Source organism: Sturnira hondurensis, unplaced genomic scaffold, assembly GCF_014824575.4.
Source record: "Sturnira hondurensis isolate 20B ecotype Veracruz unplaced genomic scaffold, ASM1482457v3 Scaffold0011744, whole genome shotgun sequence".
Classification (NCBI taxonomy): domain Eukaryota; kingdom Metazoa; phylum Chordata; class Mammalia; order Chiroptera; family Phyllostomidae; genus Sturnira; species Sturnira hondurensis.
In genome coordinates this window covers 1,105,405-1,175,050 of record NW_028084375.1, presented here as the reverse complement: position 1 = coordinate 1,175,050, position 69,646 = coordinate 1,105,405, and the positions used below count along the sequence as shown (strand labels likewise).

Here is a 69,646-nt window from a genome sequence, read left to right as displayed (position 1 = left end):
CCCACATGGTCTGATCTGGAAATACAACCTCAATCTGTGCCACCAAGGTTTCCATCAGTACACAAAGAATATAAACTTCATTAAGTTGGACTAAGTGAACTTCCTTGAATGTGTCATTCAAGAATCTGACTTACCACAGAAACAGTGCTAGCTCTTTGTACATAAATTTTAAAAAAAACTTCAATTACAAGTGTTTTAATATAAATGCTATAGTCACATGATTATAGAAATCTCCTTTTTTAAATTTACTATTCTCAGTGGACTCATCTTCAACATTTATGGTTTATTTTCCCCTGATTATATAAAAGTATTCATGCTGAAAAAAATTGGTTCATAATCCTTGTACTCTAATGAATAAACCAGTTTTATTCTTCTATGTCTTATTTCAGGTCTCATCTATATAAATTTACATTTAAAATATCTTTGTAACTGTAGTGTATGTATATTTGTATGTATAATTATATGTAGTTTTATTTTTCTGTTTAACATTATTTTATTGCCTGGGTGCATCAGCTTGGATCCTTCAGAAAACAGATACTGAGACAAAATTAAGAAGTGTATTGGGGTTAACGCCTCTGAGAGAGGGAACAGGGTTGAACAAGGAGAGCCTCAAGTCACGATCAGCTCTAACAAAGTCTCAGCCAAAACTGCCAATTAGGGGTAATCATGTTGAGCAGAAATGGCCAGTTCTAGTACCCAAATCATGCTCAGTCATTGGCTGGGGGCTGCCTGGGGAGAGTGTGGTCTCAACTTGAACATAATAGTGAATCCCAAAGGTGCTGTAGCTGGAAGCTGGAAGATCACTGCACTTTTGGCAGCCGAACAGGAAGCACTTGGTTGAGGGAATCCAAATGGGGAACCTCCATGGCTGCTACAATCTTCCCCTTGGGTGATGTGGATTCACTTCTTACCTACTCGGTAAGGGCTCCATGGACCTCTGTTTCTGAGGAGAAACTTGGATGAAGGAGGTTATTGGAAAAGAGCAGAGCACCCATTGCTGCAGTTGGTCCCAGGATGGCAACTGGCAGTCGTCTTTCCTTCCTCTACTCTAAATCCACCTCACCACCAAACCATCACTTGTACTTCTCCAGGGGCATAGCTGGAGGGGCGGCCCAAACCCTAAGTCCTCATGGGTCTGAGGCCCTTTCTCAGGACAGAGCTGCTGCACTTGTCCATTCTTGCCCACAACCAGGCAAGAGAGTACCAAGAGGTATCGGGCGAATCACAAATTCCTTCCTGCTCCGGCTGTGTGACACTGTAACAGCAATCCTGTTTCTTCTCTGATTGAGGCAAACTACCCCAACAACACGATCACTTCTTTTTTTGCCTGCCGTTCCCTCTATGGAAGAGTCGGAGTGCCCAGTTGGCAGTCCCGGCATGTCGTTTAATGTGACCCCGTGGAGAGAGTACGCCCCTTTGGGCAGTGAAGTTCTAACCCTGCAGAGCTCAGAGCTGCCAGAACAGGAAGCACAGAGTCCCCCAGTAGTTTGCTGAGAAGGATGGTATGTTGTCGGTGCTATGGTCTGGGCGTTGGTGTCCCTCCAGAATTCCTATGTTGACATCCTAATACTGCCCAAGGTGATGATGTAAGAGGTGGGGCCTTTAGGAGGTGATTAGGTCCTGAGGGTGGAGTCCTCATGAATCAGATTAGTGTCCTTGTAAAAGAGGCTCCAGAGAGATCCCTCCCTCCCCCCACCTTGTGAGGACACAGAGAAAAGACAGCCATCTACAAACCAGGAAGCCCTTACCAAACACCAGCTTTGCAGGCACCATGATCCAGACATTCCCAGCCTCTCGCACTGTGAGAAATAAATGTTTGTTGTTTCAAATGTACCCAGTCCACGGTATTTCATTAGAGCAGCGTGAGCTGAAACAGTGGTGCTACGCCTTTCCCACTCCAGGCCACACTCAGAGCTGGCAGTTTGTTGCGTCACTTACTGTAGGACCAGAGCAGTGCTCCTAGTGAGGAAAGTATTGCCTTCGCGTCCGGAAGATGTCTCCCTGGTACTGTGATTCCTTCTCTGTGGTAGGGACAGAAGATGCAGCAATGTGTCTCTTACTTTGGAAGGGACGTCTTAGCACGTCTCTTAAACACTGGACTCCTAAACACTTTACTGATGTGGTAGGCCCCTGAAACTTTGTTTGTAGGGATTTATCTTCCACACTCTGGAGCACATGTGTCTTACCAAGGCTGCTTATATGCTAACTACTCTTGCTCATCCTGACTGATCAGCATGATGTCATCAATGTAATGGATCAAAGGGATGTTCTGCGAGATCTCCAAACAGACCAGACTGCTTTTGACTAGAGGAGGTGGACCCACCGTAAACTGGACTTTGACTAACACTCTACTTACTCCTTGCACACATAAGGTCCCACTCCCACAGGGGTGTGGTGATGCTGCTTTGAGTCTGCAGGTATCACTGTCAACTCTGATCCTGTGTCCAGCAGCCCTCAAAATGCCTGGGTGTTCTTCCGGCTTTTGGCTCAAAGGTGGCATAGGTGCAGCTTTCTTCCATCGTCCCGATCCCAGTTTATTAGACACCTGCTGCCTCCACCAGGAGGACAAACTTCAACCCCAGTAAGATCAGTAGCATATATCTGAGTTGCGGTTGGTGGCACGTCTTCCCTGATGCCCGAGATGGGCCCCCTGGGCCTCTCTCTAAAACAGCTTGGTGATGACATGGCCAAATCAAATGGTGATTGGAAGGTTCAGTGAAACTGACCATTCAGAATAGACAGGCCCCGACTGAGGTAGTGCCTTCTGCCTCTGCCCTGATCATCAAAGCCCCCAAAGAACAGCCACAAGACAGGAAGAAGAAAAAAAAGAAAAACCAACAAACAAGAACCATTAAGCACAGTGGAGTTATCACTTTTGATTAGATTGTCAAAATTGCCCAACAGATGTGGCACCATTCTTTAGCTAGAGAACTCTCTGGAACCATTAAAGAGATCCTGGGGACTGCTCAGTCTGTGGGCTGCAATGTGAATGACCACCACTCTTATGACATCCTAGAAGACATCAGGAGTCGTGCAGCCCTGGCCGATGTGGCTCAGTTGGTTGGGGCATTGTCCCTTAAACTGGAAGGTCACGGTTTTGATTCCTGGTTAGGGCACACGCCTGGGTTGCAGGTTTGATCCCCAGTTGGGGTACTGCAAAAGGCAACTGATCACTGTTTCTCTCTCACATCAGCATTTCTTTCTCTCTCTCCCTCCCACTCTTTCCCTCTCTCTAAAATCAATGAGCATGTCCTCAGGTGAGAGTAAAAAAATAAAGTAAAATAAAATAAAATAAAAATAAAAACAGTGGTGCAGTAGAATGCCCAGCTAGTTGAAAACTACAAAGGAAAATGTTTCATGAAAGATCATTTGGCCCTGGCTGGTGTGGTTCAGTGGATTGAGTACTGGCCTGTGAACCAAAGGGTCCCTGGTTCATTTCCCAGTCAGGGCACATGCCTGGGTTGCAGGCCAGGTCCTTAGTTGAGGGCACAATAGAAGCAACCGCACATTGATGTTTCTCTCCCTCTCTTTCTCCCTCCCTTCCCCTCCCTCTAAAAGTAAATAAATAAAAATTTTAAGAAAAAAGGTCATTTGATTACCAAAACAAACAAACAAACAAACAAATGAACTAAAACTAAACTAAATCAATGCCTGTGTGTTCTCCTCTTCTTTATTTATGGTTACCTGAGTAAATAGTTACAAGTCCCTTTCTGGAAGAACTGGGGCATCATTTCAGTGTATACTTACCATGGTATTGCCAGTTTTGGGCACCTGGACACCTCTTTTTTTTTAAATCTGTTTTTAGAGAGCGGGGGGGGAGGGAAAGAGAGAGGGAGAGAAACATCAATGTGGGAGAGAAGCCTTGGTTGCCTTTCATAGGTAACCTAGCCACGTACACTGACCAAGAATGAAACCGGGGACCTTTCTCTTTGCAGGACACTGCCCCACCAACTGAGCCACCCCAGTCAGGGCTGACCACCTCTTTAAACAATGAAGTTTGAGCATAAAAACTGACTTAGGTTGAGGCACTGACTCATGACAAGGGATCATGATCTTTTACTAGGTTCCCACTCATATATCTGTGCTTTCTTTCAGTCGCATATGTTCAGCAATACCCTGTTCTTTGTTGTTTGTTGTTGTTGTTCTTTGTTGCAATACACTTGTTTTGACTACATATCTGTTTTGCCCCGAGGGATTCCATGTTGGATTAACCATCTACACAATTCTTTGTGGCAAGCTCCCAGAGCTGCCCCTCTGACCTTGCCAGTTATTATAATTGTCACCCCCAGGCTTCTGGCAGTTAAGTGCTGCCACTTGGCCTTTATTGCTTTGGGCTCCCAGTTTCCCTGTTGCTATAAAGAGCTAAACTACAGCAGCATCTCCTCTTGTTATCTCTGGCCTGCAGCAAAAAGCTGCTCAGTGAGGATGGCACTCCCCTCACCAGCCCAGTCTCGATGGCCTTGATAACTGAGGTCCCTACACCTGTAGTACATCCTTTGGCAGGGCTTCTGGACTCTTATGATTGACTTTAGCTTGCCCATGTCACTGAGCCATTTTTTTAAAAGATTTTATTTATTTTTTTCGAGAGGGGAAGGGAGAAAGAGAAATGTCAATGTGTGGTTGCCTCTCATGTGTCCCCCACTGGGGACCTGGCCCACAACTCAGGCACATGCTTCAACTGGGAATTGAACTGGCAACCCCTTGGTTCACAGTCCACACTCAATCCAAGGAGCTACACCAGCCCAGGCTCACTGAGCCATTTAATCCTTCCTGCAATTGCTGGGGCAATTCAGGCAGGTGAACTTCACTCTGCAAAGGTTATCATTTTCTCCATTGTTTCTAGGAGCCACTGGGACAGGTCCTTACCAGGAAGTTAAATCCTATTCCAAGAGAGTGAGCCCCAGTCAATAAACTCTCCCTTATTCAGTCCTGTATTTCAGCCTCTTGATTAAGCACCATTAAAATCCAACCCCACAGGCACTTCCCAACTCTTACCAGTACACATTGGTTAGTTCTTGCAGGTACTTTGGGCCCCTCATCAAGACCAGCATATTTTCTCTGGACTGTGTTGTAACTTAACCCTAATTAAGATCCTGGCAGTCAGGAGAGGAAGCAGTGGCAGATTCCAAGGGGAAGAGACCCCTGCAGTGTCTTTCCACATGGAGGAAGTGCTAGCTCTTAATAGGGAGGGGTGGGCCTGATGTAGGGAGCCAAAATCTTTGGGGGCTCCACCTAGATCTCCATTCCATGTAGCAGGGCCTTGAGTTTCCCAAACCTGAAGCCGCGACCTTGGTTACAGAGCTGCCTCCTGAACTCTCTTAAATCCTGAGTTTGATCTCCAGCTATTTTTGTTCTCCCACTGCTATAGATAAAGGCTTCTCTTATTTTATTTTAATTGTTGTTCAAGTACAGTTTTCTGCCTTTTACCCAATAAAGGCCTCTTTGTATCCCATCAAAGAGGCTCTCTGGCCTTCACAGTTAATTCTTACTGTTTGGTAACTGCTCTCGTTTTTTCATTATCTCTTGGCAGGGCTCAAGGCAACTTAATAACAGCCAACCAATTCCATTGTCCCTGTAGTCACTGCTCCCTCTCTGCCTGCCTAATATGCTTGAGTTACTGCACCATAGGGACATTGTCCCACTTCACCGTCAGTGAAAGTTTTAGCAAGTGGGTCCCCATTTTGTCCCAGAGACTATCTGTAGCCCACATTCTTACACAGGAGAGGTTCTTATTACAAGCCAGGTAGTGAGTAATGCATATTCCAAACCCTATCTTACTGCCTGCTTTTTCAGACCACTCCTAAGTCCATTCAGGTGGTCTGGGAAGCAGATGCTGACAAGAAATTAGGAGTGCAAGCAGTTCATTGGGTGGTGGTGCCTGTGAAAGATAGAGGGGAAAGAAGGAGGATTGGGTAGAGAAAGCCTTCAGATAGTGATGCAGATTTGATACCTGTGAAAGGAAAGGATGTAAGTAGCCAAACTGGACAAGGAGAACCTCAAGCCATGATGCCCATCCTTCCAGTTTGCAGTCAACTCAATGGAAAGCTCCAGAGCAAAGAGTATTTTGTAGAGGAGTCCAACAGAGGGCAGAAATGGCCCGGCCTTAAAACCCATCCTGTGCCTAATCACAGGCTAGGGGCCACCCAGGTAGAGTGAGGTCTTAACTCTGACAATGTAATGGATCCCAGAGTGATATAGCTGGAGACTGATCGCCAACTGCCCTTTGGCAGCTGAATGGCAGATTCTTTCTTAAAGGAGATCTGAGCTGCACATCTCCGTGGTTGCCATATCAGGTATTTTGTCTTCGAGTCCAGTGCTATGTCCATATATCATCTTGCTTCTGTATTGGAGACATTACTTTGAAAAACAAATTCAGATAAAGAAGCTGAGGAAATCAGACAATTAGTGGGAGTGTGCTGAAACACTGTGTCACAGTGGCCTGTGAGAGAACGCAAGGCTTTGGAAATGTGTGTATAAGCTTAAGCTGCCAAGCTTCTGCCTTCTTCACTGGTGAGGAAAGGAAAATAAGAGGCGAGGTGGAATCAGCTGTTGTTTGGGTGTGTGGAGGAAAGCTGGCTCTCTCCTCAGTACGGCGTTTTAACAACTCATGGGGAAAAAAGTACATGAAAAGAATCTGTTCCTTTTAGTTTCCATTGGAATTGGAAATATGTAGCCTTCTTGCTCCCTTTTTTCCCTTTTTCTTTTAAAGGACAGTCTTATTTTGAATGTATACTGCAGACTTTGAACATACTGGAATTTAGTTCCTCAGAGCATTAGAGGTGGGGCAGCTGAGATAGTAAAGGAGTTAGAGGTTACGTGGAGAATTGAGGAGCTTGGGGATGAGTCCTGTCCTTGTCAGAAAGTGACTGATGAGGCTAAAAGGATTGCCTGGAATTCTTTGTCGCCGTCACCCAGTTGTGTACCAGATTTGGTTACGCTTACTCACGTTCCCAACTGATGATTTTAAAGGAGGAGCTGGAAGACAGAACATGACTGTCCCTGCCCCCCAGCCAGAAACCCAAAGGAAAAAATATAATTATGAAATCTGGGATCAACTTCTTAATTTCTCAGAAAAAAACTGAATCCCATGGATTTTAGGAAACTTGGTAAGAATGACAGCTTTCCCCCAAATAAAATTAGAATATATGTCTCTTAACTGCCAACTCAGTGTTCTACATCAGTGGTTTGCACTCAAGGAATCTCCGGGACTCTGCCTCCCTGATCAGACTAAGGAAAGAGTGGAGGATGTGGGTCAAAAACAGTAGAATATCTTTTGGGGGCTCTTGGAGATTCTGAATCCAGGATCAAGTGAGTATACAAAGTATATCAAATGAGAATATAAAGTGAATATTTCTTATAATCTTCCCTAACAACATCCTTAGTAGAAATTTTAGTCAACAAAGAAAAGCCTCAATTGATAGTATAATTACATATTATTGCTGTTGAAGAGTAGAGTATCTATAAACAAAGCTTGAGAAAGCAATGATGAGTGATATGATAAGGACCTCAGGGTGGATGGTCCCTTTTGTTTCCCTCCCTTTGCCAACACCTCGTCATTCTATTTATCATATTGACCTAGATTAAGCTTTTGAAGTACTGCTACCTTCTTGCTCAAAAACCTTCAATGGCTCTCCATTACCTACCAATCAAGCCCACATTTCTTATCCTGACATTCAAGGCCTTGTGTAATCTATCCCAGATTCTACCTTTCCAGACTTATTTTCCATTATTCCTATGTCCCTTTGCTCAGCCTGTAAGTGCTGCTTCTAGTCCCACCACAGACATTACACTTTCCTGTCCCAAGAACCTTTGCATGTTTTCTTGACTTCATTCCTCTTTTGCTTTCAACTATGTGTGTTTTCAAGGCCCAGATTGATACCACCCTATTCCAGCTAAAAGGGAGACTTTCTGGCAGCATTTCGTTTTTGCCTTTCATTGGGCACTTACATCCTTCTTGCAGGTGACTCTCCAGTTCCAAAAGTTGTTTACAAAGTCTCCTGCCCTAGGAATCACTTTTGTCCTTGCAGCTCCAGCAATGTTGTCTGATTCAATGTCCTCAAGTCATCACTCCTTCCAGCCTGGCCTTCCAATTTAAGTTCTGGAACACAGATTTACCTCTTCCTGTTGGTCCAAGGTCTCCTGTTCTCTCTCCCTCCCTTTTATTTTTTGATTCTTGCTCACCTTCTGGCTTATTCTCAAAATATAACCAAGACTCTCCTTTCTAAAAACAAAACAAATATAAAACTTCCCCTGTCTTTAAGTCAAAGGACACTTTCTTTTTTTCTTTTCTTGCTGCAGCCTGAGCAGAAAAGCTGCCCCTCTGCTGAAACTGACATCTGCAAGGTCCCTGGGAACTTCCAAATGCCAGTTGCAGGATCTTTTCCTACTGGGCCACTTCTCTTTCATGGACTTTTTCACCTCTCTCTCAGAATGCTTCATCACTTTTTTTCTCTTCATCTGTTCCATATTTCTCAAGGTTTGTTCTTTGCTCCTCTTTGAAAACTTCCACATTTATGAGGATGATTCTCAGATCTGTCTCTATTCCTAACGTCTAAGCTTCATTTCCGGTTGTTTCCTAGACTTGTGTGTGTACCCTACCTCCTTTTCCAAAATGGCAAGCTCCAAAGTTCATTTTTTATATTCTTCATTTTCTAGATCCTCCCCAAAACCCTCTGTCTCCTGCCCTTTCAGTCTTAGCCAGTGACTTCACCTCTTTTCCATTATTTATCTTTAATTAATTTTCTTGTAGCCTTCCCGGATGCTCCCTTTAGGAAATGGCCACAGATTAACAGGTGACTTTTGAGATAACGAGTTGAGTGGGGTTATTAGTGGTCCTGGGGATATTCTTGGAGCACTCAGGGTAGAAGTGAGGAGAGCGCCGTAAAACAGGAGTTGGGCTCCAAATTCACTTCGATGAAACCTCCAATTTACCTGGAATGTTTTTCTTTACACTATTTCACAAAAGCAAACTTACCCTCTTGAATATCAAGAGGGTTATCTTCTTCTTTCTGAATATTGCATTTCCTCCAATTCCCTACCTTTGCTGTCATTTATAAACTAGCCATTTTCCCCCAATTGTAACGTCTCTTAGGAAAAGCATCACAAATTCTGGAAAAAGACCGTGGTGCGCCTTTACCAGCGGTGCCTGGTGGCGCCCTCCTGAGACGGAGCACTCCCTGGAGGAGCAGAAGACTTGGTGACTCGAGGGCTCCAGGGATTTTTGTCCTTGCAGTCTGGGTTCTCCTTTTACCATCCTTACTTTTTATTTACTACAAATACGCTCAAAATCTTAATTATTAAGCTCCTAGGAGAGATTGGGCGTTTCCACGTTTCTAGTATCTGTGTCAACTCAAAATCTCACATTTCAGAAAAACACTCTCCCCACCCCCCACCCTCCTCAGGAGATAAGAGTCGTCGCAGAGGGACAGTTCGTCTTCGGAGCCCCACCCCCACCCTGTTTTCGTGGCTCCTTTGCAGCGCTTGGGCCGGTTTGATTGCTCTAACCTTGGGAATGCAGGGACTTTGCATCCTGGCTGAGGAGCTGAAGGTGGACTTTACTCGCCAGGACTCACACCTAGCTTCCGAAGGATGGGGGGAGGGGGAGGAAATAGCTCCCGTGAATAAACCGTACTGTCAACTGCATTTAAGATTCCAACTCAACCCTAAATACTACACAGTGAATATCTGTTGAATAAAAAAGCGAGAATATCCAGAGCCCAGAGATGTAAGCTAAATCAATCCTTTTTTCACATGTCAGCGCTTACCATCTAGGAAGCCAATTCAGAGCCACAATTTGACCACAGCTGGTGTAGCAGCAGTGCCTCCAGCTTGCTGAGCCCTCGACTCAATTTCCCCGCTTTTTAAAAAGTGGACTTAAAATCGGGCTGAGTCCCCTTCCCTTTAGAGTGAAGACCTCTCCTATCTAATGTAAATTTACGTCCCGCTTCGATGTAAAGCCCACCCCTCGTGCCAGTTCATTCAACAGATACTTATTAAGCGTCCAATTCGTGACATTCTTTGTTGTAGACGTTTGGGATAAAACAGCAAACAAAACAAGAGATCCTTGCTCTGGATGGACCACCGTAGGGCAAAACCCAAACAGCGCCTGTGATTTCTGAGATTAATATAAATTCGGAGGCTGATAAACACTACACTGAAAAGGGACACGGCTGGCGAGTGCTTCGTAGAGCCTGGGGACCGGGAGAGCCCGGGGCTGGAGCGCTGGCCTCCGGCGGGGAGCCGCGAGGGGGCGGGGTCGGCTCTGACCCCGGGCCGGGGGGCGCACCTCAGCGAAGGCGCCGGCGGGGAGGGGGGATAACCGGGCTTCCGCGGAGGAGGGTGAAGGGCAGAAAGGGGTTTAGCCAGAGATTCCGGCTGGGAGCGCCGGAGGCCGAGCGCGCTTTCCCAACTGAGCCCGGAGGATGCTCTGGCCGGCGGCTCCCGGGGCTCCGGCCGGAGGCGGGGCGGCGTCGCGTGGCCCGCAAGATGGCCTCCCCCTGCCGCCCCGCCCGCCCGGCCACGTGACCCGGCCCGCACACCGCCCCCACCCCAGCTCGCCGGGGCCGGCGACCCCGGGTCCGGGTCCAAGCGGCCGTGGCCCCGCCCCTCGCGGGATGCGGACCAACCGGAGGGAGGGTAAGGCGGGCGGGGGATGGCCAATGGGGGTGGAGCTGCGGAGGGGAGTAACAGGTTGGTGGGAGGGAGAGGCGGCCGGAGGGATCGCCCGCGGACTGAGGGGCGCCGGGGGGGCGCCCGGAGCCGCGCGTGCACCTCTGCCCGAGCCCGGGAGCGCCGAGCCCGGCTGGGGTGAGTGAACCGCGCGGGGTAAGGGCGCCTGAGAGGCAAGCGGGCCCTCAGGTGTATCCCTGCGGAGCGCGGGGCTCGGGGCGCGGCGATCAGTGATACGTCCCTACCGGGCGCGGGTGCTAAATTGGAGACCGCAGGAGGGGACGTCAAGGTGGGGTGGGAGTGCAGATCAGGAGCTGGTTCCCAATCTAAGGTGCTAGAAGCAGGTGCCAGGGAAGGTGCCAGGTGAGGGGCACCTGAGGCTAAGTTTATTCCCAAGGCATGACAGCTTTTCGGGGCCAGGATCTTTCTGGAGGTCGGGTGCCAGTCCCAGGGGCAGAATTTCTCTGGGAGTCTGGGGTGGTGGGAAGGAGTTCGTCTCAGTCGGGCAAAGGGAACTGCTGCCAGGTTCAGAGATGAAGGGGGAGGATATGGAGAGGTGCTGTTTCCCTGGAGTTCCTGTCCTCGGACTGCTAGTCCACCTGGCGCAGACACCTCTCGCTGGCTTTGAGATGGCTCGGAGGTGTGGAACTTTCTCAAACCAGTCACCTACAGGTGAAGACAGTCGCAAATAAGAAACACTGAGGGGCAGGACAAGAGGGCCCCCGCAACTCTTTGCTAGGTGTGAAACTATTTAAGACTTTCAGTTTCTGTCCTCTTTACTTTCGTGCTAGGGAGAAATTTTTTCTTCTTCCTCTAGATAGGGATACGAGGAAGCAAGATCCCTTAGGCCTATAAGATATCTAGAAATCTTTCTTTCCTAGGAGGCCTCTTTCTGGGGCTAATGTCAAACACTGCCCCCAAGCACAGGTACTTTCTTCTCTGCTGTTAGACAAGGCCATTGGGTGATAGTTGGGAGCCTAATCGATTTCCTCGATGCCTCTCAGAAGATCCCCATTACTCCCTGAACCGCTACCCCCCGCCCCTGCCAGGCATCCCTGATTCCTAGACCCTGTTGGCTGTCAGACTAGCAGCAGGCACTAGCGATGCAGGAAATAGGCAGCACTCGTCAGGAGACCACAAGACTAGGGGAGTTAGCACCTCCAAGTCTCCTGCTGGATGATTGGTGCACACTGGGGCTCAACAAGACTTCTGAGGCAGATTCCCTTGCCCTGGGCACTTAAGAGCCAGCCTTAGCTTGGCCCCTTTGATGCCCTGCCTGAGGAAAGTTGTAACTGGGGAGTAATTAGCAACCGCTACCTTGTCCACTGGCTGCCTGCACCTGCCTCTGCACCTCTTCTTTCATCCTGGATATTTGGGAGTGGGGGGCTGGCACTAGGGGACTGCTAATCCAGAGATTTGTCTGATCCTAAGAGGATTCTGGCTTCCTAGAGCCCTTCCTGCCTTTCCCAGGCTGACCTGCATGCCTTCACCTCTGTGGGAGGCGAGGAGGGGCTAGGGCTGCTTTCCTTTCTGTGGGGGAGGGGAGTTAAGGTCCAGGGAGGTGGCCCAGGTAAGTGTGGGATCAGGAATGCATCTTTGAGAACTTGAGAGGGAGGAGTAGAGTCTTCCTGCCACAGACTGGTCAGTCACTTGCCAGGTTCTTTGCGCATCTGCTCCTCCCACCTGTTCCCTCTCTACCTTCTGCCTCTTTCAGAGCCTTGGCCTTGGCATCTAGACTAGACAGTCCCTGCCCATATCTTTGCCCCTCAGCCTCCACTGTGGTATGGAATATCTCTGCTTTACTAGCTGCCAGTGGAGTGTCCCTGGCCCTCCCCTCCCCCTTGCTTCTCAAACCAGTCCAGCCAGTTTGCAGGGGCCCAGTTCCTCATTGTGTTTTTTCCCCCACTGGCCAAGCAGCTCTAGCCTGGCTCTCAGGTTTCGGCTTTTTTTTTTTTTTTTTCAGTGATGTAGCCCAGAATCTACTTGAGGGGTTCTTTTTGGATCCACAGGGAACTTTCTTATCCCTGTAACTATGAGGAAATAGGAGCTGAATGATCAAGGTCACTGAGCTGTCTTTTTGTATTTGGACCATTTGCTTATTGCCTCTGAGGGGAGTCTAATCTCTATTCTAGTTCTCCTATTTTCTAAATCTGCCAGTTATGTAGCATTAGCATATTCTGCAGTCCTGGCATATCCGTTCTTCTGGACACCCCAAAACATCCCACCCCTACTTCCTGCCAGGAGTACAGAGAACTTGTCACTCCCAGTTGGGAGCCAGACAGTATGGCTGGGCCAGAGTTGATGGAATTGGGGCAGGGCAGGCTAATGAGTAACTCAGGGACAAGTGGCTGTTAGGTCTAGGTTCAGTGTCTTCCCCCTCCTTGGGGGCAGGAATGGTAGAGGCAGACCGATGGAGCAGAATTAACTTGTGGCCCAGTCTCTTTCCAGAGCACAGTTGGTGAGCAGTGCCTTGGGCACATTCCAGGGGAGGGAAAAGCAGGGTCAGGCATCCGGTGAGAGTAAAGGCTCTGGACTCCATGTTGCCTGATGCTGGATCGCTGTTTACCTGCCTCTGGGACTTACGCAAGGACGGCCTTGGAGCTGTCCTGCTCCCCAGCCCCGCCCCACTGTCCTCTGTAACCAAAGGCGGATAGGTTTCGGGTTTTCCATGTTGAATCATTTAGAACTCTGTTTTCTGACCCACCCTAAAGATTTCTTCAGCCCTCCTGGCCCCTGACCTACATGTCCTGGGACCGAAGGTGGTTGAGGTTAGGGAGTCACCGGGTCCTAAGGGTACAATCAAGGCTGCCTCTGAACAACTTAGTGCTCTTGGGTGAGCAAGGGGCTGTGTAATCAGCTGAGCCAAGTCTGGGAACCTCTTGACCTGGATCTTGAAGATCAGTAGATATACCGACAGCATAGAGCTGCATCATGAATAAATAATGTGACTTCTGAGAGCTGGCAGTCTAGGCACATCTGGTTCCAAAATTGACTGAGTACGGCTAGGAGTCCAGGCCAGGAAGAGGTCTGGTTACTAGGGCAAATGAGAAATGGCTATGAGGACTCTGGGCAAACCTCTCTACTGCTGTGCAAGGCTGCCTTGGTTCAAGATACAACGTTTAACAAGTATTTATCCACATCTACCATGTGGCAGGTCCTGGGGACACAGGAGTCAGCGGAAAGCTATGCATGCGCTGTCTTTTATCCTCTAGGAGCTTATAATCTAGTGGGGGAGACAGGAAACAAGTTATCACTGTGATAAATACATAGAAATAAGCTAAGGCAGGCTCACTGAAGGACAGCCGTACAGCATATCACGTGGTTCTGACCTAATTTGTGAGGAGTGGTTGGGGAAGGCTTCTCTGAGGAGGTGACATCCTTCTGTGAACCAGATGAAGCTGGGCAGGTCCTGTTGAAAGTAGCAGTGACTTTGCAGGGTAGCGTGTTGTCAGCTTTGTGGCAGATGTACACTGCTAGCTACATTCATATTTAATATCTTGTCATTTTTATTAAAATATATCCTCAGTAAATAAAGTGCAAAAATATTGTGTATAATGATCATTTTTTACAGTTGCATATAACCATGTAATTTTTGTCTAATTCCCACAGGTAGTTACCTCATGAGGTATTATCATTATATCCATCTTAAAGATGAGGAAACTGAGGCTCAGAAAAGTTGTGATTTGCCCAGGGTTGAATACAGCAGGTGAAGAATAGAGCTAGAGTTCCAAGCCAGATTCTGACTCTAGTCTTGAGCCTTTTCAACTGAATGAGTGGTTTGGAAAACTTACCCCTTTGTCTCGTGGCATCTTTTCTGGTTCCATTTCTTACTTGAATTCCAACATAGGGCCCTGCCAACTAAATAGCCTGCTCTTCATATCTGAGTTAGAACTTGGTTAAGGTCTTCCCCAGTGCCTAAATAGTGGAAGAGAGGTGTTCTTGGGCTCATAGGTGGGCTTTAAGGTGTTCATGTGAACCTCTTGAGATTCTGTTTGGGTGAGCTGTCTCCTGAGAGGCAGGTACCTTGCTTTCATTGTGTTCTCTGTGGAGCCTCAACCATAGAAGAAGGTATTAAGGGGTGTTTTTTGTTTTGTTTTGTTCTTTCCAGTAAGGTGCTCCTCCCTCCCTGGAGGCAAGGGCCTGGAATGCTAGGAATGTTCTTCCTCAAGCAGGAGACTCCCACCAGGCCCTTTCTCACCTGGAGCTTGGCCCTACCTTCCCCTCTCACCAGTTTCCTGGGCTTCCCAGCACTCCCACAGTCCCAGAGCTCCCCAGGGAGGTTGCGCTGAGTATGTTTGTGTCTCTGGTACGTTAGAAGCTCCTCCTCCAGTTTGGTGCTAGGCTCTGGTGGAGATTAGCAGAAGCTGAGTTTTTATTTGCTTGGAGGAGAACCACTCTCTGCCAAGTTCTTGGAGTCAGAGCACACCTGCCACACATTCCATTTGCTGACACTGGGCTTGGGCAATGTGGTCCTGGGGAGCTGGCCTGTGGGTGGTCTTGGCTCTGGTCCTCAGGGGCAAGTCTTCCTGTCCTGGGGCCCCTGGACTGGCACTTTTACTCATCATTTACATCTTTTTCTTGAATAGGCAATACATCTGCATGGTTCCAAATTCAAAAGGGACAACAAGATGCACAAGAGAAAGCCAGTCACTTCCTCATCCCTGTCCCTAGCCCTCAGTTCCCCCAATCCAGAGGCATCACTGCTGTCAGTTTGAGTATCCTCCCAGAAATGGGATGGAATAACTTGGGGGTCTTCTGTATTTGACATGAGCTGTGGGAGTGGAGGCCCCTTTACTCTACTGAGATGGAGGTGTCTGAGAGGCAGAGCTTGGGTTCTGCCTTGACTGGGATCGGGGTGACACGTGGTGGTATGTGTGTACATGTGAAGATCAAGCAAAATCTTTAAACTCTTGACAAAGCCAAGCTCCCAGGAATGTACCAGAGGAAATAGATTCTTCTGCGTCATTAGGTCCCTGCACTAGCACCATCAGCAGCACCTGGGAGCTTGTTAGAAATGGAAATCCTCAGGCCTCACTTCAGACCTACTGACTCAGACACTCTGGCAGGGTGGGGGGGGTCCAGCAGTCTGTCTTTTACTAGGTCCTGGGGATGCTTCTGCTGCTCAGATTGAGTATGAGAACCACTGTTGTACATAGAAGTAACAGACAAGGCAATCACCCTCACCAAAGCTGGGCAGGGGAGACTTCTGTGTTTCTGCTTCCAGTTTCTCAGTTTGCCCTCTTTTCTTCATTTCCTAGGACCCCTCCTGCCCATGGAGCAAGCATTCACCATGGCTGAGCCCCGGGGCCCTGTAGACCACGGAGTCCAGATTCGCTTCATCACGGAGCCAGTGGGCACTACAGAGATGGGCACCCTGCGTCATGGGGGGCGACGCCCAGCTAAGGATGCAAGAGCCAATACCTACGGGGTCGCCGTGCGTGTGCAGGGCATCGCTGGACAGCCCTTTGTGGTGCTTAACAGTGGAGAGAAGGGTGGCGACTCCTTTGGGGTCCAAATCAAGGGGGCCAACAACCAAGGGGCCTCAGGAGCTCTGAGCTCTGACTCAGATCTCCCTGAGAGCTCCTACTCTCGGGCCAAGGAGTTTTCTGGCCCCCTGCAGGACAGCATGTCTGATGAGGAGCCCGGGGCCCACTGGAACGGTCGGCTTCTCCGCTCCCAGTCCCAGGCCTCACTGACGGGCCCTGCCCATGCGGGTCTAGGCAACCGGAGCACCAGTTTGCTGGAGCTGGCCCCACAAGGAGCTTCCCCAGGGAGCACCATTGACACTGCTCCCCTGTCTTCAGTGGACTCTCTCATCAACAAGTTTGACAGTCACCGTGGGGGCCAGGCCCGGGGCCGGACCGGCCGCCGCATGCGTTCACTGCCTCCTGAACAGCGTAAGCGGAGCCAGAGCCTGGACAACCGGCTCCCACGAGACACTGTTGAGGAACGGGAACGCCTGTCCTCCAGTCACTGGAGCCCCAGCACAAAATGTGACAGCAACATGGGCAGCTCGAAACAACTGGCACCGAGCCAGAGCCCTCCCGGTGGCTTTAGCCGTTCCCGACAGACCCAGGACTGGGTCCTGCAGAGTTTTGAGGAGCCACGCGGGAGAACACAGGACCCTGCCCTGCTGCAGGTCAGACCAGAGCACAGCGGAGCTTCCAAAGCCTGGACCCTTGTCAGCCCTGAACCCCAGCCCTGGGACCCCTTGCTGGTTCAAATAGCAGAGAGTAGAAAGTCTCTACATGTTGTCTTCCATTTTTTCCATCCATATGGACAGGATTTCCATGGGCAACATTGTAAAAGAAATGGAATGCCCTATAGAATCACCATCCACAAGCACGGACAGTTACTTGTCCTTTCCCAGCCGTTAACTGTGCCTTGGTCACTACATCACTAGGTCTGTAGCATGCACAAGGCAGGCTTGGAGGATATGAGCAGCCTCCTGGTTCTCTTGCCAAAACTCCCACCTTTGTCTCCCACTCAGGGATGCAAGTAAGTGGGGGAGTGATTCTCCCCTGAGACAAAGTTAAGCCCATTCTAGTAGTAAGTCATTTACCAACCCTAATACGTATCTGTCAGTATTGCAGAATTACTTGTGACACCGCTCACAGCTGGTTGAGATTTGCTTGTTGAGGAAATTCTGGTCTGTGGCTCCGGCCTCACTGGTGCTGCCTCTTTACCCCACTTCAGGCTTGTTCACTGTGCTCAAAGGGCCTTCTCTCCCGATTGCCACTTTGGGTCCATCTGACCCCCCCACTGGCTTCATTTTCCTATTTCTTTGGGTTTACTTTTTTGCAGTTCAAATCAACTCCAGACCTTCTTCGAGACCAGCAGGAGGCACCGCCACCAGACAGTGTGGACCATGTGAAGGCCACCATTTACGGCATCCTGAGGGATGGGTGAGCAGGGGACTCCTTTTCCTTCCTTTTCCATCCTCCATAGTCTTTACCCTAACTTCCCTCATCTCTGCTACCTCTGTCCTCCACTAAACTAACCTTTGCTTCTGTCTCTTTATTCTCCAGAAGCCCAGAAAGTGAAACCTCTGTGAAGAGGAAGGTCAGCTTGGTGCTGGAGCAGATGCAGCCTTTAGTGGTGAGTAGGCTTTTTCTAGTGGGAGCAAGGGTCAGGGGTTAGGGCCTTTTGGGCTTCAGGATCTGAATGTGGACTCTTCCCTCCCCCATGTCTCTGGCAGATGGCTTCTCCTGGTTCTGATAAGGCCTTGGCAGGGCAGGGCGAACTCACCCGAAAAGTGGATGAGCTACAGCAAAAGCTGGATGAAGAGGTGAAGGTGAGGAGAGGTTAGAGGCACAGGGAGGATATAGAACCACAGGGGGAGAGAACCTTGGCCTGAGCTGGTTTCTCCAAGCGATGGAAGGAGCACTCAAGTGTCCTGCGAGACGAGAGCGCATGCTAGTCCCGGCAAGGACTTTTGGAGTTTAGATAGGAGGAGCACGTTCATAAGGAGTTCAGCTGCTTCTCATTCCCTTTTTTATTTTGCAATTCCTATCTTGGCTCTGCCACTTATTGGATGTATAAATCTTGAGAAAAATGTGTACCTCAATTCTTTTAATCATCATAATAATGATGGTGATAATAGTAGCTGTCGTTTATTGGATATAATTTCTGTGGTAGGTTCTGCCCTGGATACTATGTAATAATTATAGTGACCCTGTGAAGTAGGCATCCTGAACTTTTTTTTCATGATGAAAAGATTGAAAATCAGAGAGGTTAAGTGAATTGCTCAAGATAGTAAGTTGCAGAGAAGAAATCGAAAAATTCAGGTCAGTCTTATCCTAAAGCCTAGTACTCCCCCTGCTTCCAGCTCTTACGCTGTTGCCTGTGGGTTGTTGGTGCTCAGTAAGTGTTGAATTGTAACTCTTTTTGCTTCCTGGAAAGCAGTGTGGTGTAGTAGTTACATGGTGAGCTTCCAGTGAAACTAACTGGTACCCTTAGCTGTGGGCTTTGTAACATCTTGGGTAAGTTCCTTAAGTGTTCTAAGCTTCAGTTTCCTTGACTGTAAAGTAGGAATAGTAATTGAACTGTATTAGTTATCTGTCACTGTGTAGCAAATTACCTCAACACTAAGTAGCTTAATGCAAACTTCCCAGTGTCTGGGAGTCCAGAACCTGGGAGCAGCTTAGCTGGGCAGTTCTGGCTCAGTGTCTTCATGAGGTTCTGGTTGAGGGACTAGCTGGGGCTGCACTCATTGGGAGACTTGACTGGAATTGGATGTACTTCTAAAATGGCTTTTTCAATGGCTGTTGGTTGGAGGCCTCAGTTCCATGCTGTGTGGACCTCTTCGGAGGGCTGCTTGCGTGTCCCTCACAATATGGCAGCTGCCTTTCCGCAGAGTGAGTGGGATGAAAGTAAGGAGGGAGCTGCAATCCCTGTAGTTTCTAGTCTCAGAAACTACATGTCATTTCCCCCTTTTTCTACTTGTTAGAAGTCCCTAAGTATGGCCCATACTTAAGGGGAGAGGTTTCACCTTTTGAAAGGAATGTCAAAGAGTTTGTGGATATATTTTAAACTATCACACATACCAAGGTTTATTATGAGGGTTAAATGCAAATAATCTGCCAAGTTTCCTAGTATAGTACATGTCGTAGAGTGAATGTCAATAAATGTTAGAATTCCCATTATTCCTGGTCCTTCTCGGGCTCTCTCTATTCTCTATCTCCTTTTCTTTCCCTTTTCCAGAAACGGCAGAAGATAGAGCCGTTCCGGGCTGAGCTGGAGCGGCGCCTGGAGGAGAAGGCGGAAGAGTGCAGCCGACTGCAGGAGCTGCTGGAGAGGAGGGTGGGGGAGGCCCAGCAGAGCTCCAAGGAGTGAGTGCGATGGATGGCGGTGCCTGTGAGGCCGCACGGGGCCTGGTTAGAGTTAAAGGCTGCCCAAGGCCAAGGGAGACAGGAAGTTCCCAGAGCTGAAAGGGGCAGACAGATGGTTTAAAGATAGGACCTCTCTCTTCACCTTCTCCGTCAGTAATGGTGATGGTGCATGAGTTAGGCTTCCTGGTTTGCCTTTGTACCTCAGGTTTTATCTGCAAAATGGGATTGATAGTACCTGCCTCACAGGATTGTTGTGAGGATTCAGTCTTTCTTCCGGCAGATGTTTTTGCAATGAAGGCTGTGTGTGAGGCACTGATCTAGATTCCCTGGGGTATGTGGGGAACCGTGCAGATGAAGGGTGCTGCTTCGTTTCAGGAGCATGGCTTCCAGTGAGGGGGAAAGGGCTATAAGCAATAAACATTCTTAAGTGTATTTCTCAAATGTGAAAAGGGATCAAATGTGAAAAGTTACAGAGATCAGGAGGGCCAGGTTGTGGGGGAGCAGGTCACAGTGTTAAATAGCATAGTCAGGGAGGGCTCGCCAAGACTTGAACGAAGGCTTGAAGTAGATTTAAATGAATTAATATATATAAAGTGTTTACCAAACTGCCTGACTCATATTGCTCAATAATGTTGTTTGTTGCTAATTATTAGGCTCCAGAACATGAAGCTCCTCCTGGACCAGGGTGAAAGGGTCCGGCGTGGGCTGGAGACCCAGGTGGTAGAGCTGCAGGACAAGCTAAAGAAGGTCCAAGGTCCTGAGCCTGCTAAGGAAGTGTTAAGGAAGGTAGGGAGCTTCATTTGGTACCCCATCCTCTCCTTCCTTTTGGCTGGAACATCTTCAAAGTATGGGGAATACCCCATGGAGTGCTTTCAGACAGACCCAGTGCAGCCCAGAATGGTGGGTTTCCTTTATCCTAACAAGACATCTTAGAGGGCAGAGAGCACCTGGTACCATGCCTAACAGATTACACGGTGCTCAATAAATAGTTTTTGATTGGCTGACTGAATGAATGACTAGACAGGTGGCTCTTAATAAGTGGTCACCTCTGTACTGGCACCTTAACTTTCCCAGGACCTGTTAGAGACCCGGGAACTTCTTGAAGAGGTCTTGGAGGGGAAACAGCGGATAGAGGAGCAGCTGAGGCTGAGGGAGCGGGAGCTGACTGCCCTGAAGGGGGCCCTCAAGGAGGAGGTGGCCTCGCGTGACCAGGAGGTGGAGAGTGTCCGGCAGCAGTACCAGAGAGATGCAGAGCAGCTCCGCAGGAGCGTGCAAGACGCAACCCAGGCATGTGACCAGAGTGCGGCTGGGAAGGGGCTTCCCTGAGGTCTTTGTATTTTCGGACTTTTCATGGTTATGACTGGAACTTCCCCTAAAAGACACTTGGGAGATGTAATGAAACCTTGGTCGGGAAACCTACAAGGGCAGAGGAGGGTGTGTAGGCCAGAAGTACCAGAGGGTGTGTAATCTAACCCCATGGGGAGATCATGGGGAAAGGCTTCCTGTAGATGACGGAGGGGTGGACTGTGACTTGTGGGGAGAGCTTTCTGTTAGCATCCAACCACGTTCCACCGGGTGTCGGGGGGTGCAGCTGTTGCCGCTGGGCCTGAGCCTCTCCTTCTGCAGACTCGTACTTTGGTTTGAAGTGAGCTCTCCCCTCTGAGCCTCCTGGTCCCCTGACTCACCCTTCTGCAGGACCACGCAGCATTAGAGGCTGAGAAGCAGAGGATGTTGGCCCTGGTGCGGGGCCTGCAGAGGGAGCTGGAGGAGAGCTCAGAGGAAACAGGGCATTGGCAGAGCATGTTCCAGAAGAATAAAGAGGAGCTTAGAGCCACCAAGCAAGAGTAAGGACCTTGACCTTCTCCCAGGAATACTTAACCATGATTCTTACACATATCCCGCTTCCTTTCCACCCATGCTGTGCTCTCTACTCCCCCATTTCTCAGTCGCCTCTTTTTTATATCCACCTTCCTTGCCCAAGACTGGGTACCCAGTGTATTAGCCTCCAGAGAGGTGGTTTTTATTGTCCTGCTAACCTCTCCAGGCAGGTGGCCTGACCCTGTCCCTTTTCCCTTTTAATTCACCTGTATGGCCATGCTCAGAATGCTGCAGCTGCGGATGGAGAAGGAGGAGATGGAAGAGGAGCTTGGGGAGAAGATAGAGATCTTGCAAAGGGAATTAGGGCAGGCCCGAGCTTTTGCTGGAGATTCTCGCCAGGTGGAGGAGCTCAAGAAGGTATTTGGGAGCTGGGGGAGAGAAGAGCAGATTGGGGTGGTGGGTGCCTGCCTCACCTATGCACAGGGCCCCCCGCACAAGTCAGTCCTGCTTGTTTGGTTTGTAGGCCTCACGCTGCCTGCTCAGTCTTACCTCTCTCCAGCACACAGTCTCTGATCCAGCAGGACTGAGGGCTGGTCTCTTGAGTACAGAGGTTTCTATTGGAAAGGCCCCTCAATGGCCAGGTTCAGTAGTATATCCAGAGGCTGCTGGCTGCTTCCCGCTTCCCAAGAGGCCTCATGGGTAGTGACTTTTAGGTGGATTTGTGAGACTCCAGAGTCATTTTTTGCAAGCTTGGAAACCTAACTTGGTCCCGTAAGAGTTGCTCTATCTCTCAGAGGATACTTATTAACTACACTTATCAAACAAATGTTCACAGTTAGAATGACAGTTTATTCACTCACAGTGAGGACCGTCATCACACGGACTGGGATGCATGCACTGGTGTTGCCAGGGCACCTGCATGGGAAGTCAGGTGGTAATCTCAAGGCTGCTTAGACAGTATAGGGTCTAGACACAGAATTCAATACTTTATCATACATGAATATCTTAAAATTGTTAAGGGCATAAAATTGAAGTGAACACAAAAATAATTTCTTCATGTTTCTAGGTTTAATTGGTAAAGGACAGAAAAACAACTAATTGTCATGGGAGCTGTAGAAACTCAGAACGTATCTCCGTGAATCTTAGAGAACTGGCATTTGTGGCCTCCCGAGCACCCTTCTAGGTCTCCCTTTCTCTGACTGACTGTGTCAGCTCCAAGTGCTGTTCGTAGGAGGTGCTCAGTTAACGAGTGTTAATTAATCAGTGCTCATTTATCATGCCTTTGCCAAAAGACTGCCTAATTGTAATCAAGGCAATCACACTTTTAAATGAGTGAAGAAATACAGCTCTATATGATTTCCCACCTATGGAAAAGCCTGCGCTTACAACAAAATATTTGGTGGAGAAAAACATAATAAATGTTAACCAAATATACTTTGGTGGTTATGAAATCAAAAGCACTCTTAAAATGTTAAGCTATTTAATTGAAAATATTGGTACAAAGTGAACCAGTATCAAGGACAGTCTGAAATCTCTTAACTGTGTTGGTTGCATAGTGAGCCTGGACATGTGTTTGAACAACCACAGTTGATCATTACGCTGGATAAAGCTACTGCATGGTAGCTCTAACAGAAGTGGTCACTGCTGTTCCGTTTATCTCACACACTAAGTGTGTTTTGTCAAATATTTAGCCAATAAACAAAGTGCACATTAGGAAAACAGACTAACTGGGTGTGATCTAGACCACACACTGTGCTGTTTCTCTTTTTCCTGTAATTACTTGTTAGTTTCTCAGGTGGAAGACTTACTATATTATATTACCTTTCAGACAAATTACGGTAACTTCATGAATTCCAGAAGTAGCTAAGAACTAAAGAATTAGAATCAGAATTCATATTTAAACTTCTTTAAAAAATGGAAGCAGGGCAGCACCAGTATTTATTGGGTCATGTATGCTGGTTTTCAAACTTTTTTTTTAAACAGCCAATCCTTTTTTATCCATACCACATAATTTTTTAATGGAGATTTATGTCATATGCCATAACACTCACTCATAAAGAATGTGAGTTGGTGGTTTTAAGTATATTAACAAAGCTGTACAGCCACCACCACTGTTGAATCAGAAGACACTTTCGTCGCCACAGGAAGATCCCCACGTCCACGAGCAGCCCCCCTCCCCACCCCCAGCAACCACTGACCTGCTCTCTGTCTGCGGGCTTGCCCATTCTGGACGTTACATTTGCACGGACTCCTGTAACGTGGTTTTTTTATGTCCAATTTCTTTCACTTAGCATAAAATCATTCAGGATTTACTCATGTTGTCGCAATTATCAGTACTTTATTGTTTATGGCTGAGTAATATCTCGCTATATGGATATACCACATTTTGTTTATCTGTTCGCCAGTTGGGTCATTGGGTCATCCCTCCATTTTAGCTATAATGAGCAATGCTGCTATGAACATTCATGTACAAGTTTTTCCTTGTTTTGTTTTTACTTTTTATTGATTGATTTGCATGAGATAGAGAGGAGAGAGATCAATTTGTTGTTCCTCCTAGTTGTACATTCAATTGGTTGATTCACTCAACCTGGCTCCTCTGCTTGGGCTGTCTTCAGTCCTCTTGAGCGTATACCAAGGAGTAGAATTGCTGGGTCATGTGGTAACTCCATGGTTAACTTTTTGAGAAATCGCACACCATTTCCCAGGTAGCCACACCACTTTACGTTCCTTCCAACAATGTGGGAGAGTTCTGTTTCTCCTCCTTCTGGCGTCCCAGGCTGGCCCTCTGTCCTGTCACCATGCCCCTTCCCTTCTAGGAGCTGCGCCGGACACAAGAGGAACTTAAGGAGCTGCAGGCAGAGCAGCACAGCCAGGAGGTGGCTGGGCGACAGCGGGAGCGGGAATTGGACAAGCAGCTGAGGCTCGAGGCTGATCGAGCCCGGGGCCTGGAACAGCAGAATGTTCAGCTGCAAAAGACCCTCCAGCAACTGAGACAGGACTGTGAAGAGGCTTCCAAGGCAAGGGGAGTGGGCACAGGGCTTAGGAGGTGGAGGCTGAGGGGTCTGGAGGGCTGAGGAGCCAGAGGGCGTGGAAAATTACCTGTCATGGGTATGTACAGACCAGATCCTTGGTCCTAGGTGTGTGGTCAAAGCAGCCAGGATTTGACAGGGGGAGGCTGGGCTGTACCTGGTGACACCTACTGCATCTCTGTAGGGGTGGGGTTCTCAGGGAAGCCTGTGGTTGGTGGCACTACCCCATTTTAAGTCCAGTCTGTGTGGCCTCTTTTGGGGGGTGGTTTTCCCGGGAGTGGTTGGGAAGCTTGAGCCCTGGGGTCTGAGCCGCCACTCTGAACGGCCGCAGGCTCAGATGGCAGCGGAGGCAGAGGCAGCAGTGCTGGGGCAGCGTCGGACAACAGTGGAAACGACGCTTCGGGAGACCCAGGAGGAAAATGACGAATTCCGACGGCGCATCCTGGGTCTGGAGCAGCAGCTGAAGGAGGCTCGAGGCGTGGCGGAGGGTGGGGAAGTGGCGGAGGCACGGCTTCGGGACAAGATGCAGCGGCTAGAGGTCAGTGCTTCTGGTGACTTCAAGACCGGCTCCTCCAGACCTTCTCCTCTAGTCCTGATGGCTAAATACTCAGCCATCACTTTTATTTTGCCTTTACTGTGCTTCTGTTTGCCTCCAAACCCTCTCTTCACCTTGGATTTATTTCCCAGAGTGTGCTTTGGTATGAATGTCCCAGGCTTTGCACTGGTATTTTTGTCTCTTATCTCCCAACTTTTGCATGTTCTCTGTCTTAATTTTTTTGCTACTTCCTCTGAGCCTGTTTTCATTGCTCACCCTTTTCTGCCTCGTCTCTCCCATCTACTCACCTCCAAATGGCTAGAGCTCAAGCTTTGCCTTCCCTCGGTCCAACCCCCATCCTAGGCAGAGAAGCAGCGGCTAGAGGAGGCCCTGAATGCAGCTCAGGAAGAGGAAGGGAGCCTGGCAGCAGCCAAGCGGGCACTGGAAGTACGGCTGGACGAGGCCCAGCGGGGGCTGGCCCGCATGGGGCAGGAGCAGCAGGCGCTGAACCGGGCGCTTGAGGAGGAGGCAAAGCAGCGGGAGGTGCTGCGGCGGGGCAAGGCTGAGCTGGAAGAGCAGAAACGCTTGCTGGACAGGACTGTGGACCGACTGAACAAGGAGGTGTGACATGGGGCGACCTGGGCTCCTGAAGAGGCCCGGCCCGTTCGGAAGCTTGCCTGGGGAGACGGGTGGATGCGGGTCAGAACGTGTGCTGTTTACTGTCCTCCAGCACATCTGCCCTGTCGGGGAGACCAGGGTCAGGTCTTCCAAGAGTGGCATCCTTCCTCCCTCCCCGTGGTGCTTTTTCCCTTCCCCAATATCCTATTCCCTCATTGTTTTGATTCTTGGAAATATCTCCTGGAGTTTTCCCTTAGAAATCAGTAAGACTTAAATGTAAGAATCCTCAATGGGAGGATTTTATATTTGGGGTTGGGGAAGGAAAAGGGAAAAAGAAAGAAATTGCTTGTTTTCAGCTAAAGTTGTCTTCCTAATCTCCTGCTTCTATAGCAAACACTTAGTGTAGTTCATCCGTTCTGAAATGTACATTTTATCATCCCTGAAGTTGAGTTTTGGCTTATAATTGATGATATATTGCATTTCAACTGGCAAATTTTTCTTAGTGGTATACCTTATAATCATTAGTATTTTGGATTTGCTGAAATAAGGTCATTTAAAGTTTACTTTGTGTCAGGCATTGTTGTAAGTACTTTGCATAATTAACTAATATAATTCTTCCAACAACTTTATAATACAGGTACTATTATTATCCCATTTTACAGATAGGGAACTGAGACCCAGAAGGATAAGTAACTTGCCTGTGGTCACACAGTTAGTAAGTGGTAGAGCCAGGATTTGAACCCAGGCAATCTGGACATTACTAGTAGCCATACTAGGATCCTAGGCCCAGGACTGAGCAAGAGAGGACGCAGGAAGGAGGCTCTGGGCAAGTCTTGGGAGCCTGGGCCCAGAGAAAGAGCAGAGGTATGTGTTAAAGAGGTGGGTGTCTGTGTGTCTCAGCTGGAGCACATCGGGGATGACTCTAAGCAAGCCCTGCAGCAGCTTCAGGCCCAGCTGGAGGATTACAAGGAAAAGGCCCGGCGGGAGGTGGCAGATGCCCAGCGCCAGGCCAAGGAGTGGGCCAGTGAAGCTGAGAAGACCTCTGGGGGGCTGAGCCGGCTTCAGGATGAGGTAGGTGCTTAAGTGACAGGAAGGTGGAAACCTCCGTGTCCTTGATTTGAATGAAGGTCATTGCCTCTTAACTAAACCTGTGGCCCAGGGATCCTGGGAGCCCTGGGTTTAGGTCTAACAACCTCGAGTGACATACTAAGGGGGTCAGGGGAGAGAATAGTCCACCCCAGATATAGACACTGTCTATAGAGCAGGGATTTCAAACTCACCTGCACATTAGAGCTACCTGGGAAGAGTTTTAAAAATTCCAGTGCCCAAGCTGCATCTTGTACTATTTAAATCATCATCCTTGGGGATCAGTAGTCTGAAATCGCCTCAGGTGGTTCCAGTTTGTGCAGGGAATTTTTAAACAATAAAGAAAATGGACTAGCCTTGGCTGGTGTAGCTCAGTGGATTGAGCGTGGGCCTTCGAACCAGAGTATTGCGGTTTGAGTCCCAGTCAGGGCACATGCCTGGGTTGCAGGCCCGTTCCCAGCAGGGGACACACGAGAGGCAATTCTTACATTAATACTTCTTTCCCTCTCTCCTTCCCTTCCCCTCTAAAGATAAATAAATAAAATCTTTTTTTAAAAAAAGAAAATGGCCTAAAAGTCAATCTGCTTTTTATTATCACCATGTGCTGGCAATTCTAAACAATGCCCGTGGTGAACTGTTTCTCCCCAGAGGAGCAGACTGCTTGTCCCCTCAATCTCCACCTTCTTCTTTGAGCTGTTGCATTTTCTCTTCTGCCCAGACCCAGAGGCTGCGGCAGGCCCTGCAGGATTCCCAGGCCGATCGAGATACAGCTCGTCTGGACAAGGAGCTGCTGGCACAGCGGCTGCAGGAGCTGGAGCAAGAGGCAGAAAACAAAAAGCGCTCCCAGGATGACAGGAGCCGGCAACTCAAGGGCCTTGAGGTGGGGACATTATGCGGTGGCCTGTGGTGGTGGGAGGGGGTGGGGGCCTGGGCCCTGGGACAGGTGGGGCTTCTGTGGGCAAAGGAGCCAGGACACTCCGAGCTTTCTTCTCTGCGAGGGATCACAAACTGGCAGCTCACAGCTAATGGATTTTATTTGACTACAGTGTTTCTCTCTCTTTTTTTTTTTTTTTGAGGTTTTAATGTTACTATTTTATTTATTCTATTCTTTTATTTTTTGTTGTTCAGTTACTGTTTTCTCCATTCCCCACCCCTTGCTCTCCCAGTCCTTTCCAACCTCTGCTCCCAAAGACAGTCCCCACCCCACCGGCCTTGTCCGTGGGTCCTTTGTACATGACTGCAGCGTCTTAAAGAACTTTGAATTAAATGCCAATGTTTAGAAACTTATAGACGTCACACAAAGATTTGGATCTGGCTTTTTTTAATGCATTTGGAAAATATGGTAACATTGACCTTTGAGTCCTGAGGTTTCTGCAGGCAGCAGTGCCCAGCAACAGCCTCTCCCCTTGAGAGTAAGCAGTGGTCTTCAGTTTACTGTCTGTGCCAATAGTAGTAACAATAATAGCAATCGCAGCAGCAGCAAACGCTTTTGTATTGCGCTCTGTGCTGAACACTTAAGACTCATTTCATCCTCAGAATTCCCCTGTGGGTTAGGGAGTCTTGTTTTCTCCGTTTTGTAGGTGAGAAAAACTGAGACACAGAGAGGTTAAGCAACTCCATGGCCGCTCTGCTAGGAAGCGGTGTATCTGATTTGCACACCCAGGCTGGCTGGCCCTGAGCCCACACTCCGAGCCTCTGTGTGGTACTGCCTGGCTCGAGTGTGCTCCCCCAGTCTGTACCCTGTGCGTCAGGGTCTGGCTTTCTCCAGCTCAGCACTGGCTTGGGTACTTCTGTGTCTCTGTTTTCCTGTTAGGGAAATAGGGCTGCCCCACTGAGGAGAGAGAGACTCGGGGGGGTGTCATTCTGCCAAAAGGCCAAGATGAGTGCAGGCCCCACTCTTTCCCCTCGTTGTCACACCTGGTCAGCAGAAGGCACAAGCTCCGTGGTGGCTCTAGGCAGAGGCAAGGACCAACAGGTGACGGGGATGTGCGAGAGAGAAGAGTCCGGAGACCTGTCTTTGAGAGGGTCCTGATTAGAGTTGGGCATTCTGGTGTCCAGCATTTGGGGTAGAATTAACCTGTTGACCTTCCTCCACAGGAAAAAGTCACCCGGCTGGAGGCAGAGTTAGATGAGGAAAGGAACACTGTGGAGCTGCTGACTGACAGGGTGAATCGTGGCCGGGACCAGGTAACCCCTTCCTTACCCCACAGCTGCATCTGCCCCTGATGACAGAGTCTCTGGGCACTCTCAGAAACAATGCCATCTTCCAGCTTACACAGTCTGGGGAGTTCTGGCCACAGACCTGTGCATGGCTGGCTTTGCTTCAGGGTCTCCCCTACTTTGGGAAGGGTTGGCAGGTTTCCTCAGGTGGAGAGAAGCCAGGAATTTGAGTGGAGGAGGCAACCCTGGTGACCTGGGCTAGTCTCTGACCTGGGTCTGGGCTGCTTCCATCCAGAACGGATGTTAGTTCCTGGTGGGACTGAGGAGACCCTACTGAAATTCTGTGGCTCCTCCCATTGAATGAACTGTGATTTCTTAGTTACCTGGGAACTTTTTGGTTTCAGGGTTCAGAGAGCATCCTATGGTTATTCTGCCTCACTTGGTTCAGCTTGATGGTTTATTGTCAGCTCCCCCCAAGTCTGGTTCCTCTCACCCATCCCCTAGGTAGACCAGCTGCGGACGGAGCTCATGCAGGAGAGGTCCGCTCGGCAGGACCTGGAGTGTGACAAAATCTCCCTGGAGAGACAGGTAAGGGGAAGCAGTGGGGAGTCTTGGGGACTGGTCACAGGAGGTGGGCAGAATGACCATGGAAGGGGCCAGATGAAGGGTGCTAACTGTGGAGGCTTCCTGTCCCCGCCAGAACAAGGACCTGAAGAGCCGGTTGGCCAGCTCAGAAGGCTTCCAGAAGCCCAATAGCAGCCTCTCTCAGCTTGAATCCCAGAATCGGGAGTTGCAGGAGCGGCTGCAGGCTGAAGAAAGGTGAGATGAGCCCGTGTTTCCTCTCTGCCTCTGGCCACCCGCCGCTGGGGCACCTTCCATCATCCACCTCAGACATGGCCAACCGGGCCTGACCTTCAACCTGGAGAACGTCCCTCTTGACAGAGAGCAGAGAGAGAGTTACAGAAATTCTAAAATATGAGTGATGTTTGTCTCCGGTTCTTTGGATTTGCCCTGGATGCTTCCCAGTCTGACTGTGGGGCTCATGACTGAGAGAGGTTTTGGAGGCACTGGAGGCCAAGTAGGGTTTCCTGTAGAAATAGTGGCAGCCACAGACATGTCCCTATTCTACCATCTCAGGGAGAAGACAGCCCTGCAGTCCACCAACCGAAAACTGGAGCGGAGGGTTAAAGAGCTGTCCATCCAGATTGATGACGAGCGGCAGCATGTCAATGACCAGAAAGACCAGGTAAGGCTACCGCTGGGCCCAAGCAACCATTTGACCTATACATACTGCATTTGCTTGAAGGCCAAGGTTGGCTTCACCTACCTCATAGGTCTTTCAGACTTAGACTTTCCTTGTGTAAGTCAGAGACTTGACTGAAAGGACTGGATTAGAGGAGTCATAGGAAGCACATGTAGTGAGTGCCTGTGATGTGCTAGCTCCTCTTTCTTAAGTGCTACACATGTATAAATTAATTTAATCCCAAGACAAACCTATGAGGTTAGGGAACTGGCCCATGGTCAACATTTTTCTAGGGGAAGTGATCCCTTGTCAAGATTGCTACAGGGGAGGATCCCAGGCCATGGTGGCAGCAGATACTTTTCTAATGTGGGGCCTTGATACCCTGCCCAGCTAAGCCTGAGGGTGAAGGCTTTGAAGCGGCAGGTGGATGAAGCAGAAGAGGAAATTGAGCGACTGGACAGCCTGAGGAAGAAGGCCCAGCGTGAGCTGGAGGAGCAGCATGAGGTCAATGAACAGCTCCAAGCCCGGATCAAAGCTCTGGAGAAGGACTCCTGGTATGGGCTGTTTTTCTGCCCCTGCCCCTGCCCCCTCAGGACAGTGGAGCAGGAGGGGGATGAGCAGTCCAGGTTGATATTCACAGAGAGGAGGATGTTGGGGACTGCTTGGTGTGGTTTTGGAGGTTGTAGCCCCATGAGAGCAGGCTCTGAAAGGGGCTAGTAAGTCCCAGAATCGAGGGAAACATGGAAAACCAGGTGGTAACACAGGTGGCAGACATGACTCGATTCTAACATTGAGGGTCCCGTGGGAGTCAGGCCTGAAATGTACATTTTTGTCCCCTGAAGCCGGCTCTGCTCAACGATAAGCACTGTTAGTATAACCAAGATGCTTGAGTTCAAGGCATAAGGAGTGAAACCCCCTCCTTCATGACATAGGCCTTTACAGCTGCCTGGTGCCTGCATGCCTCGCAGACACCATCCTGAAAAGATTTTTGTGTTTCTTTAATTGTTATCTATAGATGGTGTTAGTTTTTTATGCCTTTAGCCTATTGGACATTGATTGATAAGCTATGCACTTGTGCTGTGTCCCCCTGCACTTCCCAGCCCCAATAAAATCCCTGTAGGAGAGGGGCTGGGGCACCCTCCACTAGAGGGAAACGCCACCCCTTTTCCCACTGGAGCAACAAGATTGCAGCCCAAACGACTCATTCTTTCCATCCTATGGTGGCCCCCAGGGGACCTTGCAGGCCGAAGTCCCCCTGAGGAGGATCTCTCAGATGGGACTTCAAAGTCACTTCTTCCTGGCTGGAAGCCAATACGATTGATTACCTTTTAGTATCTCAGCCCCCATTCTATACCCCATCTCCTCAAATCTCTAATTAGTGGGGGATCTTGCAAGTAACTTTAGGTCTTAGAAGAATTGGAAGTCTCTAGCATGAAAAGGACGGCTGTCTAAATTTTTCTACCTCCATTACTAGTATTCCTTTCTCTGACTCAGGCGCAAAGCTTCTCGCTCAGCTGCTGAGTCAACCCTCCAACACGAAGGGCTGAGCTCAGATGAGGAATTCGACCGTGTGTATGATCCTTCCTCCATCGCATCATTGCTTACGGAGAGCAACCTGCAGACCAGCTCCTGTTAGCCTGTGGTCCGCAAGGGCCCAGAAACCCCAGTTCGAGGCCTGTCTTGGCCAGCCCTACTCTGCCCTGCCTCAGGTTCCTCATTCCTGGGGAGGACCGAATCATTTAGACCTGAGACAGGGAGGGGAGTGAGTGATGGTGGTAAAAGGGTAGCAGCACTAAGGCAGTACAGACTTTCCTTTTCCTCTTCAGGAGCGGGTATTTTCTTAAGCCACCTGAGCACGTGAGTGCCGAGCCCTCCCTCTTCTCCCTCACAGTGGCAGAATGGTCAGCACGTAGGTGAGGGGAATTGGGCAGGACAGGAGGGGAGAGAAATTGCCATGTATGTAAAGCTTTATTTCTTTAGTCCTTAACCCTCAGGCTCAGGGAAGTACCCTAGGTGATTCTGCGTCCGTAACTCCTGCAACTTGCTTTCCTCCCACTCTGGAGCAGGGTGAGGGGGACGTTCTGGGTAATGGACACGCTGGCGTGGCTCTGCCTTCTCCTCGATGCTCCTCTTTGCACAGTCGTGGGGCCTGTGTGGCAGTCCCCACCCACCTCCAGTCCTGTTTTTTTGTCTTTCTCAAGCAAGTGGATCCAGGAGACCCTTTCTCCTCCCCTTTTCCATTTTTACCATCCCTAAATTCCTTATTTGCTCTCTGCCTTAGCCATGGTGAGGAGTAAGGATGCTCTTCTTGCCTTTTATACCCACACATTCATACCTCTCCAAGGTCCAGCCTTTTCCCATCCAGGGCCCTCAGCCTTTCCTCTGGCCCCAGTGACTGGTGAAGAGAGCTACTGGCTTCTCTGTGGGGGAGCTTCTGGGAGAGGGACTCTGGTAGTGCCATGATCAGGTGGTGGGGCCTGGTTCTGCTCAGGGTTTCCATCCTTCCCCCTCCCTCTGTGACTGGATATGTTTATCTGAGAATGCTGACAACTGTCTACACAAGTTGAAAAGCAGAGATTTCAGTTGTTACTAGTATGGTTCAGTGGGTTTGGTATCAGTCCACAACGTGAACTGTTGATGGCTCAATTCCTAGTCAGGGCGCATGCCTGGATTGTGGGTCAGGCCCCCAGCTGGGAGTGTTCAAGAGGCAACTGATCAGTGTTTCTCTCATACATTGATATTTCTCTCCTCTTTCTCTCTCCCTCCCCTCCCCTCTCTCTAGAAATAAATAAATAAAATCTTTAAAAGAGAGAAAGAAAAGCAAAGATTTCAGTCCCTCCCTGCAGATCCTTTCTTGTGACTTCTCTGACCAGATGTGCCCATCCTCAATGAGGAACTGAAGGACCCTCATCTCAGAGACTTGGACCTGATGCAGGGTCTCCTAACGGTCTAGAGGCAGACTCTTGGTAGAAATGGGAAGAGGGAAAGCAGGGTTTATTCCTTCTTTGGGTTTTGGGGAGAGCCAAGCCCTGGTGGGGAAAACTAAGGGAGATGATTCACCTCCCCTCCTAAGCAGGCTCTGTGAGGAGCCTGGGAGAAGAAGGCTGTTCTCACCAAGGACTTGTGATTTTTGTGATTTAAACATATTCTCTGCAAATCAGATATTTTCTTCCAAACCAATCCAGCTTTGATTTTTATTTTAAATTAAATATTAAAATTATATCTATACTGAAATCCTTGACTTGTTTTTTTCATTCTTTTTCCTAGTTTATTGGGAGGGCCATGTAGTATGAAGAAACTTTTAACTGCACAATTTGGAGGCTGAAGCCGGGGTTTTCTTTACTCACTTTTTAGAAGCCCTTTACAACAGATCAGATGGAACCTAGGGATCTGGGAAATGTTTATACACCTCCATTTTCTCCTAAACAAGCTCCTGGGAATAGCAGGGCCAGTAAATGCCTTTTTTGAGGGTTAGAAGAGATACCAGAACTCGGTTTTATTCCTCTGGGTCATAGGGATGACCCCAGCATTCACCTCCCAGGTACAAAGACAAACCTATTTCTGCCTGGCACAGATCCCGTCCCTACTTGGGAGATAGGGAAGTTTCAGTCATTCCTGCCCGTGTGTTGCCTTGAAGAGGAAGCTAGCTGTTCACCAGAGCCTGTTGCTGGATTCAAGGGCACTGCCCACTCGAGAGTGTGTCAGACCTCCTCCCGCCTGCCTTCCATGTGGATTGTAACCCAGCGGAGCAGCCACCTGCAGAAAGCAGCTGGGCTGGGAAGAGGCTCCAAGGTCTTGCTTGGCCATCCTCCCTTTCTTTCAGACCCTTAAGATGCTAACCTGGGGTTTGGGAGCAAACACCACTGGAGAAATTGAGGCTCATCCTTACACAAGAATACAAATTCCTTTTAAGGACTGGTGTCCCACCTCTCCCAACCATACAAAGGCAGCTTTGGTATAATAGCTTCTGTAAAACAAGCCCTACCCAGAGCCAAGCTGGCTTTGACTTTGGCCTGGGCTTCCTGCCAGGGAAGGGCACCTGCCAGACTGGCTTAGGCCAGTCTGAGTGAGCCGGCCCTTGTTGCTTACGTTTCTATGGTAGAGGAAATTTGCTCAGCCTCCAAAAGCCTGCAGATTGGCCTATAAGTGGGGAGAGAATGGAAGCTTTTTTCCAACTCATTATGTAGGGCTAGGCAGGGTGATTCTCCTGCAAATACTGATGTTGGAGTTGAAAGGAGGACACAAAAAAACTAAGAAAGTTTGAGGTACAACCACACGTTGGACAAAACTTGAGCACAGTAGCCTCAGGTAGCACCCAAGCTCCACCTCTATGTAAATCTGAGCTGACGCAGATGGTCGAGCCCTGAGGCCTCTAGGCCACGCCCATCTCGCTCCCCGCCGCGCCGCCCCCCCCCGCCCACTTGATGGCGAACGGCGCCTTAGGGGCGTGTCCTGTCGCCAGTCCCCGCCCTTGACGCACCTATACAAGAGGTGGCTCCGCGCGCGCGTCCGCCTCGTTGGAGCTGGACGGCTGGACCGTGGGCTCCGATTTGCTGCCCACGCGGGAAGAAGATGAACGGGACACGGGGCTGGTGTACCCTGGTGGACGTGCCCCCGGAAGGGCAGACCGAGGTAAGAAAAGGGGGCGTCGCCGCCTCACTGCCTCCCCAGCTGGGTACATTTCGTTTCCAATTCCGCGGCTCTGGCGCCCCGCAGCTAGATCGCTGACATCACCTGGTGCTCCGCTCCGTGTGGTCGGCTCCTCGCGGCCGGCTCCTCGCGGCCACCTCCTCGAGGTGGTTCTTTTCTCTTTTCTCCCGCCCCTCTGCGGGCAGTGGGATTCTTGGGCAGGCGCGGGATGGGATTTTTCTGAGGCTCGAGGACTCCATGCTTTCCTGCTCTTGGGGAGTTCACTGCGACTCCTGCCCCAGACGCGGCGCGGGTCTCGGGGCGCAGTACTCCAGCGTCCTGTGGGCGGTTGATTGGGTTGTAGGAGAATGAGCCCCAGGGACGATATCCCTGCACTCTTTCGGACTTTGGGCCTCGACAAGGGGGATTAGGCTTTTGTTTGGGTCCTGGTGATTTCAGCGGCCCTTCAAAGAACTTCTAGGTACTTTGGGTGATTAGTAGCAACAAGACAAAGGGTAGAGAGTGAAATCCTAGGGCATGGACTAAGGGATGGGGGTGAGTAGGACTCCCAGTACGCCGAGGGTGGCCAGAAGGGATAGGGCTGTTTGCTGGAGGGGTCTGCTCTCTGCTCGGATTTCTCCTCTCCCCTTTGCAGTTCTCCTGCTCCCTTCCCCCTGTCGGTCATTGATAGCTTCCTGGGACGGTTTGTTGGTTTTACTTCCGTTTCCAGCATCCAAGCCCGGGGCAAGGAGATGCCGGAACCTGGGCAGAGAAGGGAAACGCGAGTGACCTTTCTGGACGGACTGAGGGGTGGGGGACAGAAGGGAGTTCTGCGTTAACCGATCTGTCCGGCTCTCATCACTCCCTGTCTCCTGTCCCTGTCCTTTTCCCCACCCTAGCTGAACTTTTGGTTGGTTTTTCCCCTCGGAGAGGCAGAAGAAGGTAATTTGTGGCTGAGGGTTTCAAGGCTCTGCTGAGTAACTTAACCCAAAATGATGTGTGTACTTTTCATTGATATCCAAGTTATGGTGGGTGAGAGTGAAATGGGAGCCAACGTCATGGGGAGTTTGTATCCCTCCCTCCACTCTGTACCTGATTCGCTTCCCTTTTTCCTGTATCAGCAAGCCCCCCCTGAGGTAGCTAGCCAACTGCCCCTAGATTGGCTCTTCTTCCAAGACTACTTATAGAGCCCTGCCCAGTTTGGACCAGTTGGTTGGAACGTCCTCTCGACCACCCGACAGACAGAGGCAGTATGAGAGGGCAGACGATTGATGTTTCTTTTTCTCTCTCCCCCTTCCTCTCTTTCTAAAAGCAATGAAAAAATGCCCTCGAGTGAGGATTGAAAATTATGTTTACAGAATGTTTTCTCGTTTCAAGTTAGGGTAGAGATGACCACAGTTCACAGTCCCCTCTCCAATTTCTTCCCAAGACCTCAAAATACAGGTCTCGCTACTTCCAAACCACAGGCCCCCAGTCCCTAGTCTCTGTAGCCTGCCACTCCCCACCTGTGGGATGCTGGAGAGATGGGAAAAATCCATTCCCTATCGTGTCATGCCCAAGTCCTACTCCACGCTCTTGCTCACTGTTTTGGTATGGTTGCTCACTGTTTTGGTATGGTTGCTCACTGTTTTGGTATGGTTGCCCGCTGTTTTGGTATGGTTGAGCCAGTGCAGTGGGTATGAGGAAAATGAAGGAGGGAGCACTTGCGCTTCTTTTTGCTTGCTGTAGAAAAGAGATCCAGAAAGGTCCTAAGACCAAGACATTGGCCTTAAAATGAATTTGAATGAATTGACACCCTCTTTCATCCCTTGATGTTTTTGCTGCTTGTCCAGTGGGGCAGGAAGTTGGTAGTAAAATCATGAGCAAGGAATTCTAACCAAAGTTTGAAGCTAACAAGAAACCTTTAGAACAAAGGAGACAGAAAAATCACTTGTATTTCTTCTTCCTAAGCTGGACTTGAAAGTTGTTTTACTTCAAAGGTGGGAATGAAATAATCATTGCTCAGATCTGATCTTGGAGACATTCCGAGCTCTTAAGCAGGACAAGATGATAAACATTCACTCCATCATGGTGCAGGTTTTGTCCCAGATTCCTCTCCTCTGAGCCAGCCTCAGATAGCATTTATGGCTCTGGATAGTCCCCATGAACTGCCACATATTCACGCCATTGAGTGAATGCTCAGCGCATGAGCGAATGAGTGAGTAAATGAACACACATTTCTGCTGATGTCAGCAGTGCAGCAGTTTAGCTGATTGGTGTGCTCCGGGGGGAGTCGGGACCCTGGGGCTCTGTTGGTGTCTCCCCACCAGCCAGGCCTTGGCCGTAGCGCACCACCCGTGCACATGGAGATGTGGCTCGGATACTCTCTGGGTTGCTTTTAATTGTTGGGGGCAGATGCAGCAGGTGTAAGGAGCCAGTGTGTTTCAAACTGCAGATCATAACCACCAGCAGGTCTAAAATCAACTTAGTGGGATAGGACCAATATTAGAAAAAAATAGATTTCAACTAGATGACATTATGGCAAAAACAAAACTGTGGAGACAATAAAAAGGTCAGTAGTTGCCAGGAGTTTTGGGGTGAAGGGGTGAATAATGGGTGGAACACAGAGGACTTTTTAGGGCCATGAAAATCCTCTATGATCTAAAGATGGGTATGTGTCCTTATACTTTTGTCCAAACCTATAGAATGTATAACACCATTCACTTCATTAGCGTGACCCCCGAGGGGGAGGTATCTACTTTGGGTGATGATGATGTGTCAGTGTAGGTTCATCCTTGGCTAAAAAAAAAAGGAAGGACATCCTGGTGAGTGATGTTGATAACAGGAGGCTATGCATGTGGGGGTAGGAGGTATATGGGAAATCTCTGTACTTTCCCATTGATTTTGTTGTAAACCTTAAAACTGCTCTTTAAAAAAAAGAAAAATTGAGTGAATGCTCTTAGAGTGTTAGGGTGGACATTTTCGGCAGAACTTTTGTTTCCGCTATATTTATGTATACACAGTATGTGTGTGTGCATGTGTTTGTGTTGGATTGTGATGTAAAGGGTTTTTTAGGTTAAAAGATTGCAAACAACTATAGTTACACTGGCAAATAAAAGCTCAAGTCAACCTCAAACATTAGATATTTCCATTAAGTTTCTTAGGTTATAAGCAACAGAGTGACTCTGGCTAACTTAAGCAGGAGAGGAATTTATTAGAAGGAAATGGGCATCTCAGAGAATTTAAAGGAAAGCTTAAAAAGTCTGAACCAAGGGAGTCCTGGGACATGTGTGGGTGGAAGGAACTAATGGAGGGTTTCTACTTTTAGGTGAATTAGTTCCAGCTGTCATAGGTCTTGTTGCCATTCTGCTTAAGATTCCAGGAGGAGGGTGTTGGCTCCCTGGAATCTCACCCTTGGTGGAGGGCAAGGGGTTCCTGGGTGACATGCCCATCAAATTAACCAGTGAAGGAGGGAGATTCTCCAAATCAAAACCCAAGTGCTTTTACCAGTGGAGGATGGAAGCTGTGTGGCAAAAGCCAGGGATGTTCACCGCCTTGGACTTTGGTTGGCATATCTCTGAGTTTTCTTTTTCTTTTAAAATCATTTTTTCAAAGGAAAAAATAGGCATGATTTTAAAAAGGTCTAATAGCAAAAGGCTTTTAAAAGAAAACTAGCAAGCAGTTCCCTGTCCAAAGTCCTTTCCATGGAAGTAGCCACTTTCAGCACTGTTAGCTCTTTTGTCTGCTGTTTATTTACTGTGTGTTTCTAAATAATGTGCTTGCAGTGATACTTATGAATCTGTCAGTTTTAGACACCTAGTGATTTCCTGCTGTAGGCATTAAGGGAAAGTTTATACTCCCACCCCTTACAGCCTCTCCTTTCCTTCTCCTCTCAATGTAATTACATCCCAGTTTTTTGCTAAACTGTGACTTCTGTGATTTCTCCTGATCTCATGTGGTGAAGAGCCTGGTTTGGGGAATCCCACCCAGTGTGCTCTCAGGGCTTCGGTGCTGGCTGTGGCCAGGATCTCTTCAGTAAATGACTTAATCTCTTCAGTCTCGTTTTCCTTATCTGTAAAACTGGTGTCATAATCGCACCCTTCTCATAAGGTTGTAAGAACTGGATAAGGTAATACATAGGAAACATTAAGCATGGTGCCTGGCCTGTGGTAAAATGCTCAGGCATTAGCTATTTTTTTCTGTTTGCTACTTACTGGCTTAGACGACACTGTTGCCGCCACCCCTGAGACCCTTGGCTGAGGGACAGAGGAAGAGTCTGGGAACTCTGGTCTGGTCAAGGTCTGCTCCATCTCATTAGGTTGACATTTGTCTGTCCTTTTCTGTTCCTTTCTCCTTCCCTCTGACAGTGGAGGAAGGAGACACCTAAAGATAAGAAGGCGCCTGTAGGTAGACCCAGGTAAGGACCCGCGTGACCTTTGCTAGTCCCAGCTCAGCCAGGCTTAGATGAAGTCCAGGTTCATATTTTGGCATTCCTCTCTGGGCCCTTCCTCCTCCTCCTCCTTTTTCTGACCATGGGCCAGGCAGCTGGTATCCCCTGATGGGCTCTTTGATAGGTGATTCCCTTTAAATAGTCTATCAGTGTTTCCCCTCCTTAGGTAGATGCACTTTTTTCATTCTCTCTAATTTTGTATCTTGATCAGTCTTAGCCAGAGAGGTTCTCTCAGTGCCCGTGGTGGATTTGGAATTTCTTTACCCCGTGCAGTCAGAACCTCTGGAGTAGGGGTCCTTCCTTTAGGACTTTAGAAAGCTGAATTCATCTAACACCAAGTCTTTCCTGAGCCCCAGTCTTTTTTTCATATATATGCATGTAAGCAAATTTGTGATTTGTTGAAGGCTTACCCGCACCTCATTTTTTATGTGAGCTTTATCGAGACAGGATTTACATACAGTATGAAGCACCCATTTAAGATGTATTATAATTCAGAGGTTTTCAGTATATTTGCAGAGTTGCTAACACCATCGATTTTAGACCATTTCCATCACCCCACTAGGAAACCCTGGTTCGGTAGCGGTCGTTCGTACCCACGTGCTGCCCAGGCCCTACACAACCACCAGTTTGCTTTCTTTATGGATTTGCCTATCCCAGAGATTTTATGTGTGATTCTTTGTGACTAGCTTCTTCCAATTAGCATGATGTTTTTAAGGTTGATCCCTGTTGCAGCATGAGTCAATATGTACTTCGTTACTTTTTGTGACTGAATAATATTCTGTCGTATGGATATATTATCATATGTGTTCATCATGGATAAGTGGTGTTGGACATTTGAGTTATTTCTACATCTGGGTGGGGAACAATGCTGCCATGAACATTTGTTGACACATCTTTGTGCTGACCTTTGTTTTCATGTCTCTGGGAGAGAAACACCTAAGAGTGGAACTGCTGGGTCAGGATATTTGCATTTTAAAATCAGATTCATCTGGAGTCCCCGATGCTTACACCAAATGAAGGAATGAATTCTGAAATGGTGGAAGCCGTGGCTGTGTGACACCTGGGTGGGGAGGAAACTCCTGGGCAGAGGAGCCTTTCGAGTTTGGTGACTGGCTCATCCTTCCACTCGTGACACCTGCCCCGTGTTCCCGCCGTAAATTCCTCCTCACACCATTTCATCTCCCTCATTCATTGCCAGATTCTGACTTTCAGGAGCACTGCAGCTGATGCCTCCGAGCCTACCAGGAATTTGGGGGATTCTGGGCTCTGCCTGCAGGTCTGAGAGAGGAGGCTTACTCAGTCACCATGCATCTGGCACCGATATTGGCCCACATTTCTCCAGGGTGTGAGTGTGTACCCAAATGGTTTCGGTTCCAGACACGTGTGCTCAGAGCAGGTGGGACAAGCTTCCCTGCCTGCTGTTAACTCTGCTGTGTGCCTTTTTGGTTTATGCAGAGTCTTGTGAAATATATTTCTTTCCTGGGGTGAGGAGGTTTAGTTGGGGAAATGATTATGTTCTAGGGAGGCTGGTGGCCCAGATTTAAGCCTAGCCTGCAGGGGCAGGAAGAGGAGAAGAAAATATAGGGCAGGATGGGAACGGGTAGATAAAGGAAGAAAAAGGAAATGGGGGGCACAAAAGCAAAATATCACAAACAGGATAGAAACTAGAGAGGGCCGGGTCACTGGTGCCAGCCCTTTGAGGGGAGGGGGCACAGAGGAACTCCCCTTCATCCACACTGGCCTGCCACTAGGCAGATTCCCGGAGAGAGACTGGCTCAGCAAATGGGTGTCTCCTTCAGAGCTGAGGATGTGGAAGCCCACCTTCCTCTTCGTCCACGCTTTCCCTTCCAGGCCCCAGCTCTAGGTAATGAGAAGGCCTGCGCCGCTTAGGGTGCTGTCCTAAATCCTTCCTTCTCATTTCACCTCCTAGTCACTTGTCAGCCCTCTGCATAGGGGATGTCCAGCCCGTGGTATTGGGCAGGTAGCCAGACAAAAAGCAAACACCTATTTTGTTGGCTAATCCATGGGAAGGAGTGGGAATGATTCTTTGTGTCATTCTCAATAAAGGGCCATTTCTGGCCCAGAGTGTCTGCAGAAGGCAGGACCAAGAGCACCTGACACCTGCAAGCCTAGTGGGTTGGAAGTCTTAGCAGAGAGTGGGTAGGCCCTCAGCACCCCATCTGGCCCTCTTCTTTGACTTTTTTGGGGATTTCCTCCCCCTGGCCTCTTTGGAGCCAGTGTTTTAAGGGGTTAGCTATTCCCATTTCTCAGAGGGGGGCAGTTGAGGTGGCTGTTGCTGCAGTAGCTTGAGAGACCACATATATTCAGATGGGACAAGTCAGGGACAAAGCAATGGAGGAGTGGGTTACTGGGTGAAGATGAATTAAGGATGCTCATTTCCAGCTCAGGGGCAGTTTCCACTTTCTTCTTTTCTCTTAGGAAGACCCTTGGCCCTTTTCTACCTCCCAGTCCTCACGGGCCCCACAGAAGTCTGGGGAGTGGGATTTGGGGAAGCCTAGACTTTTCCCATAGATCTTCCCCTGTTCACATAAACCTGTGATGCGAGAACCTCTGGGGCCTCCCTGTTTATCTCCCTTGAGTCTAGATCTCTAACCCTCAGCTATGTGTTTACCCCTCCCTCCCTGCTCACTCTGTGCTCTGCCAAGTGAGTCACACAGCTGGAGATTTGTTTGAACAGAGTGAGAGGCTGCCTGTAATTTGGAGGTGGCTGGGCTTCTCCCCAAGACTATTTATGGGGTTAGAGGCTGCTTACCTTGTGATTAGCTCTGATCCTTTTTTTTCCCCTAGAGAAGAATGCTCTACTTTGTATCTTGCCTTTCTGAAAGTCCCCACTGGGGACCACCCTGCTAGACATTTCAGGGTATTCCGAAAGCTCTCTGGAGCCCAGTAACAGCTATGAGGTCACTTTGCTCCGGAAGATAACCAGTGGGCACCAAGCAGAGAGGTGCCCGGGTTTCCCTCCTGAGCTCTGGGTTGGGGTGGTGGGGTGAAGTCTCTGACATTGGTGACTGGGTTCTCTGATTGTGGAGGATGAGGTGTCAGAGAGAACCCTAGATTTGTTCATAGGCTCCATTTAGACAGTTGGTCTCATTTACTCTCCTCCCTCGCAGTCTTCCCAGAGCTCCTTGGGAAAATAATGCTGTCTTTTCACCTTTGTGAAGTGATTTATGGTTTGCAAAAGCACTTTACCCTGAGGAAGGGTAGTTATCATCATTCCCATTTTGCAGACAGAAAACTGGGAGAAAGTGATTTGCTGAAGGATGGAGAGCTGTCCGCGGGACTAAGACCTCACCTCTGACTCCAAGTTTAGTAGTTTTTCTCTCTGTCTATGTATTATTTTACTATAGGAGTGTGGCATAAATGCATTTTTGTTGTTTAAAACACCATGGAAGTATGTGGGATGAAAGTCTCTTTACTCTTCTGTCCTTCTCTAGAGTATGGAAGTTTGGTGTATTTTCTGTGTGCTTATTTTCAAGAAATGCCATGTGACGTGATGGTTAGCAGCATAGACTCTGGAGCCACAGCGCCTGGGTTTGAATCTTGGTGCTGCTCCTCCTTACTAGTTATATGGCCTTGGGCAAGATACGTCACTTCTGTGCCTCGGTTTCCTCATCTGTAAAATGGGGATATTGATAATAATACCTACCATATAGTATTGTTATGAGGGTTCAATGAGTTATTATATGTCAAGCATTTAGAACAGAAACCAATAGGGCTCAGCACATAGCAATTGCTGTATATATAAGAGTTGGCAAATACCATTGCTATAAAAATGTATGTGTACTTAAGTATAGATACTTAAATAAAAAGTCATATTTTTTAAATTAGTTTGCAATTTGCCTTTATTCACTTAATATATCTTGAAGATCTTCTGTTGATTGTAGAGCTTTATCTATCAGCAGTACAGTGTCCCATAGGATAGATGTTGCCATACTAGTTTGTTCACTCACTTTCTAGAGAATATTTATGCTCTTTACAGTTTTTTAAAAAATATTTTTTATTTATTTAACTTCAGAGGGGAAGGGAAAGAGAGAAGGAGAGAAATATCAATGTATGGTTGCCTCTCGTGCGTCCCCTGCTGGGAATTGGCCTGCAACCCAGGCATGTGCCCTGACTGGGAATTTTACCGTGATCGTGTGGTTCGCAGGCCCGCGCTCAATCCACTGAGCTACACCAGCCAGGGCTCCAGTTTTTAACTATTATACGCAGTATTGCAGTCAACAGTTTACACATGTATCTGTGTTCAGGTATACATGGATTTTCACAGGGTGTATTTCCTGAACGTGAAATTACGGGGTCAAGGGGTTTACAAAATATGCCAACTCCATTAATATTGCCAAATTAACTTCCAAAATACTTTTACAAACTAACACTTTCTCCAAGGTACAGGATTAATCTTTTCCCCTTCATCCTCATCAAGCCTGGGTATTACCAATATCTTTTTCCCATTCAGTTGGTCTAAAATGCTATTTTTGCGGGATCGACATGAAGAAAAGCCAGTTGCTTTACTAAAAACAAGAAAGGAGACTCACCTATATGGACACCTGTGTAGTGAATGTGCAGTTTACCAATAGTTTTGAAGCCCCCAGGGCCCCTTCTAGATTCTTACCTGCTTCTTGACCAGAAGTGATGACTGTCTTGAATTTTCTGTTTATTTTCTTTTTTATTATATTTACTACATGCCCAGGTGATATGTTGCTTAATTTGATGTGTATTTAACTTTATATACATGGTATCATCTCTGTTCTATAGCTTACTTTTTCACTGAACATTAATTTTTACTTCATTCATGTCAATGCATGTAGCTGCTCATTTATTTTCACAGCTGTATGTCATAGACTAACTGCCAGAGTCTGTTCATTCATTTGCTTGTCAGTGGACCATCTGGGTTGTTTCCAGTGTTTTGCCATTGCAAGCAGTGCCGCTGTGAGCATACTTCTATGTGCCTTATTTTGACACTTCTTAATTCTATAAGTAAAATGGAGTTGCACCCCCCATCCCGCCCACCCTGCTCCCAGTGATAACTCGTTATTGTTTTAACTTGCATTTTTCTGGTTACTGGTGAGGTGGAGCATCTTATATATATTCATTAGTCACCGTTATTTCTTCTTAGAGTTGCCTTTCTTAGTCTTTGCTTATTCCCCCCTTACTCCTCTCCTTTTCCTGTCTGGTTTTTTTTTTTTCTTCAGTTTTTCGTACTGCTTCTCTACTTGGAGCAGTCTGAGTTTCTCAAAAAAGAGGGAATTGAGGAAATGCCTGACCCCAGTTCATGCAACACATTTTTTGAGCACCTAGGCCAGGGGGTTCAACCACTCTAGGCCAGGCACATGCGAAGTAGGCTCTCGGTGTTGTCATGGAGCTCATGATTTTATTGGGGGAGATGAATGAACACGTAGTTATGGAGGAATGGGGGTGGGTCAGTGTAGGATGTGTAGGCCTTGGCCAGGTAGCTCAGTTGATTAGAGCGTTGTCCTAAGATGCTAAAGTTGTGGGTTCGATCCCTGGTTGGGGCACATACAAGAAACAACCAATGAATACATAAGTGGAACCACAAACTGATGTCTGTCTCTCTCCCCCTCCCTTCCTCTTCCTAAAATCAAAAAATAAAAATAGCGTAGGATGTGTGGTGCACAGGGAGCAGGCTCTGTCTTAGGGGTCCTGAAATAGGACCCTCAGAGAAAGGATGCCTGAGCTAAGCCTTGAAGGCTGAGTGGGAATTTTCCAAGGAGGCAAAGGAAGGGAGGGCGACCCTGAGGGAGGAAACTGTGTGTGCACCAGCAGGGTGGCGGGAGCATGTATTGCGTGAGAAGACTGATGAACAGAAGGAGAACTTTGGTTGGGTGCCTTTCTACAACTGGGTTAGGAAAGTTTAGGAAAGTTAGGGAGTAGGGTACAGGTGGGGTACTGGTGGGAGCCAAGACTTTATGTGGTATAGACAATGAGAGGACTTCAGTGCCACAATTAGGAGTTTTTTTATTTTGTTTGCCTTTTAAAAAAACATCCTATTTAACAATAATGTGCATCCATAAAAGTGCATGTACCATACATTCACAGTCAAGCGGTTTGCATAAACGTTACCCAGCTCCCGGGTAAGAAACACGCCAGGACCAGCAGCAGGCAGCCCCGCTTGTCCCCTTACTGGCATCACCTGCCCTCCACCCCGAAGGGGGGCTGTGCTCCTGACCTCTAAAGGGAGTGTTAGTTTTGCCTGTCTTTATATTTTCTATATTTGTGGAATCATATACTGTAGTTTTGCATCTGAATTCTTTTGCTTAATATATCTGTGAGCTTTTCTCTGTTGCGTGCTTGTTATTTTTGGGTGCGACATTCCATTGTGTGGCTGTGGACAGTCATCCAGTCAGTCTATTTCTGATGGCCATTTCTAGTTTTGAGTCACTAAAATGCTATTGTGACCGTACTAGTGTATGTTTCTGTGGGAAACAGGTGGGTGATAGCTAGGAGTTGAACTGCTGTGTTAGCGGGCACGCGTATGTTCAACTTCAGAATATTTTCCAGGGTCCCACTGCCAGTGTGTGCATTTCGATGATTCCAAACCCCCCAACACAGGAGGTTGTTTATTTTCAGACTGATGAGTATTTGTGGTTTTCCTTTGCAGTGCTGGTTTTCTGATGTGATGACCAGTGAGGTTGAACCCTTTTGTTACTTCAATTGACCATTCAGACACCCTCTTGGGTGCTGTGTTTATTAAGGGTTTTTCTGCCCCTTTCTTTGTTGGGTGCATGCTTTTGCTCTTTTTCTCTCTTTCCCTCCCCCACCCTTTTTTCTCTTTCTTTTTTAAAATACATTTTTTTAGATTTTGGAATAATTTTAGATTTACAGAAAAATTGCAAAGATAGTACAGGACATTCTTGTATGTTCTTCACCTAGTTTTCCCCGGTGTTAACATCTTGTATAATAACCATGATCTGTACGTCATAACTAAGAAATTAATGCATTGATGCTGACACAGTACTGACTAAATTATAGCCTTTATTTAGGTTTCATCAGCTTTCTACTAATGTCCTTTTTCTGATCCAGGATTCAGTCCAGGATACCACATTGTATTTAGCTTTATTTTTATTTTTTGTCTTGTTGGACCTTCTTTTTATATTCTGAATATCCTTTGTTAGATAAATGCAGAATGAATATCTTCTGCTCTGTGGTTGCCATGTACTCTCTTAGTGGCGTCTTTTGATGAACAAAAGTTTCAGATTTTAATATTAGTCCCGTTTATTTTCTGGAGAGGAGTTTTTGTGCCACGTTTAAGAAAACCGGTGCCTGTGTCAAGGTCATAAAGATGTTCTGTATGTTCCTGTAAAACCTTTATTGTTGTGCTTTTTACATTTAACTGAGCAATCCATTTGGGTTGATATTCATATATGGTATGAGGTAGGAGTTAATATACATCTTTTTCATAACAAGGCATTTTTACATTAATCTATAAGCATATAAGAAACTCTTGGACTCCTGGCCAAGATGGAGGCATAGGTGGAAATACTGTACCTCCTTGCACAACCAAATTTAAGGACAACAAAGATTTAGAAACAAAAACACAACTAGAGCCCTGGCTGGTGTAGCTCAGTGGATTGAGCTGGGGCCTGCGAACCACATGATTGCGGTTCAATTCCCAGTCAGGGCACATGCCTGGGTTGCAGGCCAGTTCCCAGCAGGGGACTCACGAGAGGCAACCATGCATTGATACTTCTCTCCTTCCCTTCTCCTCTAAAAGATAAATAAATAAAATCTTAAAACAAAAACCCACAACCAGAACAGACAGAAAATTGAACTGTACTGAAGGCTGACAACAAGGAACCATTCATCCAGACCGGTAAGGGGGGGCGGAGTCGGCGGCTGGTGGAGAGGGGTGACAGCAGGAAAAGGCGGTGGTTGGCCACGCAGGGGCGGGGAGGAAACCAGCAAACCCAGAGAGACGCACAGGGTGGTTGGCTGACTGTGGACACACATTCACTCGCAGATACACCAGGCAAAAAATGAGCAGTGAGACAAACTCCACAACCCAGGGCCCCAGTGACGAGAAATAAAGCCTAAAAGCACCAGCTGGAAAACTTTCGGGGGTTGAGGTTCTGGGAGAGGCCCCCAGCCTCATGGGGGAATTTGTTGGAGAAACCCACAGGGTTCTAGAATATACACAAGCCCACCAACGTTGGAACTGGCACCAGAAGGGCCCAGTTTGCTTGTGGGAAGAGGCAGAGGGGACTGAAATCCAAGACAGAGTGGAACAAATGCCATTGCTCCCTCTCTGATCCCACCCCTACATACAACATCACAACCCAGAGACCTGGGTTGCCCTGCCCTGGTGAACACCTAAGGCTTCGCCCCTCATATGTAACAGGTGTGAACAGACCAAAAATGGCTCAATCAGAAGAACAAATCAAAGCCTCAGAGCCAATACTTTTAAGCAACCAAGAGATAACCTATCAGATGCACAGTTCAATACACTGGTGATCAGGATGCTCACAGAACTGGTTGATTTTAGTCACAAATTAGATGAGAAATGAAGGCTACACTAAGTGAAATGAAGCATAATGCACAGGGAACCAATAGTGATGGGAAGAAAACTGAGACTGAAATCAAGGGAGTGGACCAGAAAGAAGAAGGAAACATTCAACCAAATCAGAATGAGGAAACAAGAATTCAAAAAAATGAGGAGAGGCTTAGGAACCTCCAGGACATCTTTAAACGTTCCAACATCCAAATTATAGGGGTACCAGAAGGGGAAGAGGAACAGTCATGAGTGGAAGACTTATTTGAACAAATAATAAAGGAGAACTTTCCCAGTCTGGCAAAGGAAATAGACTTCCAGGAAGTCCAGGAAGCTCAGAGAGTCCCAAAGAAGTTGGATCCAAGAAGGAACACACCAAGGCACATCATAATTACATTAGCCAAGATTAAAATGAAGGAGAGAATCCTAGAAGCAGCAAGAGATAAGGGGACAGTCACCTACAAAGGAGTTCCCATCAGACTGTCAGCTGATTTCTCAAAAGAGACGTTATAGGCAAGAAGGGGTTGGAAGGAAGTATTCCAAGTCATGAAAGGCAAGGACCTACATCCAAGATTGCTCTATCTAGCAAAGCTTTCATTTAGAATGGAAGGGCAGATAAAGTGCTTCTCAGATAAGATCAAATTCAAGGAGTTCATCATCACCAAGCCCTTATTATATGAAATGTTGAAGGGACTTACCTAAGAAAAAGAAGATAAAAAATATGAACAGTGAAAGGACAGCAAACTCACAGTTATTAACAACCACACCTAAAACAAAAGCAAACTAAGAAGACAGCTAGATCAGGAGTGGAACCGTAGAAATGGAGATCACATGGAGGGTTAGCAACAGGGGAGTGGGAGGAGGAGAAGGGGGGAGAAGGTACAGAGAATAAGTAGCATAGATGGTAGGTAGAAAATAGACAGCGGGGAGGACAGGAATACTATGGGAAATATAGAATCTAAAGAACTTGAGACATGTGGACATAAACTAAAGGGGGGAAATGGTGGGTGAGGGGTGTGCAGGGTGGAGGGGAATGAAGGGGGCAATAGGACAACTGTAATGGCATAATCAGTAAAATATAATACAAAATTAAAGAAAAATTTAAAGAACACTAACATTTTAAGAGTGGCTATTTTGGGGTAGTAGGGATTATCAGTATTTATTTTCTTTGTTATATTTTTAAATTTTTGTCCCTGAAAATATTAATTCTTTTTTTCCCAGGTAATTGTAGATGCAGTTGTAAGAAATAATAGGGATCTCCTATACCCATTACTTAGTTTTCTTCAGTGGTGACATCTTGCAAAACTATATACATTGTCACCACCAGGATAGTGATATCAATACAGTTAACATACAGAGTATATCCCTCAGGCAACGTCCCTTCGGGTGCCATTGCAGAGCTACACCCACCTCCTTCCTACCCTGTCTTCTCCTTAACTCCTGGCAACCACTGCTCTGTTCCCATTTCTGTGGGATTTCAAGAATCTTACTGAAATGGAACTCTACAGCGTGTAACCACTTGTGATTGGCGTCCTTCACTTAGCATAATTCTCTGGAGATTGTTGTTGCATGTATCAGGAATTTGTCCCTTTTATTAAAAGTAGTTCATACTTTAAAAGAAAAGATTTTATTTATTTATTTTTGGAGAGGGGAAGGGAGGGAGAAAAAGAGGGAGAGAAACATCAACGTGTGGTTGCCTCTTACACACCCCCAACCAGGGACCTGGTTCGCAGGCTGGCACTCATTCCACAGAGCCGCCCCAGCCAGGGCTAAAAGTAATTAACAGTCTTATTGGTAAGTATTCCATGATAGGGATGTAGCACGGTTTGTATAACCATTCACCTACCAAAGGATATCTGGGTTGTTTCTAGTTTTAGAGTATTAGGAATAAAGCCGCCATAAACACTCATGTACGGGCTCCGCTGCCCCAGTTTTTCCCAGGTGTGAGGAGACGGCATTTTAATCAAAGTGCATGCCTGTGTCCTGTGGAAACGTTGGCAGCCACTCGGGCCCTTTTGAAATCATTTTCTCTCTTTTCTTTTGTAATGTTCACTTGATCTAGCTGCCATGGAGCACTCACTGTGCCTTGGGCCACCCACGAGGGGTTAACAGAAGGGGCAGTTGCTCATGGAACACAAATAGCTAAGAGGCAGAGGCAGGTGCCACAGGAGGCCCTGTGAGCTCAGGGAGGGAGGAAGCATCGTGGAAGATGTGGCCTTTGAATGTGAACTCCTGAGGGCCTTGCCGATGCCCCAGCTGAAAACTGGAAGAAAGGCCATGTGACGACGCAAAGGGGGCGAGGAGGGCCAAGTCCCTGGGGTCGGGAGGCACACACTGGCAGGGGCGCACTGAGGAGCCCCAGCAGAAGAGGCAGATTGGCCCAGACCGGGGGCAGCCCTCAGGGCCACATGGAGAGCTGGCTTTTATTTGCAGTAATTAAATGCTTTTGTAGAACCAGCTATGTTGCCAGCATTGGGAAAGCTTAAGGGTCGTGTGGGAGTGTCTTTGTGGTCTTTCCTAAATTTGGGTTTATTCCAAGAAGTGGGAGGAGGCTGATATTCAAGGACCTCTATCTTCTGTGGCAGAGAACAGCTTTCACACATTTTCAGTTTATCACCAGATTAACTAAAATATAATAAAATAAAATATTGTCAGAGGCAACCCTCAGGTGGATGGCGGTATTCTCATTCTACAGTGAGGACGCTGAGAGTCAGGTGTCTGACCACAGAGGCTGATCTCTTCTCCAAGTTGCTCTTCCCTGTGTAAGGACTGTTGCTCACCCACGGAAACTCTCCCATCTCCTTGGGCAGACTCCATTTTTTCCTTCTCGTTTCCTTCCTGCAGACATTTGGAAGGTTAACAGGGTGCCTCTAAATCTGTCGAGGCTAAGATGGTATTTACGTTCCTGTGTTTCAAGGCAGGGGACGACCAGAAGACCTCAGGTCACTTTTATCCCTGGGTAGCTCCCCTTTGCGTGGGCTCCCCTTTCCCAATCCCTGCTCTTTATTGCCCGGAGTGTGGACTCCCCTTCATGCCCTCACAGTGCCGGTTTCGAAGGTGGAAGAGTCCTTAGGGACACTTAGTACATCCTCTGATTTTTCTGGTTGGAACTGGAGGCCCCGAGTGGCCAAGCCTCTCATCTACCTGGACACACAACACAGGTTTTAGGCAGGGTTGGGTTCATTCTGCCTGCTGACCGTCTCTCAATGGCATTATGTCCCCAGATCTCCAGCCCCAACTTTCCCTCTTACCGAATGGTTTTTCCCTCAGGTTTTCTGTTGTCCCCACAAGGTGGTTCTCAGACCTCCTTTGAGTTCTAAAAGAAAATCTGCTTCTTCCTATGAGATCGGGCTGATCTCTAGATAAATACCTATTGTCTTGCCTGCTTTCATTTGGATTATTTCCGTGTGGCTCATACAAATAGGGGTTTGGATTCAGGTACCTTCCTACAGTTTGATTCAGGAAAGAATCCCAGTCTTGTGAAGTACATCAGTAACTTCCTGGGTGGCTGTCAGGCGTGGACATCCTGGGTCGGGGCTGACCAGTCGGGTGCCCTCTCCAGGGCTGGGGAAGGGGAGCCCATGCAACGTGCTTTCTGCCCCCGGGACCAGGGTCGTCCCTCTGGAGCCGCATGGAGCAGGGTGCTCTGTGGTCTCTGGTCAGTGTAAAGAGGCCCCAGACGTCCTGCCACCCAGGAGTGGCCAGACCTTGGGCAAACTAACGTCACCTCTCCAGACCTCAGACTTCCTTGGCTGTGAAATGGCAGTCATAAGGCCCACTCCACAGGGCTGGCGAAAGTGCACCTGTGCCAGTAGTGGACTAAAGGTTATTGTTGCCGTCGTTGTTATTATTAGGGCAGCGTGGACATTCTCAGATTGACTCTCCAGAGTGAACTGACAGGAGATGAACTTGAACACGTAGCCCAGGAGATATGGAGGTTTCTGGTGAGGTGGCCTCCTCTCCTTCGCCAGATCGCCTTCCCTGCGTCGACCCCCATCCCAGCGCTGCTGGGAGCTGTCTCTGTTGCTGTTGGGGAGCATTTCTTTTCAGGCGCACCCAGCTGACCTCAGCATGGTGCACTGCTTTGGAGGATGGGGAGACTCCCACCAAAATTAAAACTAGCCTGCAATTTCTACTAATTTTCTGTGTCTGGCGTTCTTGCTGCTGTGTGGCTTTTGGTACAGGCTCTGAAATGAATTTTTGGAGGAAATGTCTGATGACTTCTTCGAGTCTTTAGAGGAGAGGATTTCTGCAAAGGTCCAGGTGCAGAAGTTCCATGCTTGTCATACGATTCCTGAGCCACTTTTCTCTCTCTCTCCCTCTCCCAGGTGGGCAGAGAGACCTGTGCAGTGTCTGGCTACTCAACCAGTCATTCTCTGGCCTCAGAGCTGGTGGAGTCCAGCGATGGACATGAGGAAATCATTAAGGTAAGCTTAGTTCACCTCCACCTTTTCTCCCTTCAGTCTTTCTCCCTACTGCATGTGAGAGGGAGCAGCTGACTTTGCGAAACGGAGAGAGGAGAACCAGACCTGTGATGCTAGTTCCTATCTCCTGGAAAAATCTGAACAGGAGACCACAGTCTACCTGTACTGACTTTGGTGTGACCTGGCCCCAGGCTTGGGGGATGGGCGGGGTAGCCTGTCTAGGTGTCTATCCACGGTGCATGTTTCGGTGCTGAGGTTATGGAGACAACTGGGAGATGTGTTCATGAAACTTAGTTTTTAAAATTAAAACACGTGTTGGGATTTCTTTTAAAAAAACAGCTTTTTGAAGGACAGTTTACATACCATACAATCAACTTAGTTAAAGTATACAGTTTAGTGGGTTTTAATATATTCAGAGTTGAGCAACCAACACCACTATTAATACCAAGACATTTTTGGTCATTCCTCCAGCTCCTGGCAATCACCCATCCACTTTCTGTCTGTAGGGATTTGCCTCTTCTAGACATTTCGTGTAAATGGAATCATACAATATGTGTCCTTTTGTGCCTGGCTTCTTTCATTTAACATGTTTTCAAGGTTCAGCCATGTTATAATATATGTCAATATTTATTCCTTTTAATGGGTGATAATATTCCCTTACATGGCTATCTATATCATATTTTGTTACCCATCCATTAATTGGTGGGCATTTGAATACTGGTAGTTTCTACTTTCTGTCTATTATGAATATTCATATGCTAGTTGAATATTCATGTGAACGTGTTTTCAGTTCTCTTGGTGTATATGTAGGAGTGGAATTGCTAGGTCATGTGGTGACTCTACATTTGTTCTTTTGAGGAACTACCGGATTTTTCCCAAAGCACCTGCTTCGTTGAACATTCACTCCAGCCATGTATGAGGGTTCCAGTTTGTCTGCATCCTCACCAACACTTGTTATTATCCCTCTTTTGATTACAGCCATCCTAAAGGCTGTGAAGTGGTATCTTGCTGTGGTTGTAACTTGCATTTCTCTAATGACATTTTTTCATATGCTCACTTCCCATTTGTATGCTTTTTTTGAGAAATATTTTCTCAAATCCTATGCCTGTGTAAAAATTCAGTTGGTTCTAATTGTTGAGGTGGAACAAAGATTACATAAAGATGTTCTTTATAATGCTAGACCCTTATCAGATATATGATTTTGGAATATTATATTAAAATATTTTTCTATTTTGTGGTATTTCTTTTTACATTTTCTTTTTACATTTTGTTCCTTTGAAATAAAAGTTTTTAATTTGTTGAAATATGATTTGTGTGTGTGTGTGTGTGTGTGTGTGTGTGTGTGTCACTTTTGGTGGTGTATCTAAGAAGACTTTGGCTAACCCAAGGCCACAAAGATTTATTTCTCTGTTAAAAAAATTATAGTTTTAGCTCTTATAAATAGGTCTGTGACTCATGATGGGTTAATTTTTGGATGGTGTGATGAGGGGGGTCCAACTTCGTTCTTTTGCACGTGGATCTCTTTTTACAAACATCATTTGTTGAAAAGACTGTTCTTTCCCATTGAATTGTCTAGTCACCCTTGTCAAAGTCAGTTGAGTGTATTTTTACTGTACTGTTATTATTTCTGGATTCTCGATTGTAGTCTATTGATCTACATGTCTATTCCTATGCCAATCCCACTCACTCTGATTTCTGTGGCTTTGTAATAATTTTATTCTTTTTCAAGATTGTTTTAGCTGTTCAGAGCCCTTTGTATTTCCACATGAATTTTGGATGTTTGTTAGTTACTGCAAGGAAGCCAGCTTAGATTTTGACAGGAACTGTGTTGAATCTGTAGATGGATTGGGGGGATATTTTTGTCTTAACAATATTACTTTCCAATCCATGAAAATAAGATGTTAGTTCATTTTTTAAGATCTTTTATTTCTTTCAACAATGTTTTATAATTTTCAGAATACAAATCTAAACTTTGTTTAATTCACTAAGCCTTTTTTGTCGTTGTTGCTATTGTAAATAGAATTGTTTTCTTAACTTCATTTTTGGATTGTTCATTGCTAGTGTGTAGAAACACAACTGGAGTTAATTTTTGTGTATTGGTCTGGTATCCGACAACCTTTCTGCATCCCTTTATTTGTTCTAGTAGGTTTTTAGTGAATTCCTTTGGGTATTCTTATGTACATAATCACAGCAAATATTTAGGTGCCTTTAATTAATTTATTTTTCTTACTCAAAGTCATTGCATGGCCCTTAAAAAATTAAACTACCCAATAATTCTATCAATATAATCACTGTTAACAAATGCTTTATTATATAGCCTCTCAGACTTTTTTCTATACATACGTATTTTTTTTCAAAAAATATAATTGTATTATATACTTTATTCTATAATTTGCTTGCCCTTCCACCAATTGAATTGTAGTTTATAATATCTGTGTCCATCTGGCATTCTAACGGCTTCATGGTATTCTACTATAGGGATACCATAGTTTATTTACGTAATCCCCCATTGTTAGACATTTGTCTGTTTCTCTTTTTGCAGTCATAAATAATATTTTGCTGAACCTGTTATTAACTTAATAACATGTCCTTTTATAACACAAATAATAAAGAAACCTTTTCTCAATTATAAAAGATTCAAGGATGGTATACAGAAAAAAATGTATAAATTCCCTTTATAACCCTCTTTCCGTGAATTTGTGTGCGTGTAAAAGTTTTGCCAGTTTTGCCAAATTTATTCCATTAGGATAAATTTTCAGAAGTGGATTTGGTAGGTGGAAGAGTGAATATAGTTGTGAGTCTTCTCATCTGAATCACCAAGTTGCCACCCAGACAGGTGGCAACGATTCACCCTCCGGCCCGCAGTGAGTGAGGCTGCCCTTGTGGGATGTTTTAACTGGAGTTTTCTCAACTGGAGAGTCTTGTTTTCCTTTCTGCAGGTGTACTTGAAGGGGAGGTCTGGAGACAAGATGACCCACGAGAAGAGTATTAACCAGCTGAAGAGTGAGGTCCAGTACATCCAGGAGGTGGGCACCCTTTCTCTCTGTGGAAATGACCTTTGTCATTTCTCCAACTCCCATTTTTTTGTCTCCCACCTTTTTTGTCTCCCTTCTTTTGTGGGTTCTGATTTGCTCCCTTCATATCTCCAAAGTGCCACTGTGCCCTATCATGTGTTAAATATAATTTCTGACCCATCCATTAATCCTCAAAGCTTATTAAATACTATGTGTCCAGCACTATTCCCCAGCCATTCTATCTGAAATTGCCAGCTTCGCTTTCCCAGCTTGTTCTAACCCTCACCCTGTTGCCGTATAACATACTACATGTGTTCCTTATTTGTCTTTTGTGTTGTGTGTCTCCCTAGCAAGAACCCCGGGGCAGGGGTTTTGCTTATTTTGTTGTTTGTGCAGGAGGGACTGGGGACCTCCTTCCCTCAGCCAGTGCCTAGAACAGCGCCTGACTCCTAGGGATATAGCTGGGGATGGAAGCAAAGGTGGGTGAGTTGATGTGCTCTCCTTCCCTATCCCAAAGCTGAAGCTCCTTGTCCTCCCCTCCCAGGCCAGGAACTGCCTGCGGAAGCTACGGGAGGATATAAGTAGTAAGCTTGACAGAGATCTAGGAGAGTCTCTCCATCGACAGGAGATGCAGGTAATAGGAAATGGTCCTTGGTTGGGTCGCTATGGAGGAGGTGGGGTTGTGCGTGTCATCCCATGGGTGCCTAATCTAACACCACTGCCAGGAAAGGAGAGAATCTAGGTGATGCTGCCTTCTGCGAGCACTCTCAGCCGTGTGAAGGCGAGCCAGCAGAGGCCAGCAGAGGGGCAGTGGCGTGCACGAACCTCAGCCCATGGATAGGACGCCTGTTCCTAAAACACTGTCCAAAAATTGGATTTATATAAGTAAAGTATTGTTCAGTTACTGGCAGAACCTGTTATCTCTAAGGGTCCTGTGAGGCATCGTCTTGTCATACAGAGTCTTACAAAGCTGACAGTCACCAAGTCAATCTTACCTGGTCTGGGTAACACCTGGAGTGTGAATTGGAAGTCCTGGTCCCTGTCGGTTATTTATCTGCGTATGTTGTTGCTTCTGCACTGAGAGGGAAAGCTCCTCGAGGTTAGGGTTCACCCGTCTTTGCATCCCCACACACAGCACAGAGGCTGGGGTGCAGAAAGTCACCAGTAAATGTTTATTCAACTGAACTAATTGGAGAAGACTTCTTGGGGTAGACACTCCTGGGATCCTCTTGTCAGCTTTTCTAAAATTTAAGGACAGAAATGTCCTCAGGAAAGTAGAACTGTCTCTTCCATGACTTGATCCTCATCCCCCATTAGATTCTGAGTTGTCTCTTCACTTGCGTGTGGTTTGGGTGGGGTGGTCTTTCCCATCAGCCCCTGCCCTCATTATCCTGAGGGGAAGCATGACCTAGAACCTAGTGCCAGCCAAGTTTCTCCTTGGCTTGGGTGTGCACTGGCTGTGTGGCTGAGACCCCCTAATGTATTTTGCTTTGGCTGAAGGTGGGACTTTCACTGCCTGAGCTCACATCTGGTTGGTACGAGGTGCTTCGTCAGGTGACTGAAAAACCCGGAGAATGGCCTAAAGTCCAGGCCTCTTGTGTGCACAGCCGGAATTCATAGGATGAATCATCAGGTTTGGGGTTGGAAAGAATCTCGGCAAGTGCTGCTTCCCCTTTTGATGTATGCTGTGTCAAACCTTGCCAGGATCCCTAAGGGGCATGGGAGCATCTTTGTTTGTGGCAGGCAGCTGCTTATACTCCCTGAGCTGCAAGGAGTGGGCCTGCATATTTTCCAGTCTGTTGAAAGGTTTTAACCTGAAGTTTCCTCCATCCTCCCTACAAGGCTAGACTGTTCCTCCTGAAGGTGGCACACCTTTCTCCACGTCTCTCCTTTCCGTTTTCCCACACAACACCCGGAGCCTTTTTCCCCCTCTTCCTTTTCCCTTTCCTCCTCTTCCTCTTCTCTGCTCTCCTCAATCTCCTTATCTGTCTGTCTATCTATCTATGATTTGAGATCTTAGAAGAATGTTTAGAAGTCTGTTGCCTGGGATTGTTTTAACTACCATTTTATTGATTATTTTTTGAAAAGATGGTGCTAGAGAAGCCAAATGGTTTTAGTCCGAGCCCCACGACCCTGTACAGCAGCCCACCTGAGACAGGTGACAAGGAAAACAGTGCGAACAGCTGCTTGGCCAGGAGGCAAGATGCCTTCCTCCCCGACCCCCTTACGTATTGGTTTCTCTCTCTCACTACGTGTAAGAGTAGCACTTACTTGCTGTGAAAATTGAAACAATGGAGAAACATACAAACCAGAACAACTTCTTCCTCAATCCCACTCCTCGGAAGTGTCTACTGTTAACAGGTTGAAATGTGTGGATCCTTCTAGAGCAGTGCTTCTCGGTCTTAACTGTCTGTTGGAATGACCTTGGGAGCTTTAAAGGACATGATGTGTGTTTCATCTCTAGAGATTGTAATTTAATTGGTCTGAGATGTGACCCGGGCATCAGGACTTTTACATGCTCTTCAGGTTATTGTAATGTTTAGCCGAAGGTGAGTACCAATGTTCTAGAACAGGGGTCCCCAGCCTCTAGGCTGAGGACTGGTACCGGTCCATGGCCTGCTAGGCCCCAGGCTGTGAGGGAAGCTTGCCTGAGCTCTGCCTTCTGCCCCCCTCCCCACCAGTCTGTGGAAAAACCAGTGCCTGGTGCCAAAAACGTTGGGGACCACTGTTCTAGAGTGTTTAAAAAACACAGATGACCACATTTAAATATCACACGTGTGTTATGCACATGTGTGTAGGAGCATGTGTGTACCATACACATGTACCATGTGTGAGTGTGTGTATAATATATGTGTACTTTTCACAAATATCAGGTCATGATAAACAGTAATTCGTTACTTGCAATACAGCTTTCTTGTCGTGTTAGTACAGGTAGATCCACCTCATGCTTTTGAATGACAGCAAAGTATTTCCTTCCATGGCTGTTCGCACTCTGATATGTTCAATACATGATTCAAAGATGCCTAGTAAATGTGTTTTCAGTTTTCATGATGGACTTGTGCTGTTTGTTTTTTCTTTTTACCTGACATCATATGTTTAGATCCGCTCACCTTGCTTTGTTAAAATCTAGTTGGTTGTTTCTAACTCCTACATATAAAGTTTTCCAGTTCCCTTTTTTAAAGTTTTCTCTTCATGAAAATTTCCCATGTCGTTGAATCTTCTGAGAACTCCATTTGAACTAAACACGTAATAATTCTGCTCCGGGAGCTATTTAAATTGCTCTCACCTGCTGCTCAGCTTAGGCCCTGCTGTGGGCAGCTGAGCAGATACCGCTTGCTGAGCGCTGGGTTTGGAGTGTTGTGATTCTGGCACTCACATCCGAGGTGCAGCTTGGATTTTTTCCCTTCCTCTGAGTCACCGTAGTTGGTAAATATGCTATTGGCAACAAGTTATAATGACACTTGGTATCTATTCAGCCTGTTTCTTCTCACGAGGTCCAAGTCCTACCAGATATTATCTTGTTTTTGAGGCAGCCTTGTAAGGTAGGGTGTGGCGAGGAGTCTTCTGACTGATTCACAGGTAGAGAAATGAAGGCCCATGGGACCCAGTAATAATGCCACAGCTGGGACCCGTCCGCCCTCCTCCCAACTGTGCTTTGCTTTGACGGTGCTGCTGCTTCCCACAGTGCAAGCTGGGGAGCAGTTTTTGTCAGACTCACAGGAGCTGGCAACTGAGGTGTCTCGTACTTGTGCTGCAGAGATGGGGCGAGACCTTACACGCCAGCTCACCCACACTTGGGTGTGTCTGCGGGAGAGACGTACAGTAAAATCACTGAGACACCTTTTCCTCCAAGGATTCAGATTCCGGGGCTTATAGGGTGCCTTTGCCCTAAACCTGCCCATCCATCAGTAACCCTTGGTCTACCGATCTGTGCTAGGCACAGAGAACAACGAAGGCTGCACCTCTGGGACTTGCCCCTTGCGATGGGTGTGGCGCAGTCCTTGCCTCAGGAAACTGTGGTCCAGAGAGGAACCAGGTATCTGCTCCCAGAGAGCTTGTCTGATGGAGACAGGACGCACACGTGAGGGCGGCATAAACACAGCTGTCCGTCAGTTGATACACATATAAAAATTACTGTGTCCTAAAATAATCAGTCAAACGATAGGAGGCTAGTTGACTTTTTTAGGGTATGGAGAAAGAGTGTTCCATGGATGACTCAGAACTCCTGGGGGCCTTAGACTGACTCACCCCTTGTGTGATGTGAATTCTTTTGTGAGGGTGGTCTGGACAAGATGGTGCAGATGAGTGTGTGTTGGGGGAGCATCTTCTCGTACCGAGTCACAAGCGCAGGGGCTTCCCCCTCCCTTCTTTGCTCTGGCTGTAGGTGGACATCTATGTAAGCGACGATGTCGACAGCTTGAGGAAGACTGTGCGGGACTTGCTTGCCAAGCTGCAGGAGGCCGAGCGGCAGCACCAGTCAGAACGTGTGGGTTTTGAGGTGAGATTTGGGATTTGGGGAGAAGGTGCCCCAAGGGTTGGGCTGCTGGGTACAGGCACCAGCAACTTTCTCGGTATGGACTTAATGTCTTTCTGGCCGAGTGCCATCAACTGGAAAGGTTAGCTTTGAAGCCTGGGGCACTTGCTGTCTGCTTCTCCCTCTCCTGGACACTTACCTACCATGTTTGCTGTCCAAGACTAGCCCCTAGTTCAAAGGGCAGCTCTTGGTTCTCTGCTCTGCTGAGGTTGAGCAGCGGTGCTGGTCTGGGGTCCAGGTCATTCAGAAGCTCATTCACTAAGAGCCATGGCAAGAGTTACTGAGATCTTGGCACCATGTAGGCAAGGACAGTAGCTATCGGGCTCATAACTGCAACCCCAGCACCTGGCATGAGACCTGCATGAGGTGGGCTCCTCGTCGACGTAGACTGGATGTGTGGGCAAATCTTTGTGGTCGTAGAAAGAACTGTGCCCATGGAGTGGGAGGACTTTGGCTGTAGTCTTGACCTTATACAAAGCTTTGTGATCTTGAATGAATATCTCATTATTATTATAAAAGTAATACTAGGTTATTACAGAAGATTTTTCAAATACAGGTCTATAAATAGAAAGTGAAAGCCCCCTGCTATTAAAAGTGTGTGAGGTCTTTCATACTTTCCAGAAAGTTCTTTGAGTATAACCTGAGGAACTTTGGGCAAATACTGGGTCGTTTTTGTGACTACCCTATGTGAGATTGACCGTCCACATGTGAGGTGTTTACGTCATTGTGTAATGGTAGGATTACGGCCTGCCCAGACATGCGAGGGCGGGTGGAAAGAGGAAGGCCACCCAGACTCTTTTTCATGAGACGGGGGGATCTGAGGGGTGGACTGCGGGGGAGCAAGAAGGGCACTGAGAACAACTGACTGCCTCTGGTCCAGCTGAAGCATCATTGGAGCAAGGGGTTAACCTCTCTCTAAGCACCAGTTTCAACTTTTGTAAAAAAGTGGTCGTGAAACATGCTTCCTGTGTGGATTGAGTTTGATAATAATATGTACATATTTATTACTCTAACGGGTTTGTAGAAATGTAAGATGCCCTGTATTTTTCTTAGCGATCAGTTTAACAAGCAGGTTTTCCTCTCCCAAATAGTTTGGACTTAGGGCAGTGCTGAGATTAGTTTGGTCTCAGAACAAAGCAGCTGTGCAATAAAGCGCTTTGCCGCATGTATTCAGATACCACAATTTGGGTAACGTGCCTGGTGATGTGTTAGTTCGGTGACCAGCTGTTCGCTGCTTTCTTGGAGTGGAGCAGGAGGAAGGGGGGCTGAGGCTGCAGTGCTGACCAGACTGTGCACTTTGCAGAGCAGTTTCTGCACTGAGAGGCGTTGTGAAGTCCTCGCCGGTTTCGGCCTCACACAGAGGGCTGTGTTAGCCCTGGGTTTCAAAGCTTAAGCAAAAGCGTCCTGAGTGAGATCCAGCGGCTAGAAGGCCCCTGACCGCTTTAGCCACATGCCCGCAGTTTCTTAGAAGGGGCTGCCCTCTAACCCCATGGCACACAGCACCCACCAGCAAACAGGAGGTACTTCTTGGGTTGGTGCCACTGTTTGGGTAGGTTGGCATACTCTCTTGTGATGAAGAGGTTTCTAAGGCCGGTTGGCTAGAGTTACAGGGACAGACTCAGCAGGGGAGCATGCTGGTTTTCTTTCTCCTTCGAGATCTGACAGTGGGGTGGGAGGGTCCTGGGCCTGATAACGCTATGCCCTGAGCAGGCACCAACCTGGGCACAGTGTTTATGTACAGAAATGAGAAAGTTTTTTAAAAGATTTTATTTCTTTATCTTTAGAGAGAGGGGAAGGGAGAGAGAAGGAGAAGAGAGAAACATGGATCCCCCAACCAGGGACCGGGCCCACAACTCAGGAATCCCATAGGTGACCTTCCTGTTTGCAGGATGGCACCCGATTCACTGAGCTGCACTGGTCAGAGTGAGCGGGAGAGGCCTTGTTTTTAAGTTCCTGCCCATGGGGCTGGCCTGTTCCTGGCTCATGCGGGATAGTCAGTCTCTCCTAATGAATTAGACTCTGGTCTACTTTTCTGAACCTGGGGGTAGGAAGGGCAAGGTTGTCAATTACCATGAAAACAACCTGCCATTAAGCCCGGTTTCTCGTTCTACTGGCTGCTGGCTGTCAGGAAGGATTAGCAGTGAGTCTGCTCTGGATAGGGCCCGTGTGCAGCAGGGACATGTCCCATCCCACGTCATCCTGCATTTTGCTTTCTCCTCCCTGATCTGACTTCAGGAGGAGCTGGACAAACTGGCTGCTGGTGTTCCATTTCCCAGGGCTGGTCATGCTTTCCAGAGGTTACCCGAGTTCTCTTAACTGACTGGGGAGTCAGTCTGGGGTAACCGGGGAGCTATTGAAATGGATGGTGGAGTAACTGGGTCCTAGCTGTGTAACCTGGAAGAGGTCATCTGGCCTTTAGGTGGGAAAGGAGAGGGTTGGACTAGATGAACATCAATTCCAGTAGTGATTTTACTGAGCAGTGATTATGTGAGGGGTGCTGTGCTGAACTCTGGAAATGTAATGGTGCTCAAGGTCTTGGCCATCACGAAGCTCATGCTAGGGGGTGCACATGAGTGCCTGGGCAAAATCTGCTCTCTACGAGGGGAGGGCGGTGTGTCCTCACTGGGTGTCTCGCCCAGGCTCGGCGGCTCCCTGGAAGCAGGGGTGTCTAAGCCAAGACCTGAAGGATAATTAGGGTTTGGCAAAATGCATGTGGGAGGAAAGAAAGCAAATTCCTACTTTCTTTTCATTCTAAAATTCTGCTTCCATCCTTTCCACATTAGTTTGTCATCTTAAATAAAAAACCAGATTATTCCTGGTGCTTAGTACCTCTGGCCTTCGTGTGCAGGCTGCAGTATGGCTTGAAGGGAGGGTGAGGAAGCGTTGGGGAACAGAAGCAGTGGTATGGAGATATCCTCTCCTGGATTCTCAGACCTGAAAACCACAGTGTTGGGTGACTTTGGGTGGCGTTAGAGGACCTGTGGGCATGTTGAAGAAGTCAGCCATTGGAAAATGGTGCTTATTTCCCAGGTGTCACTCTAAAGTAGAGCTCAGCCAACTGTGTGTCAGTGAACCCCAGAAATGGAGTTAGTGGGCTAGTCCCCGAAGTGGTCCTAGGACAGTGGGTGGGAGGTGGCCTCATGCTCATCAGGGTTGTCCCCCTCCTCCCATCACCGTGCCTCGGTTCCTAGGTTCTTTTGTAAGGTTTTTGTCCACTTGGTCTTTTTGTCCCCTGTTTTATACATCTCCATCTTCTCTTAGGTCACACTCAGCAGGTACCAGAGAGAAGCAGAGCAGAGTCACTTGGCCCTCCAGAGAGCGGAGGACAGAGCAGAACAGAAAGAGATGGAGGTCGGAGAGCTGCAGAGGCACCTGCTCGGGATGGAGACGGTAACGGGGAGCCTTGTTCTTCAGAGCGCAGACTCCGGGCTGGGGCAGCCCGGGTCGACCGAGACACTTGCACAGACTCTCCAGAAACAGACGCTTCACGGCACACCTAGTATCTTTTAGCCTTTAAGGAAGGAAAGGCCTTTCTGTCACCTAGCTCCAGCCCTTGCTAACTGGAGTTGAGCCCATTTCCGTTTTGGCTGGATTCTTATACAGCTGCCCTTTATGGGCTTTCGAACTATTCCTAGGGAGCCACTCTGCCTGGTTTCTGAGGGATTGTAGCCACAGTTGGCAGGTGGGCCCGGGTGATGCAGGGCCAGGCTCTCCATCTGGGCAGCTGGGTGAGGCTGGGAAGTTTCTGTGTGTGGAGGGTGGGAAGGGTTCTCTCCGACAGGGGAGGGCACCCCATCAAACCAGCTTGGCCTGCTGCTCTCTGGCAGCTGTCCCAGGCCCGGCAGGGGCTGAGCCCCGGCTCTAGTGGCCACCTCACCCTGAATACAGAACCTGTTGCCATCTCCTTATTCTAGATTTTCTTTCCTTTGGCTCCTCTAGGAACATCAAGCCTTACTGGAGAAGGTCAGGGAAGGGGAGACGGTCCTGGAGGAACTTCGGAGCAAGAATGCTGACTGCCAGGCAGAACAAGAAAAGTAAAAGCCCTGTTTGCCATGCAGCTGGGGTGCAGGGAGGGCAGGGCAGGCCATGCAGCCTGCAGCTCTCAGGGTGGCCAGCCCTGGGGAAGAGGCCAGTGCTGGCGTCAGATCCTCCAGCTCTGAGTCAGTGTGTCTGCTCAGGCTCGGGCCCCGCCCAGGGAGATACTGTTTGGGGAGCTGCCATCTCTGGGGAGTTCATTGTCCATGGAGTAATAACTTTGAGAAAAGGGTTTTCTTTTAAGAGCCAAGGTCAAGAGCTGGAAAAGCATCTGCCGTGGCAGCGCATCATCCCACAGGTTGTTCCCCTGGATGTGGGTGCAGGATTGTAACACCAGTTTCCTCCCCCTCAAAACAACAACTGACTGTACACTATTTGAAAGTAAGATCCAGTAACTTCCTCACCAGTTGTGCTGATGAAAAATACAGTTAGCAGGTTTGCGAAGAGATAACGATCTTCCTTTCGCGTGAAGCAGCTCAGACACCGAGAACCTCCTGTTAGCGTATAGGGAATTTCTGAGACCCTTTCCACTTCGAGGTTAGAAGGTTTTGCACGTTCCCTCTGGTCAGAGGGGATCAGAGGCCCCAGACCAGTGAGACCTACAGAGCAAATATTGGGACATTCTGGACCTTCAAGAATTAGGAAGTTCTTTATGCCCTTGGCAATTGACAAATAAGATCTCAAATGGTAGATCAAATTTAACACCGGCATATTGGATCTGACTTTTATTGTATCAATTGGACCTTTTCAAGTTCAACAGACATGACCTAGAAGGCCTTCTAAGGAATTTCAGCGATGAACAGACATGGCATCATCCTTGCCTTCTTGGGCCCCTCAGTCTGCCGGGAGCATTTTCTCCCCTTCGGGATAACCACGATCCATGCCTGTCTGGCGTGGAGAGTGCGGACATAGAGCCCCCTTTCTGACCAGACTTCACAGCAAGAATTGCTCTAAATTACTCACACTCCCTGTTCCTTAAAAGTGGGTGCTCATGGGCAAGTGACAGGGAGGAATGAACAGGAGAAAGAGAAAAGGCAGACAGTCTAAAACCGAGGCTTGGGCATGGCTGGTGGTAGCTGTGCATCACCAGTGTCGATTTTCTAAATGAAAGGAGAGTGAGAGGTTACTGGGGAGCTGAGGGTGGAAGCATCCGAATCTTAGGGAGGAGGTCAGGGTGCTGAGATTTCATTTGTACCCCACCCCCTCACCTTCTAACGGCAGGCACATGGCTGCTTCCTCCTCTGGTGAAACTGGAGAGTAATGGGTACCAGAATTCTTCAGAGGTCTTGAACTCCAGGACACTCTCCCCAGCCACCTGACCTTTGGGGATTTTGGCCCAGTTCGCTTTGGAGATGAAAAGGAGACAGCGGTGTCTAGGAATCAGGAGACTTCAAAACAGACTTGTGTGAAAAGGCTTTAAGGGTCCTCAAATCTGATCTCCCTCTTGATAAAAAATCCTGCCACCAGCTTGATTGTGGCGGGTGTCACAGTCCCAGCTCCTGCCCGATTCTTTGAGGAGTGAGGAGCTCCCTACACACAAGGCAGACCACTTCTGACAACTTTAACACTGAGACAGTCTTCCTGCGTTTGCGTCAGAACCACTTCCCTGGAACACCGACCTAGGGTTCTAGTTCTGCCCGATGAAGCTCTCCAGAATGACCACGTCTCACCTTTCTGAGCCGCCTTCTCCTCATTCGGACCACAGGGCCTCTAGTGATGCCTCCATTGTGGTGTTCTAATGTGCCCCCCCCATCTTAGGGCAAACCACTGGGGAATTGGCAGAGGGAATCACACTACATGGAAGCCCTGAGCCCAAGCCTCTTCCTAGGACTGGAGAGACAAAGCATCTTTACCCCTTGCCTTAGTCTTCAGCTCTGTATCCCCAGGGCCGCTAACCTGGAAAAGGATGTGGCTGCATTGCGGGAGAAGATCCACCACTTGGACGACATGCTAAAGAGCCAGCAGCGGAAAGTCAGGCAAATGATAGAGCAGGTAAGCAGGGTCAGATCCCCCCTGCCATGGTTGCCCCTCTGAAGTCACTGCATTGAGTTAGCCCTGTTTCCCTGTCCAGTCTACGCTTCTATTTATTCACCTGGGGAGTGTGACTTGTATTCTTATACTAAGTCACAATAAACTCACTTGTCTGTGTGCAGATTATCAACCCTGCACCGCATAGCAGATTTTCTGCTTCCCCCCACCTGTGCTCAAGGGTCGCATACTCAGGAAATGCCGGCTTGCAGAATTGCTTTGAGAATTGACGACCCCGAAGCGGCGGGGCGTGTTTGCTGCGTGTCAGCTGGGTTTTTCTGTTTTGTTCACTACTGTTTCCCATTGTCCAGAACAGAGTCTATCATATAGTAAGCACTCAATAACTACTTCTTAAATGAATAAAAAAGTTGTATTTCCCAAAATCAAATGAAATGGTTTTGGAATCATCTGTTATTTGGGATTATCAGGGTGGTGTTTCCCTCTCACCTCTTACCCTCACACCTGGGATAGTCCAGAGTTTGATACTGACTGAAATGAGGCTTCTACAGAAAAGCTAAGCAAGGCATGTGAGTGGTGCACACTTGGCCTTTAGTCTCTGCTGGCTTCCTGGCAGCAGGGTGAAGTTCCATGAGCGTGAATGAGTCATTGCAAAATGAGCTCAGGTGTCTCCCATATCTTCGCAGCTCCAGAATTCAAAGGCTGTGATCCAGTCAAAGGACAGCACCATCCAGGAGCTGAAGGAGAAAATAGCCTACCTGGAAGCAGAGGTGCGTGCGCTGGGGAGGGAGCAGGCTCCCAAAGAGAAGACGGGGCATGAGGCAGGGAGAGGTTCTGGTGAGCAGGGACCTCAACTTGTCTAACTGCTGCTCAGAAGTGAGTGTCTGGGATGGCTGGTTGATCTTCAGTTCAGCTGGGTGAACATTGTCTGAGAACCTCAGGGGGCTGCTACCAGTGGTAAGACCTGTCCCCAGCTCTGAAGAGCTGTGTCATCATGGCACAAGCCCCGTGCCCTGGAACTATGGAGGCGAGTCCTTAATTCTGCCTGTGGGCTTAGCAGAGGAGCTGACCACAGAGCTGGACTTTGAAGGAGAAGGCATTCCGTAGAGGTGGAGTCTCCCATGGCCAAGGCAATGGGCTCGATTAGCGAATGAGTTGTTCCTCAGCTGATTTCCACCTTACCTCAGGGTCCCTCCTGTCCATTAACTACCTAAACATTGCTTTGCAGCCACGTGTGAAATTTCCTTGTGGCCAGGGAGATACAAAGAAGTGGGAGATGGGGCTGTTGATCCTCAGGGAGTTGTTAGTCTAGAGTTGGAGATAAAATACATTTAAAATATGACCTAAGAGTACTTTATGGAATAGCGTATTATTAAGGGCATATAAATAACTCAGCTAACTCCAGGAAATTAGATGTACAGGAATGAACGGTGTCTCACAGAACTGTTGAGAGAACACTTCTCAGGGTGGGGCTGCCGCAGCTACTGGGGGACGAGGGGCAAGGGTGTCCTGGCAGAGGCACCATGGTTGGGGCAGAGGGTGACAGCAGTGCAGGCACGGAGGCAGAGAGACCGGATGAGCAGTTAAATGTGACAAAGGAAAGCCAGAAGGCCAATTGTAACCTCAGAACTCGTGGTGCAGAATTTAGAGATGCATGACCGGCTGGAACACCTGATAGAGAAACAAGTCAGTCACGCCAACTTCAGCACCCAGACCTGGGCCAAGACCGAGAACCTGGGCAGGTAAGCGGGTGTGTGTGCAGTGGGGCCGAGGAGCAAGCGAAGGAGAGAGCTGTGGCAAACCTTTCGTGCTGATGCCAAGGCCATGGCTCTTTTAAATCCAAGTTTATCTCAGCCTCTGACCTGCCCCACTCTCTACCCAAACCATTCTCTCACCAGGCTAGGCCAGAGCATGCTACCACTTCCCCAGGAGGCCCACCAACAGCTAACGGAGGCCTATGGACCCTCTGAAAGTGTGTCCAAAAATCATGCATGTGTAGTATGTGCGCATTTCCAGGAAGAGGCCTTTTTTTGCCTCAAGAAATTCACAAAAAGGTTCAAGACTTTGAAAAAAACAAGAATCACAGCCACACCCACTTCACAGTTGTTTAATTGCTCCCTCATCAGCCCTGCCCGCAGACGAGTCCCACCCCCAGGCCTTCCCTTGGATGTCACTGACCGTGACTGTTTCAGAGCGTTTGGAACCCAAGAGCTCAGGCAGCCCTGAAGTGTACAATTCCAGAGTAGGACACGGAGGGGTGGCCCTGTGAAGGGTAGGCAACAACACAGGACTCATGTTTCCAAATTTCTTTTCAGCGTTCGGATAGCCAAGCCCCCCAGCCCCAAGCCCATGCCTCTCATCCGGGTGGTGGAAACCTGAGCTGAGGAGACGGATGCTGCTGTTGCTGGGGAAGCTCGTCACCCCTGTAGGCTGTTAGCACCGACTTTGACCTCCTGACCGGGTCCCTGGCTGCCCTCCGGGCGTGGGGTTTGTGTGCCCTGGCTCCAGACTCCTGTCCTCGGCCTGCTGGGTGGATGGAGGATGAGCGCCTCCTCTGGACACTGCAGCCCTTGGCGGACAATATCCTGCTGGCAGGAGCCAGGGCCCCACCCTTATCCCTGTAGTTACTGGCTTTATCTTAGCAGAGCCTCCCTTCCTTGTAGCCAGGAGTTCAGCTGCCCTAGGCCCTCATCCAGTCGGAAGTGAAGAGATGACAAGATTGGCCTCAGCCCTGGAAGATGGAGACGCAGATGTCCACAGTGATTGGAGAGTGTCCTGGGGAAATGAAGTTCCTTCCCAAAACACAGCTCGATTCTTAGCAACAAACTTTTCCTACTGGCTCCACCCTCTGCTCATGCTGACCTGGGTCTTTTTCAGAAAGAGAGACAGCAGGTTCCCTCAGCCCTGACGGGCCAGTCCCTGTTTTGGGGGGAGGAGAACATGCACTCCGGGAGTAGCTTTGAGCAGAAGATTGTGCAGGGCCACAGTTAGTTAGTGTGACTTCTCCACTGTGACGACTCCCAGCATCTCTTAGGGATTCCCCTAAGGTGCAGTACAAGGTGCACCTTAGTCATCTTGACCGACTCAAAGCCGAAAAACTAATTTCACTGGGTTACATCAATGTCAGTGAAACTCTCATTGTATTTATTTTGCTAAGTTATTGGCATTTCTGCTTCTATCTCACAACGGATTCAGTACCACAGTTCTATACCCTCCTGCAGTGTTTGGATTTTCTTGGCACTGGGAGGAGAGTGTTCCCACAGGACTTCGTTTCAGAACAACACTGTTATAAACCTTTCTCTCTCTTTCCTCTACTTCTTTTCCTTCCTCCTCCACACCTGATTGGCACCTCAGGAAGACAAGTATATTTGCCCTGAGACATTGTATGTTTGGGGGAAGAGGACGATCAGAATTCTTGGGGAGAATTGCAGAATTCACCTAACCCCCGTGCACCCCTCTGCTTCCTTGTGGGTCTGTTGTCCTGGCTCCAGTTGACCCTGTTACTCATAGTGTGCCCTTCAGGGCTCTTCCTGTAGCCTCAAGAAAGAGGAAAGCATCAGAATGTGATGCTATAGGACCCAGAAGTCTGTAGGTTCTATTGTGCTCAAGACCGGAAGCCTTAAGTCTGGGTGTCTGCACATCACGTTCTGGCTTTGTCTGTGTGACGGTCTTCTGATTTCTTCGTGCAGCTCCTGAACCAGGGTTCAGACCAGTTGATCTCCACGGACCTTTCCAGTTCTGATATTTTTTCCTGTACTATATTCTTTGGTAAATTTAATAAATTTGTTAGTTTCTCTTTGAGCTCCTGGCCTGGTTTCTTTTCACTTTTCAGGGAGGATGAAAGAACATAATTTTAGTGCCCCTTGAGGATGGGTGTCTTGTTGTCCACTGCTGGGAAGTGGGGTCCAGATATCCCAGTACTGTGGGGTGAGGACCCTGCGGCTCTCAGAGGAGTGAGAATGTCCCCGTTAAGCAGCTCGGTGTTGCGGCCTGAGTCCTTGTTGAGGGAGGTAGCCCCTGACTTCAGCTTTGACCCCATCTGGTGGGGTGGCCTCATGGGGCCCCTGAGCTGGGCCAGTGTGT

General features: G+C 48.0%; 2 protein-coding genes across 5 annotated transcripts; both read left to right on the top strand.

Annotated features, from left to right (window-relative positions):
* Nucleotides 1-10,691: 10,691 nt before the first annotated feature.
* On the top strand, nt 10,692-32,266 carry CGN (cingulin). Its single transcript, XM_037060376.1, has 21 exons — nt 10,692-10,806; nt 15,927-16,807; nt 17,473-17,573; nt 17,697-17,766; nt 17,867-17,962; nt 19,372-19,499; nt 20,153-20,285; nt 20,574-20,786; nt 21,195-21,343; nt 21,602-21,734; nt 24,134-24,334; nt 24,678-24,884; nt 25,245-25,502; nt 26,400-26,570; nt 27,304-27,465; nt 28,683-28,772; nt 29,250-29,333; nt 29,446-29,564; nt 29,883-29,991; nt 30,379-30,542; nt 31,483-32,266. The coding sequence occupies exons 2-21, from the start codon at nt 15,941-15,943 to the stop codon at nt 31,622-31,624; spliced, it is 3,597 nt and encodes a 1,198-aa protein (XP_036916271.1). The 5' UTR covers nt 10,692-10,806; nt 15,927-15,940; the 3' UTR covers nt 31,625-32,266.
* A 2,200-nt stretch (nt 32,267-34,466) lies between these two features.
* Nucleotides 34,467-68,643, top strand: TUFT1 (tuftelin 1). 4 transcript variants are annotated; one of them, XM_037060372.1, is made up of 12 exons: nt 34,467-34,620; nt 51,899-51,997; nt 54,934-55,020; nt 55,553-55,642; nt 57,097-57,160; nt 59,391-59,506; nt 62,804-62,932; nt 63,482-63,576; nt 65,464-65,569; nt 66,250-66,333; nt 67,205-67,305; nt 67,879-68,643. In XM_037060372.1, exons 1-12 carry the CDS (start codon nt 34,561-34,563, stop codon nt 67,940-67,942), a joined length of 1,095 nt encoding a protein of 364 aa, XP_036916267.1. In that variant the 5' UTR covers nt 34,467-34,560; the 3' UTR covers nt 67,943-68,643. The 4 variants fall into 4 exon arrangements, with proteins under 4 accessions (XP_036916267.1, XP_036916269.1, XP_036916268.1 ...); XM_037060374.1 differs by lacking the exon at nt 55,553-55,642; XM_037060373.1 differs by lacking the exon at nt 57,097-57,160 and having other exon boundaries at nt 59,393-59,506.
* Nucleotides 68,644-69,646: the final 1,003 nt, after the last annotated feature.

What these genes read in the sequence shown, in the direction of transcription:
- CGN (XM_037060376.1), top strand. Translation starts at nt 15,941, where the DNA reads ATGGAGCAAGCATTCACCATGGCTGAGCCCCGGGGCCCTGTAGACCAC. An exon ending in AGGACCCTGCCCTGCTGCAG is followed by an intron (nt 16,808 to 17,472) that starts GTCAGACCAGAG and finishes ACTTTTTTGCAG; the next exon opens with TTCAAATCAACTCCAGACCT. An exon ending in AGGTGGAGGAGCTCAAGAAG is followed by an intron (nt 21,735 to 24,133) that starts GTATTTGGGAGC and finishes CTTCCCTTCTAG; the next exon opens with GAGCTGCGCCGGACACAAGA.
- TUFT1 (XM_037060372.1), top strand. Translation starts at nt 34,561, where the DNA reads ATGAACGGGACACGGGGCTGGTGTACCCTGGTGGACGTGCCCCCGGAA. An exon ending in GACATGAGGAAATCATTAAG is followed by an intron (nt 51,998 to 54,933) that starts GTAAGCTTAGTT and finishes TCCTTTCTGCAG; the next exon opens with GTGTACTTGAAGGGGAGGTC. An exon ending in TAGCCTACCTGGAAGCAGAG is followed by an intron (nt 66,334 to 67,204) that starts GTGCGTGCGCTG and finishes CTCGTGGTGCAG; the next exon opens with AATTTAGAGATGCATGACCG.